General features: G+C 38.6%; 2 protein-coding genes across 2 annotated transcripts; one reads left to right on the top strand and one right to left on the bottom strand.

Moving 5' to 3' along the window:
• The first annotated feature begins 23,825 nt into the window (after positions 1–23,825).
• On the top strand, positions 23,826–36,148 carry SELENOP (selenoprotein P). Its single transcript, XM_032415315.1, is given in 5 exon segments — positions 23,826–24,053; positions 27,236–27,451; positions 28,213–28,425; positions 29,710–29,827; positions 34,679–36,148. Coding segments are annotated over 4 exon segments (1,146 nt in total). The 5' UTR covers positions 23,826–24,053; positions 27,236–27,248; the 3' UTR covers positions 35,291–36,148.
• Positions 36,149–36,214: 66 nt separating this feature from the next.
• On the bottom strand, positions 36,215–64,608 carry CCDC152 (coiled-coil domain containing 152). The gene is made up of 8 exons (XM_032415316.1): positions 64,441–64,608; positions 62,389–62,494; positions 55,987–56,055; positions 44,403–44,467; positions 41,194–41,296; positions 39,221–39,348; positions 37,205–37,288; positions 36,215–36,406 (listed from the first exon to the last, which is right to left on the bottom strand). Exons 1-8 carry the CDS (start codon positions 64,525–64,527, stop codon positions 36,257–36,259), a joined length of 792 nt encoding a protein of 263 aa, XP_032271207.1. The 5' UTR covers positions 64,528–64,608; the 3' UTR covers positions 36,215–36,256.
• Positions 64,609–72,089: the final 7,481 nt, after the last annotated feature.

Raw genomic sequence — 72,089 nt, 5'->3', positions numbered from 1 at the left:
CAAGATCTAAGAATCTCAGTAAGCTGTGAGCACAAGAAAAAAGAAAAGGGAGAGAATATATCACTACAGTGAAAGTAATTTATATCAGTAGTGGAAATCTGTAAATTATTTTTATTTAAAAGAGGTCTGGATGAAGTTTTGAAGAGACTGTTTTAAATAAATTGCTTTTCTCCTCTAAGCCAGTACTGCAATGAGACTAGTTTGATTTCTGTTTTAGCAGAACTCAAAACTAGCTTGGATATTGAATAGGTCTCGTTGTTCCGCTAATGGATTATTCATCTTGGTCACATGTTGGGGCCAGACCAGTCTTGGGATTGTTGACAAGCAGGATGAGGACACACCCAGCATGTTGGCAAAGATGTCAGGCAGCATGTCTGTGATCGTCCTGATCAGCTGGGCTTGGCTCTGGCGATCATCAATCTTTATAACCGATATAAAGCATGGCTGTGATCATGGCGACACACTGTGTATCAGTTTATGACAATTGTCCAATTAGACTATGAACATGATACATGTAGACTGACAGAGACTTGGAAAGGACTTTGAAAGGCTAGGATTACTCTTCCAGGAGAATCTAAGTGATAATTACCAACTAGAGCATGGAGGTCACTGGGACCTGGTGGGACGGGCTAGGACTGTTGCTGGGAGGTTGGTTCACCTGCTCAAAGTTTAGATGGCCTTCAAGGATGCGGCGCTTACAGAAACAGAAAGGAAAATATCCTCTACTTCTGCTTCTGCAGGAGAGAAGGCCCTGCCTAGACAAAACTGAGTTCTGCTAGGTTAGCTTCCTTATTCAGTGAAGGTTCAGTAATTATGGAGTATGTGATCAAGTAAGAACTGTCAATTAAAAGCACCAGAATCTTACTCTTCACACACACAAAAAAACAAACCAAAAACAACTTAATTGTAATTTTTAGACACATACCTATGGAGCTAACAAATATTAATATTTTGTCATATTTCCTGTAGATCCTTTTTTTTTTTTAAGATTTTATTTATTTATTTGAGAGAGAGCACGCACAAGAGAGCACAGGAGTGTGGGGTGGGGAGTGGGAGAGGGAGAAGCAGACTCCCTGCTGAGCAGAGAGTCCGATGCGGAACTCGATCTCAGGACCCTGGGATCACCACCGCAGCTGATGGCAGACCCTTAACTGACTGAGCCACCCAGGCGCCCAATCCTTCTTTTTGTCTATAGAAATTAATCACACCTATAATTAGTCACATCCAACCACGATTTTGAAGTTCTCTCACTTTGAAATTGAAGATTGTAATTTTATTTCTATAATGGTTACTCTTAGGTTAACAAAATCCTCCAAAGAGTCAAAACAATGACTTTAGAATTCTTTAGAACAAAGAATTTAGAACAAAACCTTCCCACCTTCCATTTTTTTGTTTAATATTTTAATTTTACCTCATTTAAATCCCCCTCTTCAGTCATCGTTCTTGTTTCAAAGAGCCAATGAGTATTTACCTGAGTACTTACCTGACTCTTTGATCCCTACTCTTTCTGTTTCAGTTCCTTTTCCCAAAGTACATCCTTCAAGGGGTCCCTTCAAGAACTATTTGAAAAAGTATGCCAGTCATTGTGTATGGCATACACACTCAGACTTTCTTTATTCAATTTTCTTCCTCCACTTGGATGGTAATGTAGCTGACATGTTTCCTCAGCACGCTCTCTATTTTGTGGACTTAGTTTTTTTTCTGTTGAGAAGTCTACTTTAGTCTGATTGTTACTTTGTAGATAATCTGTCTTTTTGTTCTGATTACTGTTAAGGTCTATCTCGTTATCAACCATGTTCTGCAGTTTTACTCAGATGAGTCTAGGTGTGGATTCATTTTTACTTACTTAATTTAGTTTCATTGTGCTTCTTCAATCTGAAAATGTAAGTCTTTCATTACTGGAAAATTCTCATTGAATATTGCATCCCCCCCCCCAGCCATTTGATTCCTTCCTCTGTAGCCTGTAGGCCTTGTCCTAACTCTTCTGTCTCTGCAGTTAATTTCGTATACTTCATGGCGAATACGGATTCTAACCAACATAAACTTGCACAAATTCCTACCCCAACACCTACAGATGTCTCAGTACTTGCACCTCTTCTCATTTCTTTACCTCTGTTTACATAGTTATTAGGATGTAGATTTTGGTATGAAACTCAGGTTCACATTTGTGTTCTATTCCTGCCAGATGTTATTTAACAATTTCCAAACCTCAGTTTTAGACTTGAACAGAGGGTGCTGAATGGAGATAAAAAGAATATGTGCCTCTTAAGTTCATTGTGAAGATGAAATAAGGTAACATGCCTGGTGCCTGGCAGAGTGAGCATTTAATAAAATGAAATAATTAAAATCCACTTCTTCATGTCATCTGCTCAAGGCAAATTCCTGCACCAGCGTTCAGTATCCGTCTCTGCAATGTGCAGTATTCTCTTTTTCTCTTGTATTTTCAACTTCATTGACTCTATTAGAGCCTACCTCACAGGATATACAAATATTCGGGTTTCTTTTCTTTCAAAATAAAAAGTTTTGTCTCTGTTATCCCAATGTTATCCCAAGGTCTTCTTCCAGCTACCACCGTTTTATTTTATCTTCCTTTCTCAGCCAAACTTTTCTTTTTATTTATTTAATTTATTTATTTGAGAGAGAGAGAGAGAGAGAAGGAGAGATAGTACAAGTGGAGAGGAGAGGGAGAAGCAGGCTCCTTGCTGACTCGGGGCTCGATCCCAGGACTCTGGGATCATGACCAACTGAAGGCAGATGCTTAATGACTGAGCCACCCAGGCGCCCCTAAGAAAAATCTTAACTATTGGACATAGTTAACTAGTTTAATTATGACGATGGATAAAAATAAATGGGCTAAGTGCTTTATTACCATTGCTAGTCAGTGGGGGAACTGGGAACCTTGAACCAAGTTTCTTTGAAACCAGCTAGCTGGAGTCCCTAGATGAAACCAACTACGATACCTGCTGTACTTTTAGAATTTTAGTTACATCCTCCGATGATGTTTAGTGTTTAAGCCCATCAGGTTTTCTGATATGTGTAGTCTATCATGTCCTGTAGTTGATCTGGGCTACAATGCTCCAAGTCCCTTAAGGGCTGTGTTTCTGGTTTGTTTGTTTTTAATCTGTAGCACTTAGCACAATGGCTGGAACATGGTAAGTATTTGAGTCTCTCTTGAATGAAAGAAGAAAAGTTTTTATTTATTTATTTATTTTTTACCATTTCTGCTCATTAGTCCCTCTATCAACTATTCCATTCATTTGAACATTGAGTCCAGTGATTCCTAATTGTGCAAAGAGGTGGCTGAGCCACTGTGAGGTATACTGACCGAGGCACTGAAGGAAATAGGTTATGACCCTCCTATGTATTAGGAGGACAAAAAAGTCTAGAACCCCTAAAAACTGGATATTCCTATTTAAATATTTCACACACACAAATCTTGTAGCTTCCAATAGATTGTAAGAACTTAGCAAGAATTCTTTCTTCATCTTCGAGATTTTAGACTCACAGAACATAAAAACTAGAAGGAACCTAGTATTATCTGGTCCACTTCTCATATTTCACTGATGAGGAAACCGAGGGCTTAAGAGTTTCAGCAATATGCATATGCCCATGGTTGGATCCTTTGCAATGGCTAGCAAATTGTTAGCATAAAAATGTGCTCAATCAACACTCATTATATGCATGAAAAAATTAGAGATAAAAATCAGATGGATACCAATGATGGCTTGCTTTCTTCTACACCTCAGGGGCTCTATTCTAACAACTTCCAAGTCAGAAAATATGAAAATATGAATTGAACTTGCTCTGTATCTGCTGATCTCTCTCACCCTTGAGTTCTTGTGACATTGTAAGATTTACTGTATGATCTAAGTGCTTATTATTTTAAATATTTCTTGTCACATTATTGATGTTTTTCTGCATTTAAATGTTCTGAGAGTATCTTAGTTTGTATTGCTTTGCCTCCCTCTATCATACCTAACCCTGGAACAGTGTTGGGATTTTAATAGTGGTTAACTAAGTTCTTCTTCATTGATTACTAATAGATTAACTGATGCCTAACTTCCGAGTAAAGTTGTTATGCAGGTAAACTTTACCTTCTTTGAGTTGAATATTGTCACTTGACATAGTCTTAAAAGTAAATGAGTGAGTAAAGGTTAAATTCTCTTTTAAGTGTAACTCCAGCAAATAACACATTGTGCTGACTTGTTCTTAGAGACTCAAAAAAACAAAATTTGAGAGTACCTTCCTGTTCTTTAGGAACATGTGATCTTAGTCAGTAAACATTAACACACTGGAGAATGAAGTATTATTTACTTATTGCACAATCACAGATCCACAGCGTTGTGAATGTTAATATTTTCTGGGAATGACAACAGACTTTGAAAAGATAAATGCTGCAGAAAGAGCCAGAAATTACCCACAGTTTTGGACCTAGATTTTATTGCACAGGAGAAAACCAGGATGAAGAGCCCTAGAGTGGCAATAAATTAAATCTCCTGTGAGTCAGGAGATTAGAGTTCTAATTCTTCTTTGGTTCAAGCCATCTGTGAGACCTTGGATAAGTCTATAAATCTTGCTGGGCCGACAGCTTTTCATCTTTAAAACCAGAGGACTGAATATCTTTTTTTCTTTTTTAAAGATTTTATTTATTTATTTGACACAGATAGAGAGAGGCAGAGAGAGAGAGAGAGAGGGAGAAGCAGGCTCCCCACTGAGCAAGGAGCCCGACATGGGGCTCGATCCCAGGACCCTGGGATCATGACTTGAGCTGAAGGTAGCCGCTTAACTGACTGAGGCCCCCAGGTGCCCCAGAGGATTGAATTTCAAATGATTTGTAATGTCTCTTCCAAGTCGAAGATTCTAACATTTATTTGAATCAATAACCACTGATGATAGAAGGGATATATAATGGTGACAGAAAGTGTTAGCACTGGGAAGATGGACTGAGGAATGGACAGGAATAAACTAGTATTCCTCGGATAGAGGAAGGACTTACTCCTTTGACCTAAAAGCCTGAATTTCACAGCATCTGAACTAAATATTTATGTGATTATTTCCCTGTTTAAGAAGATTTTGAGGGGTTCCTGGCTGGCTCAGTCAGTAGACTATGTGACTCTTGATCTTGGGGTCATGAGTTCCAGCCCCATGTTGGGCATACAGCTTACTTAAAAAAAATATTTTGAAGTCTATACACATGTTCAGTTAAACATTAAGTGGGTGAAACTAAGATATAAGTAGACATAGATAGAAGTTTGTAGAACTAGGAACTCTTCTACAGTTCTCAATCAGTTGTTTTAATTCTGGGCCTATGAAGACCAAGTCTTCATGGTCTTTATGCCCAAAACTTCAAAATCATTTCTGCAAAGGTATCACCAAATTCAGCCAAAAGTCCAACTGATGTAGAAGGCAGCATGTTGGCAAGAATGATTGCTGTGGCTTTGTGAAGCCTAGTCTGGGTGATGAACTCACACGGCTGTTCCCCTCTTCTTTGAAGTTGGTGGTGGTTGCTCTTTCTTTGCCTATGACTGAGGTGGTCCTGGGTCAGCATCATGCCATGATATATTTAACATAATATCTTTTAACTAAAAGAGCTAACAAGACTTACCCTGGCTGAGTGAGGTTTATAGAGAGGATGAACCACAAGTAGAGAGGATCAACTTATAAAATGACTCTAAGGGACACAAAAAAACACATGGAAAACCAGGAGAGGTTGGCGTGATAGGTTTCAGGGAGAGAAGAGGAACAACATTTGGGAAACAGAAGAACCAACAGAGTTTGAATAGCTGAGTTATCTTGTTGAACCCTCAGCACTGGACTTCGTTCTCTTCACTAGAGTGTTGCCACCACTGTGACTCAGCCATGCCCTTATCTTTGTTTTTCTTTGTGTCTGGTTATTTTTCCCCTCAAACTCAACAGTCTGAGGCTATTCTTGTTTCCCAAGTCATATTCCTGAGACAGAATTTATCAGTCCAGCTAATCATTATCACTTCTGTTTTGGGCTGTGTGCAGAAAGGAGTTAACACAGCAGGCCCGAGACTATCTCTAGAAGGGCCGGCTTACAAGATTGGCTCTTGGCTGGTGTCTGGGTGTTTCCACCATTCTCATAACTGATAAGGGCGGTTCTCCGTGCCTAGACTTTTGCATAAACAATGTGATTTATGCTGAATACCTGCTTTCCTTCTGGGAGTCAGGAATTTGGAACGTGATAGGCAGAGTGCAGATGTGACCAGCCCCCAGTAAAAATGTTGAATGCTGAGTCTCTAATGAGCTTTCCTAGTCAGAAACACCATACACATGTTACTGCATTTTTCAGTGCTGGAGAGAGTAGCATGTTCCTGTGTATCCCCTCACAGAAGGAGAGCATAGGCCTGTGGGTGGATTTCTCTAGATTCTGCCTGTGTCCTTTTCCATTGTGATCTGATGGTGTATCCTTACTGTCACTGTAATAAATCTTAGCTGTGAGTCCACCTATGTGCTGGATCCCATGAGTTCTCCTAGCAAATCTCTAACTATGGGGATAGTCTTAGAGATCCCAACCCAGAGATCAAAGGACCCAGGCCAACTTGGGTATTGGCTGTCCTTGGGCCAAGTGTTATACATTGGTCCAATCAATTGCATACGGGGGAGGAAGTGTGGGATCGTATTTAGCCTGGTCACTCCAGCTTATGGAATGGTCTAGAACAGTGGTTCTCAATCCAGTCTGCAAAACAGAATCTTCTGCGATGGCTTTAGAAACTAGACCCCATCCAAGATTAATTAGAATTTTGGAATTAGATTGTGGGAGTGGGGCTTAGTTAGTGACATGTTTTCAAAGCTCTCCAGGGATTCTAATGTGTAGCCTGAATTGGGATTAATGGCCTGGAGCACAGTTTCCTTTAGAAGGAGACTGTAGCCTTGGGAAGCATTGTGATCCATTTGGTCAGGGCAATGTACGTTTTTCACATGAAGAAATGGACTCGTCTTCAGGCATCCTTAAAAAAATGAGTAAGATTGCTTAGTTGTGCTTGTGAGGAATACTCTGGGAATTGTGTCATTTTAAGGGTTCTACTGGGGCCATCTTCATAGCATAAAGTTTATGTTGACAACTTTCTGTGCTTCCAAACTGTAGAAAAACAAGCAGAAAAAAAATGCATTAAAATGCATGTGACCAGCTGCAGCAATATTTTGCCAATGGCCCACATTCTTGAACATACTGTTCCACAAAATCTATCTCTTATGTCTCTTATGAAATAAACAGTCACATCTGTTTCTTAGGGTTATTTAAAGATCCATGTTAAATTGTTTATCCTTAGAGAGATTCTTTCTTTGTCTTTAAAAAAGCTGGTTGGCAGAAAATCCCTACCGGGCTGGCCAGTGGTATCATGGTACTCCTCCCCTTTCAGTGCAGGGGGGCACAGCAGTTGACCTTTGGGTATGGCAGCAAGGGTGAGGGTTTCTTGGCCAGTCTTCCTGTTGCTGACTTCCTCGCAGCCTCCAGTTTTTAAGTGGCTGGTAGTGCTGCGTGAGAGAGCTCTGAAATGCAGGACGCTGCCTTCATTTGGCAGATCAACCCTGGTGCAATGTCCTGTTCCCAGGGGACATCTGGCAAATATTTGTTGAGTTGACTTGATGGGATGGAATTACTGGAAGAAAGAACTGCTGCTGATGGGCAAGCAACCACGGTGCTCTCTGTCTTGTGTTTTCTGTAGAGCCGAAGCTCACTCCACAAGTGCCACTTGGATAAAAGCAGTTGTTGTCTATATGGACGCCATCTTGGTCTGCACGTCCTTGGGAGATACCCTGAAGCCCAGGACGAAAGTAGACTTTTCCTCATGATAACTATAGGGTATTTGTAAGAGACCTTGAGTACCAATCACACCACCCTATGGCCCAGCACAACTTAGACTGGTCCTTCTCCAGTTGGAGGTAAACAGGACTTAACTTTCAGCCTCCCCTCTGGAATTGGTGTCTTTCTTACCCTCACACGCCATGTGTTCTCTCCAGCTGTTGCCCTTCCCCCATTAGGACCTGCTTTAGGAAAGAACTTGAAACTCATTTATCCCAAGAACTTCAGGTTTAAATAGTCTCATGCGTTTTTGCATTTTAGGAAAGCTCAGTGGACAGAACTTCCGGTGAAGGAGGTTGCTTTTTGGTGGGACTGCCGGGATAGGGGCACTGAGGGGATAGCTTCCTGGTACCCTTGGCAGCCCTACTGGAGTCTCCTCCTATGGCATCCTCCATCCTGTGGCAGCCTAGCTCTGGTTCAGACATGTGGGCTTGGGGCATAGCTGACCCTTAAAACCACTGCTAAAAGCCCCCGAGGAGCGAACGTCCACTTGGCTACCATCATTTTGTGGGCTCCCAAGCATTTCATTTCACAATTCCATTTTGTTTCCTCTTCCCACAAGTTAACCAAGGCATCTGGCAGCAAAATGCAGAATCAGCAGGAACAGTTCTGTTTACTCTTTGCTGCCTGGCGATGTCTCAAATTTGAACATGTTCTCAAACACAACTGTGCTTTTGGAAGTTTTCCCAAACACAAGGAGCCTGCTAAAAGACCAGTAGTCTTAGAATGGCATGGAATTCTCTACCAAGAGGCCTGAAGAAAGGCTGTTCAAGTGAGACCGGAAAAAAACATTCTTATGTGTGGGGCACTTATATACCCAGAAATGAAACTTAATAAATAGCTAGTAACGAAACTATGCCAAACATGAGAAAAGCCAGATTGCAAAAATAGCATGTGCAGAATAAGCCCATTTTGGTAAAATACAAGCTGGCTATGTAAAAATATACAGAGTATTTTTTGTTTGCCTACTGTGTACCAGGTACTTAGTCTGGTGTTTTATACACAGTACTTGATTATATATATATTACACAGTATGAACAGTACTTGATTATATATAATTGACAAAAACTCAGGGAGGCCATTCTTATTATTCCCATTTTACAGGTGAGTTCATGGAGGTTCTGACTTGGGCACACTTGACTAAAGTCACATTGAGAATATGTAGGAAAAGTCCATAATCCATTGAAACACTGTGGACCATTACTGTATAGATCTGCAAAGATAAATCATTGGTGCTACATTAGAATATAAGTTGGTTGAGGATAAATGAGTGATATTTATTTTCTTCATTTTTGCTTATGCCTATTTTCTAATTTGTCTCCAATGCACATCTTTTGTTAACAGAAAGTTATTCCTTAAGTAAGAAACTTACACCAAATAGAGGCTTCCCCCACTATCTGAAAGTAGAACATGTCTATAAAACCTTCCATAGCCAAAATATCATAAGGCGAAGAAGAAATTACCATTAATTTATACGGAAACATTTTTGAGCATTCCCAGACCCCCAAAATAACCTCTTCTAGATTTTTCTCATGCCTCGTAACACATCTTACTAACAGATGCATAAAATTAAGTAAGCTAAAACACAGATGCTCACAGACACGGTTCAGAGCTCTAAATGGCGTGATGCTGAGCAAAGCCCCCTGGGGGGACCTCGGTGGCGCCATTCTCGCTGCTCGGGCTGTGTTGCCCCTACAAGGCTCGCTGTCTGCTATTGTCACTGTTGGCTTTTTTCCATAAAAGCAGAACTCCTCTTTGGATTTCTTTTGGTTTGCAAAAATAAGTACTAATGGAAGTCTCTTGTACAAGCCAGGAGGTGTAAGGCAAACTTTGGACAAGTGGGGGATACCTGTCCCAAACCTGTTATAGATGAGTTAAAATATATTTACTATGAAAAGATGATTTTTATAGTTTTAAGTAAATTCTTTTTCTTCTGTTTGTGGAACTACAAAGACTTCAGTATGAGTTTGCTAGGCCTTCCATCATAAAGTACCGCAGGCTGGGCGTCCAATCCTGCCAATACCTTGTTCTTGGATTTCTAGCTTCAGAACTGTGGGAAAAGAGATTCCCATTGTTTAAGCCACCCCGCCTGGATGCTGAGGCTGTAGAAGGAAATAAGATGGCCATGATCCCTGGTTTTAGTGCTAGAGGCAGATAATAAACAAATACAGAAATAAATAAGCACCTAGAAAAACCAATGATGGTGTGAGCTGGGACATGCATTCAAATAAGATGAAGTGAGAGACTAAGCTTGAAGGTGAATTGTAGTATGGGGTAGGGAGTAAGAGCAGGGACTTTGGTTCCACCTCTCTCATTTCCTAGCTGTGTGACCTTAGGCATGTTATGATGGTAAAAAAAAAAATCACATAAAATTTACCATCTTAACCATTTTTAAAGTGTACAGTTGAGTAGCGTTAAGTATATCCACACTGTTGTGACCTTCAGCATATTTTTTTTGCGGGAGTTTGCAGGATGGGAAGACTGCCTGGGCCTGAGGAAGACGTATCTCTTCAAAGTACTATGAGAACTGGGTCTGAGGCAAGTGTAGCCTGATGGCTCAGACTGAGGTCAGGGCCTCCACTCCTGGGGACCCAGATATCAGGCTCATGAAACATTAACCCTGGTCGCACAGCTGTGATCCCCAACATGTTGCAAAGTGTGGCTGCTTGATTGTTTCATTTGAGCAAATGGAGGAAGGAAGGAAAAAAGGAATACAGCCAGTTTTGTTGCTAAGCAACTTTTAACATCTTAGGTAGACCCAGGTTTCCTGGTGTTTAGTATTGGATGAAATGATACTTCTTGTGCAACTATAAAATGACTAGTGTGCATTCTCCAAGGGCTCAGGAATGCTGGAGAGATTGATTGCAAGCCTGCTTCCTGGAGCTTTCTTCAGGAAAAAAGAAAAAGAAAAACATATTGTTTTTCCTCCCTAGAGGCCTCTAGCTGCTAGGCATAAATTTTTTTTCTCATATTTTCCAGAATACCTTGCCCTTGGACTCATATCAAGAAAAGAAAACTCCAAGCTTTTCTCAGAGCAAATGCAAATAAGATTTTGAGTGAAGTCTTCAGCTCTGAGGAATGCTGTGTTCCCTTTCACCAAAATACATGCTTCCCTGGCTCCAGGCCTGCGGGGCTGTAGCCAGACACTGGCAGTGGAAACCCAGGAAGATAGGAGCCTCTGGAAATCTGCCAGAAAGCCAGTCATGCAGCTCTTCTCCCCCCCACCCCCCCAGGCTGTTATGCTAAACTCACACATGCCTGAAGTGAAACATTCTTTCCCAACACAAACACAGAACCTTCTGAATATTCTTGATTCTTCATCAGTCGCTTCTCTACTTTTCATAGTGACTCTAAATTGTATTACTTTAGGAGAAAAAAATGGACTCCCTTTTCTCAGGACAACAAACTACACAGAATATGCATTTGTGGTCGCCAAGATGGCAAGGCATGAGTTTTGAGTCTCACTTGAAAGCGAAGAGTGAAAGTATGAGTCCAGCAACAACCTTAGAACAACTCTTTAAATTGAGTTTGGCCCTTCCTCCAGCTCCAAACTCTTCTGGCCAAGTGTTGTCAATGGCCCCTCCAAGCTCCTTTTTGAGCTCCTGGGCACCTGCAAGAAGGGGGCAGCGATTGGCCTTTGGAGAAGCTCTTCTGGGCTATCTAGTCTACACCTGCCACTCTTGCTACCTTCCAACCCATTCCTCGCTGTACACTAAAAGGGTCCTTGAAAATCCGAATCTGCTCTGTTACTCACAAACTCCTACAAGGTCTACATGGTCTGGCCTGGTCTGGCCCCTGTGCATGACCCCAGTTTCAATGCTGCGCCCTGCCCCAGCTACACAGGCTTTATTCAGTGCCTTCCGTCTGCCATGCTCGCTCCCATCATAGGTCTTTGCTTGTGTTCTGCTAGCTTCCTCCAACTTCACATCTGATTAACTCTTACAGCTCATTCGGGCTGCAGCTCAATTGTTACCTCATCAGGAAAGCCTTCACCAACTCTATGAACCAGCTACTTTCCCTGTTTTCTAGTCTCTGTTACATAGCCCTCATTGACCTTTGTTCTCCCATTAGACCATAAGTGCCATACGAGTAGGAATGGGTGTTCTAGTTTTTCTTTTTAATATATATCCAGTGCTTAGAACAATATCAACATTTATATACTCAATAATTATTTGTTGATTTAATTAAAAAAACACATCTTAGGGACAGTGACCAAGACACTAAAAATACCATGTCTTCCCTTCCTGGGATTTCTTGGGATTTTTGCCATATTTTTTATTTTTATACCACTTTTAAATAGTAGGGTATAATTCTGATACCCAGTTCCAATGTGTGTGTCTTTTCCCTGCACTGCCGAGCAATTCCCTGACACCCACTGAGTGTCCTACAATTTCACTCAACTCTGACACTACCTACATGGAGATAGCATCAGATCCGGCAGAGGAAGGGCTCAGTCCCACAAGATGCCCCTCCCCCATCCAGATGCCAGTCACAAGTCCAGGTTGTCACCCGTGTGTCTCACCATCAGCTCGAGGTTGGACGTTCCAACGACTTCCTACTTGGGTTTGATTAATTTGCTAGAATAGTTTATGGAACTCAGAGAAACATTTTATTACTGGATTGCCCATTTATTATGAAAAGATATAACTCAGAAACACCCAGACAGAAGAGATGCATAGGGTAAGATATGCCTGCCACCTGCCATTCGGGCAAGTGAAGGAGACGACAGGGTATGAAAGAGTTCACTGGACAGTGCATTTTCTCCTCCAGTCTTAAGTCTGTTTATAATCCGATGCCTGGGGTGAGGGAAGCTTGTTGGAATATTGTATCACTTGATAAGTAAGAAAATATGTATTTATAGCTAATGCTACTGTTAAAATCTATGTCGAATCAGTAGCCTTTCAAAACTTGCCATTGATAGAGTATCGGTTCTATAGTAGCCAAAAGCTAAAGAAAGTTTATTACCTAGATGATTTCATAAAAACCTCTTGGCTGTATAATTCATCAAGAGAATTCTTTAGTTTTAAAGGATCTGGCCATGAAGTACAACAAAAATGTGAGAAAACAACCTTTCAAATGCTTCAGCAGTCCTAACATTCCTGAACAAACAACTGATTATTCACTGAGTGGCACCTGTACACACAGAACTGAGCTAAGTAAGCATTGGGGGAAGACCTGGGAGCATCACACATTCCCCATACAACATATTATCCCCCTGCAGAGGTAGGAAATACAAGTTCAATAACAACAATACCAAAATTACAGCAGTAGAAGAGACCTAAGGCTCAATGAGTGGGGCAGAATGTAAGCTTGAGGGTCCATGGAGGAGGGACGTCTCACGGCAGGCTGGCCGGCTGTGGAGCAATCGGGACTAGAGTAGGGGTTTGAAATAGCAACAACAACAAACACTTTGTGAGCACTTGCTAAATCAGGCATTGTGCCAAGTGCGTACATGTATTTTCTTCTTCAATCCTCACAACTGTATGAGGCTGTTAGGTAACAGAAACCCGACCACAGCAGCATAATGACGTGGAGGCTTATTTGTCCTCATATAAGAAGGAGTCCAGGGCCAGGCAGTCTGGGGCTGACGCAGGTGCTTGAGAAATAATCAAGCTTCCAGCTCTTTCTAGCTTCCTGTTCCACCAGCTTAGGTGTGGTTTCTATCCCCTTGGTGTAAAGTGGCTGATCCACTTCAGGCATTACACTGGCATCCCAGCAGAAAGATAAAGAAAACCACAAGTGTTCATAAGTGGAAAGAAAAACTGCCCTACGGGTCCCCAGCAGACTTCAGACGCCATCCCATTGGTTAGAGCTGTGTCGTAGAGACCTCCAAGCGGCAGGACTGGCTGAGAAATGGAGGCTTTTTGGTTTTTATTGTTTAGCCTGAGCACAGAGCTGCACCAAAACTTCAGAGCTGTGTACTGAGAGGAAGGAAATGTGGGATAGGAGCCAGAGTGCCTCCACCGAGAATACTGTTATTCTTGTTCTACACAGGGGAGAACCTAAGCACTAAGTGTTAAGTATCTTGCCCTGGGTCGTGTAGTTAGTAAGTAGAAAAGCTGGACACCCACAGAAGCAATCTGATTCCGGAGCCTGACCTTCTAACCCTGAGCTAGGATCTGAACTGGAGAGCAGAGGGAAAGGCCCTCGGGGCAGGGGATGGCGTTGACAAAGGTGCAGGTGTGTGTGGGGCTGAGTGCCAGAGGCAAGTGAGGCCCTCAGGCTGGAACAGGGGAGCCACCCTGAGGCGTGGTGGCAGATAAGGTAGGAACAGTGGTCTGGGCTCATTTCATCGGCCTGGTTAAGCCTTCAGGGTCACGAGAATTGTCAGTCCTGACACTGAAATAATAATAACATAAATAATTGACTTTCTCTGCTTGACTTATTTCACTTAGCATAATCTCCTCCAGTCCCATCCATGTTGATGTAAAAGTTGGGTATTCATCCTTTCTGATGGCTGAGTAATATTCCATTGTATATACGGACCACATCTTCTTTATCCATTCATCTGTTGAAGGGCATCTCGGCTCTTTCCACAGTTTGGCTATTGCGGACATTGCTGCTATGAACACTGGGGTGCATGTGGCCCTTCTTTGCACTACATCTGTGTCTTTGGGGTAAATACCCAGGAGTGCAGTTGCTGGGTCATAGGGTAGCTCTATTTTTAATTTTCTGAGGCACCTCCACACTGTTTTCCAAAGTGGCTGTACCAACTTGCATGGATGGGACTGGAGGAGATTATGCTAAGTGACATAAGTCAAGCAGAGAAAGTCAATTATCATATGGTTTCACTTATTTGTGGAACATAAGGAATAGCATGGAGGACATTAGGAGAAGGAAGGGAAAAGTGAAGGGGGGGAGTCGGAGGGGGAGAAGAACCATGAGAGACTATGGACTCTGAGAAACAAACTGAGGGTTCTAGAGGGGAGGGGGTGGGGGGATGGGTTAGCCCGGTGATGGGTATTAAAGAGGGCACGTACTGCATGGAGCACTGGGGGTTATACGCAAACAATGAATGATGGAACACTACATCGAAAACTAATGATGTACTGTATGGTGACTAACATAACATAATAATAATAAAAAAATAGCATAAATAGGCAAGTGCTGGCCAGAAGTGAAAACCTTGTCCGGAAGGCAAAAGCCAACTCAGCAAATATGACCAGGGTCAGTACATCAGGAGATGTCATATGTGAGCGGAGCCAGGACCCACAGTTTGTGGCAAACCCAAGGCTGAAGTTGGAAGATGGAAGAAATAGCTAAGGCTGAGTCCAGGTGTGTTCTGAAGGCTGGATGATTCCAAAGGTCTTAAGGATATTGGGGCTGGAGGCCAGGGTCTGGGCCTGATGGTTTGGGGTCAGAGAGTCAAAGGAACCCTGGAATATTACCTACCTAAGGCCTGATTGGCTTTATAGCTGTATTTGTCCATTCCAGCACCTTTGGAACATTACTGGCATATTACTTAGCACCAGCGTCGGCTTCTGTAGTTACTTAACCTTTGAGGGGATGTGATGAGCCCAGACTATCATGACACCAACGCAACATAGAGAGATGTTTTCCATTGGAACTTACTACTCTCAAATATTAGCTTTACCTTTGTTATCTCACAGGGAAAAGGTAGAATTGATGAGGAGGGAGATGTGCAAAACGACCAACCATAGCAGGTTTAGAGCATCTGCTTTTCTTGTAGCTCCCGAGGATGGAGCCTGTTTGCACCACGAGACTTCGGGTGCATGTCAGGAGACATTACTTGTGATGTGGGAGACTCGGCAGACAGCATGCCACCTCTGAGTGGTGACTTTCCACACCAGCAGTGTTTATGTAGAGCCTAGGAGAGAGGTTTCAGAATGCTTTCCTGCAGGGAGTTTGAAGACTTCAAGTCTACGTCTTTTATAATTGTACAGCATGCTCATCTGAAGGCATCTGAATTGTAGTCTCCGAGGAGTAATCTGAGAGCATGCTGTTTGTTCTGGGTTGGCTGCCAGGCAAAGAGCAGGAGAGGCTTTGCAGAACCTTCTTTCTCCTCCTGCATGTTTATTCTTTCTTCAGTTGAAAAGGCCTAGCAGTTAAGGTAGTTTGGGAAATAGTTATAGTGACTCTTCTCCAGCAACCGAGAAAATGGAATTCAGCTTTAGGTGTCATGCATTTATTTCAACATACCCCAAGTCTCAGCATACGTGCGCCTCGCCTTAAATACAGCCAAACACGCACAGATGACCCTTGAACAATGAGGGGTTTAGGGGTGCTAACCCCCGTGCAATTGAAAGTCTGTATTACTTATGACTCCCCTCGAAAATGTGACTACTAATAGCCTCCTGTTGACCAAAAGCCTTACGGATAACTCAGTTGATTAACACGTATTTCGTCTGGTATATGTATTATATACTGTATTTCTACAATAAAGTAAGCTAGAGAAAAGAAAATGTTAAGATCATAAGGAAGAGAAAATACCTTTGATAAATACAGTGCAGTACTGCGAATGTATCTGCAAATAAGTGGACCCGTGAAGTTGAAACCCATGTTGTTCAAGGGTCGACTACACACACACACACACACACACACACGCACACACACACATGCACACACATTTACAAGGAGAAGTAAATTCATGTTTATTGTAGCAGTTGAACCGTTGAGCTCTGGAACTGATGAGTTTGATCTTAGCTCTTCTACTTTCTAGATCCAAATCTGGGGGAGGCTACTCAACATCTCATTGCCTCATGCCATCTATAAAGCATGGGTCCCATGCTGCTTGAGGATGAAGTGAGCTATGGTTTGGAAAAGACTTAGGGTCGTGGCTGGCACGTGATAAATGACAGCTGTTATTATTGTAGACTTGTTAGAAAAAAACAACTGAGCACAAAGAACTAAATAACACCCTTATATTGAAGGAGAACCACTGCTAATTCTGAATATATCTTCCCACTCTTTTTCATGTGCATGTCTTCTGTTTACTCTCACTCTGGAGTCACACTCAGTGCATGTGTGTGTGTGGTCGTGCTCATGTGCATGTGCGTGCACACACACACACACTTTTATGCTTCTTTTATTTTCTTTTATTTATTTTTATTTTAAAGATTTTATTTATTTATCTGAGAGAGAAAGAATGAGAGACAGAGAGCATGAGAGGTAGGAGGGTCAGAGGGAGAAGCAGACTCCCTGCTGAGCAGGGAGCCCGACGCGGGACTCGATCCCGGGACTCCAGGATCGTGACCTGAACCGAAGGCAGTCGCTTAACCGACTGAGCCACTCAGGCACCCCTATGCTTCTTTTAAAGGCTAGAATATGTGCATTAATGATTAGATAATCCTGCCCAAATACGTATTCAGGATTAAGCTATTGACCAAAAGGTCAAAACTTGCTTTAACAGTTATCATGGAGTCATTTTTCAAAAATGCCATTTTCCCATTAATTCTCTAATTGGGGAAAGTATATATTCTGCTATTGGTTGCTTTGTTTGAATATTTATATTTTTGAATTACATAACCATGTAAGATCTTAGGACTGAAACAGATGCCTATTTACACAACCTGTGTTTCATTTAAAAAGGGAAATCCAGTATATCGCTTGTTCTAATTGTAAATTACTGATGAATTGCCAATAGTGTTTCAAATAGCTAACACCTCCTTTTACCCTTCTGATCTGCTCCTGCCTTCCTCCCCTTCCTTCCCAATGGAGAGAAGTCATTTTATTTAAATGGGGGCTCTGCTCCCTTATTTGTCACTGAGGGGGATGAACTGACCTAGGGTGATGTCCCCCTTCTCTGACAGTGTGTGATTCTAGGTTCCGGTGGTAAAAAACCATAGATACTGGGGCGCCTGGCTGGCTCAGTCGTTAAGCGTCTGCCTTCAGAATTGTGGAGCCGTGTGTATCCTGTTTACTCTCTGCCTCCAGAAGGAACATTCTCTACCCAATTTCTTCCCCTCTTCACATGAGGATTCCCACAGACCCAGGGACCATGTGTCTCTTCGGTGAACAACATCACCCAGGAAAGGCGTGATAAATAGTGTGTGATGATGACAATGTGACTCTGTATTTTCCACGGTTCTGAGCTCTAAGTTTCATTATCGGACCCTCCTGGGCCTCATTTCCTTAGGCCCGTGACCTCGTCCCAGTGCTGAGTTACTGTGCTGACAGTAACCTTCGTCTCTACTACCACCTGCTATAGCCCAGCACTTCCTGGAATCGAGGACAGGTTTACTGGGAGCATGTAAGGTACAGAGGAAGTTTTTTGTGCCTCTCAAACTAAACCATACAGATGATTATTTATCTGCCTAAAAAGACAGCTGGTTCCACAGATTGTTGTTTTCTTTCTTTCTTTTTTTTTAAGATTTTATTTATTTATTTATTTGACAGAGAGAGACACAGCAAGAGAGGGAACACAAGCAGGGGGAGTGGGAGAGGGAGAAGCAGGCTCCCCACCGAGCAGGGAGCCCGATGCGGGACTCGATTTCAGGACCCTGGGATCATGACCTGAGCCGAAGGCAGACGCTTAAGGACTGAGCCACCCAGGCCTCCTGTTTTCTTTCTTTTTAGAATGTTTTAGAATGCCCATTTTAAGGACCGCTTGCTCCAGCAATATTGAGAGGGTTAATAACGAGGCCGTAACAGAGGAGAACCTAGAGCTAAATACGAGTACTGGCTTTCCGTATAGCTAAGAGGTCTTCCTGCTACCAACATTCCATTGAAACTCTCTTATAGCAAAACCTACTTTGAAAACCCCAAGAAAAACTGGGGTGTCATGCTTCTATGTGGTATTTTAAGGGCATAAGAGAAGTAAAATCCCTTCTGCACCTAGACTTATACTGTTAATGAGCCAGAATTTAAAAGATGCATGTATGTAAGTTGATACATAAAACAGCAAAGAAAAACACAAAGAGAAAGCATAATTTCCTTAATATACAAATAATGTTTGTAATAAATTTAAAAAGGGGAACCAATTAATAGTAAAATAGCCAGCTGGCATGAGCTAGCATTTCACAGAGGAGGACATACAAATGGTCAATATAATGGGCTGAATTGTGTTCTCCCAAATTCATATGTTGAAGTCCTCACCTCTAGTACCTCAGAATGTGACTAGATTTGGAAATAGAGCCTTTAAACAGGTAGTTAAGGTAAAATGATGTCACTCAGCTGGGCTCTAATTCATCACGAGTGGTGTCCTCTTAAGAACAGATTAGGACAGGGGCGCCTGGGTGGCTCAGTCGTTAAGCGTCTGCCTTCGGCTCAGGTCATGGTCCCAGGGTCCTGGGATCGAGCCCCGCATCGGGCTCCCTGCTCTGCGGGAAGCCTGCTTCTCCCTCTCCCACTCCCCCTGCTTGTGTTCCCTCTCTGGCTGTCTTTCTCTCTGTCAAATAAATAAAATCTTTAAAAAAAAAAAAAAAAAGAAAAGATTAGGACATAGGCACATACAGAGGAAGACCACGTGAGAACAGAGAGAAAACGGCCATACAAACCAAGGAGAGAGGTTTCAGAATGAAATCAACTCTGCTGACACCTTGAACTTGGACTTCCAGCTTCCAGAACTGTGAGGAAATACATTTGTGAGCTTAAGCCAACCAATGTGTGGCACGTGGTTCTGGCAGCTGTGGCAAACTAATCAGTCAACACACTTACAAATGACGAAATAAACTCAAATTAAACAACAGTCTGATGACGTTGAAACAAGTGCTGCGATGTACTTTAGGGTGGGAGTATAATCTGATACACTCTGAAGTGCAGTTTGGTAATGGCTAGTGGAAAAAACAGAAAGGGCAAGGGTCATTTATTTATTTATTTAAACAGAAAGGGCAAGAAAATATGAGACTAGGAACCAGAGTTGCATTTCCTTTTAGATTTTGGGAACACTAGATGGGACACTTAGGAAAATTTTCCATAAAATCTACTCCAAATACCAATCTAAACAATGACTTAAGGATTGATCAATATTATTATAGTGCAAAATAATTGCCAGATTTACCAGGAACATTCTTTTTATAAAAACAGTTTTCTAAAAGTTATTAGACTCACAGGAAGAGTCCTTGATCAAAGCCACACATTTAGTTGGAATGCTGGTTAACTTCGACATCCATGTGCTTTTTCTTCCAAGAGGACTGGGGCCCCCCCGTACCTGTAGTACAGGGCGGATGGTGTGAATCAGGACACCACTTTCCCACATGACCTCTGCCTAGTATGGCTGCAGTTGACCCAAGAATCTCCTAAGCACCTCTCTGAGCTCAACAGCTGTGTGTGGGTTAGAGTCTCAGTGCAGCTATTGTCAGGTGGACACCACTCTAAAACACAGAGAATACTTCTGCAAGGCTTAAAAAAACAAATAAGGGGGCGCCTGGGTGGCTCAGGCGGTTGGTCATCTGCCTTTGGCTCAGGTCATGATCCCAGGGTCCCGGGATCCAGTCCCGCATCAGGCTCCCTGCTCGGCGGGAAGCCTGCTTCTCCCTCTGCCGCTCCCCCTGCTTGTGCTCTCTCTCTCTCTGACTAATAAATAAATAAAATCTTTAAAAAAAAGAGAAATGGGCGCCTGGGTGGCTCAGTTGGTTAAGCGACTGCCTTCGGCTCAGGTCATGATCCTGGAGTCCTGGGATCGAGTCCCACATTGGGCTCCAGTCCCACATCGGGCTCCCTGCTCAGCAGGGAGCCTGCTTCTCCCTCTGACCCTCCCCCCTCTCATGCTCTCTCTATCTCATTCTCTCTCTCAAATAAATAAACAAAATCTTAAAAAAAATAAAAATAAAAATAAAAAAAGAGAAACAATACTGATATTTTAAAAGATAAGCTAAAATAAATTAATTGAACATTGATTTTTCAGAGTATGTGATTCTTGGTATGTCATCATAGAGTTAAAAATTCCGTGTTAATTAAAACGCTGTAAAAATTAGCTAATATGTTATTCCCTATTTTTTCAAACAATGAACATTTTAGAAATCATTAATACTAACCTCATTGTTCAAAAAAAAAAGCCTAACAACTAAGCTTTTTAAAAAAAACCCTCAAAATTCTACCAATTAGCAAATGTGTTATAAAACTTAAATATGTACCTGGTTTTGCTGTAGGTCAAAACACAAGCGGCATATTCCAGGAATGTGGTGTTTCATTAATTCAGGGGATTATGTCATTTGGGGGCCCTTTGAGGCCCCTACATGCGCCTTGTATGTTGATGTCAACACTGTATCCCATGAGGGGCTGTGGGCATTAGCTCTGGTTTTGACAAGTTTTTTTGTTTTAATTAATAACATCCTATTTCAAGCAAAATTTGTCTGTTGTTTATTACTCTCTGAATGTGCTCAGTCCCACGTGAAATTTGGCACTGTACCTCCTTAATGATTTGTGTTTCATGTATCAAACAGTTCTCAGATCTGTAAACTTGTGAGCTTGAAGAAAAGCTCCCTTCAGAGCATAGTTCAGTTTCATATGGATCTCAAAGGATCAGGTTTGTCCTTATGTAACCAAAGCTGCTGTTTCTATGCTTTCTTTTGACCACTGTTCTCATTTATCTCATTTCCTTTGAAAACATCTTGCTTTTTCCCAGACATCTCTTCCACACTCAGTGGCTTATCTTTCAACATGGATGCTCAAACAATATTATATTTGGAACAATGCAGAAGATAAAGTCTAGGGCACCTTCTTATACATGCAAGGGAAAGGAAGATTCATTCAGCTCAATAGGTGCTATTTCCCCCAATATTGGGAAGGGTCTTCATTTCCCTTTGCATGTAAAACACCACCTAACAACCAAGCTAAGGGAACTAATATTTTACACAGTAATAGCAGTCTTTCACTTTCTAATATTTTGAGACGTCAGTGTTTTACAAATGTTAATGGATCAATGCCGTATGATCAACTGCTATAGCTAATAAACTGATTTATAAAATCATATTCATAGCTCATCTCTCTTTTAAGTATATCTTGGACTCAGATTCTATCCTCCATGGAAATTATCTACTACCTGTAAAAGGGTGAGCATGCTTATTACAAACATGGCTTAAATAAATGCATAAACATTCTGGGGACAAATAATAAGATTGGGGAAGAAATGAGACAGTATGAGGAAAGTTCTTGGCTTCAGGGTTGGAAGTCATAAGAGACGAGATCATAAGGATGAAGCTGAACGTGCAAGAATACAGTCAATGATCTTAATGTTCGATTGTGTGGTGTGGCCAGAGCAACTGGTCAGGAGATTTTAATCATTCATACAAATTGGAACAAAAAAGCTTTCTAGACAGTGCTGTGGTCAGATTTGCTGGGTGCTCTGAAGTAGAGGGTAAAATCTAAGAACGTGCCTGTTGAACCTGCTTGAAGTATACTAATCTAGCGTGCTGGCCCTATCTCTAGGCTGGGTTAAGATGCTCCTTTTTTCATTTCCAAGTTTCCAACAGAACCTTGTGCACGTAGCCCTTAGGACATAATCACACTTTATAGTGTTTTTTGTTTTTTTTTTGGTTTTGTTTTGTTTTTCTGCTTACTTGTGTGTCTGTCGTATTAGATTTTGAGATCCTTGAGGACAAGGGAATTGTGCCTATCACAAGCGCCTAATAAATGTTTGTTTGATTTCATTTGACTTAATGTAATTGGATTTAACATCAAATAAAGATTTGTTTGAATATTCTGCTTTCTTAAAAATGCTGACTGGTCGCAGGTTGCCCGGCACAGAAGAGGCGGTTAAGAATGGCTTCTCCTCAGATAGCAGAAGCTCCCCATCTTCTCCTTTTGCCTCCCGGGGTTTTAGACACACACTGGCCTGAACACACACAATCCTGGGTCCTTTGCTTTGCAGCTAGATGCACACTTCGTGGGGGGAAACTTTTGGGGCAGGAGACAGCTGCTAAGCCACTTGTAAGGGAAGGAGGTGGTGAGAAAATACTGGATTTCCTGCTGCAGACAGACCCAAGATGACTATTCCTATAATTTGGGAAATGAGCTACCAGGGGACTATCTGCTTTAGACAAAGATTTTTCACAAGATTCTTTCAAAAAGTGACTTTGTATATTTGCAATTTTTTTTTCCCCCCTGGGGAGAAATTAAGTATTTCTCAAAAGGATCTGGAACCCAAAATGATTAGTACCTACTGCTTCGTGTGAGTAAACAGAATTTGGCTTTCAAAAGTCAAGCTTCTAATTCTATGTTTCTTTGTGGGAAGGCTAACATCTGAGCCTCTTTGTATTTACGGTCACGTGATACAACGTACCCAGCACACAACAGTCAATAGGGGTTGGTTTGGACAAAATGCATTCATAGTCAAAGCAAGGCTTACTTGAAAGCCGTCACTATCCAGGGATGACATCATTTGACAGCGCTCCTCACTTTATACACCATGGCGTGCTCACATGCAGCGGTTATTAGAAAGAATTCACCCCTTTCTGAAAGAATAAGAATTTTCATTTAATTTGTGAAAAATCTGAAATTGCTATACCCTTTTCCATGTCCAACTACTACCACTAGAAACTTTTATTTATATGCTACTTATTTTTGTAAATATTTCACATTCAATTCTTAAAAAATTCTGTGGAATACATAGGCCTTCCAAGGAGTAGGACATCTGTGATGAGAATATGAGGCTTGGTTTCCCGCAGCTAGGAGGCCTAGTTTCTCGTTCCTTTCCTTCAATGACCACACAGAGGTCCTGTGAGATCCCACACAGATCCAAGTTTTAAACAGAGCAAAACAATCCAAGCAGGTTTGTAACCACAGGAGACCAGAAAGTTCTGAAACAGCAGGTGACTTTTCTGAGAAAGCTCACACAGTCTGGGTTAGGCTAACCTGGCCACAACAGAGCAGAAGGAAAAAAAAAATAACCACCCATTTTTTTTTTCTTTTTTAAAAAGCTGCAGTTTCACTTGCTGGCTCAGCAAATGTTTTTCCCTATGATAGTTTGAAAAAGAACATGACTTGGAGGCCCTTTTACCCTTAGCCCTGCCTCCCGCCCCCGACTGTACCATTAAATCCTAGATACTGGGGTGACTAAAAAGGATAGGGAATAAATCAGTAATTGCAAAAAAACCCCTTTCTCCCCATTTTATGCTTGGCAGCCCTTGCTGCTTTTTTTTGTTTATAATGATCAGTTCAAGGGTTTGCTCAGCTTGCAAGGTCACAGTCAGAGCGGGCGATGAACTTTGGACTGTGGCTGGAGAGAGGTAAACAACAGGACTATAAATATCAGGGCTTCTGGCTGTGACTTGAAGGAGCTGCAGAGCTGAGCAAGGAGAGAGGACGCAGGCGGCTCGGAAGGGGTTGGGTAAGTAGGAACTTTGTGTTTTCCAATATTTGATTCAAACTTGATTCTTTTAGAGCTTGGTAAATAATTTGATTTCAAGTCTGATAAAACGTTTCTGTCCTTAGCATAGAGTTTTAAAAAGGGAGATGGTTAAATAAAATAAAAAAAAACAAAACAAAAGAGAACAGAAGAGTGTGGAATTGGGTGGGGCAGGTGAGGTTCTGCCCCGCCTGAGGCAGCCCTTGCTGATTTCTCCCCTGTCCGCAGGACAAAGATGGGAGCAGGGGAGGCTGGAGAAATCCAACGCCATGACTCTGCAAAGAGTTGTGTTGTTATATGGGCGATACTGCGTGTTCAAGCTTAACTATCTCCCACTGAAATGCAGAGTGAGAACTCTCAGGAAAAATCAGCCCCTGGGTTTGAAGGGCCGAGACTGAGAAATGGCCAATCTGCAGGGCTGTAGAAATGTCCAGGGATACTGTGAACAGTTTCAGAAAACACAACACAACAAAACACAACGCAAGAGCTGGGGTGGGGGGTGGGGGTAGCAGGGTCTGTCAACTGTGCAGAAGTGGTCGCCCTTCAAAGAGTTAAAACCCAGGTGGCCTGTGGTGAGATGCAAGGTTTTGCAGTGTACAAGGTGAGCGGGTACTTTCAGGTGAATGAGGAAGGACCCTCAGATGCCAGCCTGAAGTTCAGGGAAAAAGTTTCTGCATATTTTGCCTCTTAATGGGGAATTTAAAACAGAGGTAAGTCTGCATGTGGCCAAAAATCTAATTTCCCTAATTGAAAAGTGGTGGGATTAGTGAAATTTACAACTACTTTCAACAGCTTCCAATAATTCCAGTTGAGTTATTTATCTTCATTGTTTTTACACAGCTATCTGATAGCTATAATTATAATCAAATGTTTATTATGCAAAAAATGATCTTAAGAAAACAAGTTGAACAGCCTATTGATTATATAGTAGAAGAAAATGTGTGAGAACTCCATAATCCACTACCCTCTGCCAATGGCTTTATGTCTTTTTTCACCAAAAAACTAAATGAGGAAAATAAGGGAAAAAGTCTTTTCCTTTATATTTACTATTTAGCCCCTTGAAAGGGTATGTATATGGTGAAGTGAGGATACCAAGTGCTGAATTTATGCTGAAGTTCTGTAATTACTGAAATTATATTCTAGAAAGTAGGGGGTCTCCCTCCAGTCTGGTAAGAAACAAAACAGCTTGAATTATTTTGATGTTCTCTTTGCCATCCTCGGGCATCAACAAATAAAACCCTGGCTACTGTAATTGTTAGAGGTAATCTATCTAATAGCTAAGAGGTCATGTTTTGGATTTAGCAGAACTGGTTTGAATCCAGTCTCTTTTGTGATTTGCCACCTGTGTGGACTTGGGCAAGATGCCGAACTCTCTTAGCCAAGGTTTCCTGAGCTGCAGAAGGGGGTGCCGGTCACATAGTTGTAAGGATTAGCTGACAGCGAAGTGCTTAGCACCACCCGTGTAGAGTTCTGTAAATGCTCAGTGAGTGGTAGCTATAATAAGGGTAATTGTGCCGTCAATATAAATGCCATCCTAAAGAAATGCCCTAGATTTAGTCCAGATATGGCCTCTGTTTTTAAATATTAGAATCTTAAAAATATTAGAATAGTTGGGATGGCCTTAATAAATCATTTAATTTCCCTCTCTTTTAGTTAGGCTCTTATCAATATACCCTATATAGGTAGGAATTTTGTGGCATTAAATGATGTGAAAGATAGTCCGGTTTTTAAAATTTCTATCTCCATCTACCAGTGCACCAGAGCCCCGGTCAATCTGATTCTAGCTTTTCTACACTCATCTTAATTCTGGGCTCACTCTAGGTAACTTATCATTTGCTGCCCACCCTCTTTCCCTCCCCTACCTCCCCCAAATGTACTTTTACTTTCTTATCCCAGATTAGTGCCTGAAAGTGTGCCAACTTCCCAGTTCTAGAATGTTGTCCTGATCTCTCTCCACAGACTTTATATCAGAATAAGCCTGTTCCGGGGATTTTTCTTTTACTGCTCGTCTCTGCTGAATGTGTTCCTTATTTTTACCACCTCTTTACAGATCCCTTGTTTTATGTGTACCTCTCTGCTAGGAGAGTTAGCCTTAGTTTGGGGATATTTCTGGTCAGATACTGAGCTTTTCTACTCAGAGGGGGGCATCTTTTCCCCCAAGAGCATGCCATCTAGTCACAGAAACTTCTTGAAAGTCATGATAGCCAGTACATAGACGGAGTGTAAACTGCAGTGAGTTTGGTAGAGGGACAGCGAATTGTGACATTTCTCCTTGGTCAGAGTTTTTTCTTTGGTCATATGTACCTCAGATGTGATAGTAACATTTTGGCAGGCAGTTTTATACCTGAAAAGATTCAAATCCTTTATTTTTAACATAGAGCTAGACTTTAAAGGGTAAGAGGAACAAAAGAGAGCCAAAGCCAGGAGACTCCGAAATACAGGATGCTTGAACCTGCAGAGCTGAGGGCCCCACCTGTGCTCTCACTGCTACCTCCTTTCTTCCTGGGTTCTCTTTTCATGCTGGCTCTTTTCCTTTCTGTGCAGAATCCCCTACTTACCCTTTCCTTTCTTAGGTTGGTGGAGGGTGGAAAGCAGCAGTCAGAACTTATTTGAGAGAGAGAGAGAGAGGGAGAGCACGCATGGGATGAGGGAGGGGCAGAGGGAGAAGCAGGCTTCCCGCTGAGCTGGGAGCCCGATCTGATTGGGGCTCCATCCCAGGACTCCGGGATCAGGACCTGAGCTGAAGGCAGACCCTTAACCCCCAGGTGCCCCGCATCTCAAATAAAAACAAAAATATGTTTGCAGAATGTTACTTGGTTATAGAGGCCACAGTCTCAACGTTTTTCTCAACCTTTATAGGTTCTAGACAAGTAGTTGGCTGCCTGTTCAGGCAGATCTCCACAGCATGTTTCCTGAAGTTTCTTGCCAAGCCAGGTAGTTAAGAGATGCTTTGACCACTCCCCTGCCTCTGGCTGATTTTTGAACCTGTTCTGGGAAGATTTGGTGCGGGGAGGCCGAACATAATGAGCCCAGCAACACTGGGATAGAAGCCCCGGGCTAGTTCCTGACAGGAAGGGGAACGGTACTGGCTGGATTTATAGAAATTCCTGGTTATGACTGTGAAGTCACCTGTGAAGATGACAGCAAGGTTTCCTCTGTTACAGGACAAGCCCAGCAATGTGGAGAAGCCTGGGGCTTGCCCTGGCTCTCTGTCTTCTCCCATGGGGAGGAGCAGAGAGCCAGGAACAAAGCTCCTTCTGTAAGCAGCCTCCAGCCTGGAGCATAGGAGACCAAAATCCAATGCTGAACTCAAGTGGTTCGGTGACAGTGGTGGCCCTTCTTCAAGCCAGCTGATACCTGTGCATTCTGCAGGCATCCAGGTGAGAGCCGTTCTGTGCTCTAGGATTTCCCAAGGGGAAAGCTATCGAACACATACATACGTACATACAAGAAACATAGAAATGGAAAAGATGTGTTTATTAAATCACATCTTTAGAAAAACTATACGTTTGCATAAAACATGTTAGAAGAAAGCATACTAGGAGGATATACACCAAAATATATAGAGTGGTTTTCCTGGGATTATAGAAAAATTTTCTTCATTTTGTAGACCTATATTTTATAATGTCCTACTAAATATGTATTACTTGTGTAATGAAATGTTCTAAAATGTAATCCTGCAAATGGGTTAGTTATTTTGATAGAAAAAGCAAATGCGAGTGCTTTGCTGGAGTAGAATCAACGCTAGACTTGCCATCAAATGTCTTGTGTCATTTCACAAACATATATATGTATATGTATATATAAATTATATGTATAACAAACATGTATGTTAGGTTCTTCAGTAAGTATTTATTGGGTGGAATTCTCTGTCAGATGGATTAAAAACCATACACTTTGTAGGATTAATTTGAGGACCAAATGAGCTATTGCTTGTGCAGTCAGCATAAGGTTTTAACTGAGCACAAGTGCTCGGTAAATATTGACAAAATGTAACTTTTAGTTTTTTACAACGATATAAAGAAGAGATATAAGTAAAAAATAGTAAAAGAGTTTCATGTAAAAAAATAATGAGGAGAGAGAATTCACTAATAAATTAAATGAGATTATTCCTTTTTTGTATTTTTCCTAAATATTTTAGATTGGAAGACCTGTGAGTAAAACTGGAGAAAGAAGGATATTTGAACATCTCTTATGTTGTTGTTAATCATCAAGGACTTTCTTCTCAATTAAAATATATGCATCTTAAAAATAAGGTTTCAGAGTATATTCCTGTTTATCAACAAGAAGAAAACCAAACAGATGTCTGGACGCTGTTAAATGGGAAAAAGGATGACTTCCTCATATACGACAGGTGTGTATACACACACACACACACACACACACACACACACACACACCCCAAATTAAAATATAACCTGCTTTGCATTTAATAGTAAGTGATTTAAAATAAGGCCTCTTCTTTTGTTTTGTTACCAGATACTCAGTGAGCACATTAAAATATTTGGTTTTAATGTTTTTGAAATGACTTTCTTTTGTGCAAAAGAATTCACCATTCTAGTAGGGAAATACAGAAAATTGACTGTACTTATCCCCCCGTAGATTGGCATTCCAAGAAAGGAGCAATTCGTATATCATGCACAATTCTAACCTAAGAATTTTTCAGATGAATATCTATACTTTGCAGACCACTTGCTTATCTCTAATCTGATTAATAGTTTAAAAGCGACATACCTGAATTTCTGAACTATAAAGTGTGTTAATCTTTTAGGTTTAATCTGCATAAATCTGCTTTTGATCCCTTGGGTGAATAAAACATTTGTATTTTGAGGGAACCTTGATGCTTATGTTATTTCATATGACCAACATGACTAGTTGATTCTGTTTTCTTTGGACTCTCCAGAAATGGTGAGCCAGACTCTGTTTAGGCCTAAGCTCTATTTCATCTTACTCTAAATATTTTTAATATTACATGTTCTTTTTGGACTGCGAACTTCTAATTTAAATAGTTGCAAAGTGTAGCTTTTTGATATTCACATAATATTATATATCCTGGGTAAAATGTGGCAAGAAGGACATTTCAACCCCACCATTTCTGGGAACACCAAGTATTGTAATTCCATTTCTTTCATTATGCTGACATTTTTGTTGCATCAGATATATTTTTTAAATAAATGGGTTACTGGCCAAGACATGCGGATCTTTTTTGTTATGCTGTGATTTTTGTGCTGTGTGGAATTTGTGCTGCCATAGTGGTTATGAAAACCTCATGTGATTTGCAGAGCCCAATTTATAAGTCAGTGGTTTGGGCATTGGTAGAATTTATGTCTCTTACCAAATTGTATTTGACCAAGTCACAGTGACTAAACTATGTAGTTTTGATATTATTAATAGTGGCATATCTGTAACATTTTGAAATGCTAGTGTTAGATTCACTGTAGTCTTGCTGTGACCTAAGCTGGTATTCAGTGCCAGGGAGCTCATCTGAGACCCCACTCAAGGAAATTTACTGAAGTTGTGAATGGATGGGTCTTTGTTACAAGACCTTTAAACCAACAGTACCTATCCCAAACTGCTTATGTACGATCACCATACAGAAAACATTGTAATGATACTGTGTTTGTCCTTTTCTTTTTAGATGTGGCCGTCTTGTATACCATCTTGGTTTGCCTTACTCCTTTCTAACTTTTCCATATGTAGAAGAAGCCATTAAAGTTACTTACTGTAAAGAGAAATGTGGAAACTGCTCTCTCATGGTATTTTATTTTTCTTAATTATTTTTACTGGGAGAAAAGAGAAAATCTTTTAAGAGCTATCTAAATAAGTTAGTGTCGTTTCAAGACCAATTAGTTAATCAATGTTTCTGTGGTTATACTAAAAATAAACTACAATGGTAATTTTTATAATTACACATTCTTTCTATTATGTAACATATACTGTAAGACATCTTTTCAAGATCCGTATTGCTGCTTTCATCTAGAAGGAGTTTTGAAAACAAAAATCAGCAGAGATCACATATTTCAAATACCACCAAATGATATTGCATGTGTTCCAAGTGCTCAAAGAATTCAGCTAACATAAAATATCATTATTGTACTATCCTGAATATGTTCACACAAGAGCATACTGATAGCAAAGCTTATTCATGGGCATTACCTGAAATGGAATTGGGGCCCAGATAGCTACTTAATTTATCAAAGATGTAAGACTGTCAGCTTTTCCATGAAGCCCTTACACTGTCTGCCCGTTCTGTAGCCAGAATCACCATGTTTATTTCACAATGGAATAGATTTTCTACTCGTTACTGATACTTCTAACAACTGTGAGAATATTTCTTCCTTATCATGAGAATTGATTTTAATTTATATTAACTAGAACCTCCCCCATGTTGAAAAGGAAAATAATTCCAAACAATTTTCCTTAATAGGGCAAATTGGCAAAATTTGAACTCAGGTTTAAAAATAATTCTTTTTTTAAAAGATTTTATTTATTTATTTAACAGAAAGAGAGATCACAAGTAGGCAGAGCGGCAGGCAGAAGGAGAGGGAGAAGCAAGCTCCCCGCTGAGCAGAGAGCCCGACGCGGGGCTCGATCCCAGGACCTTGGGATCATGACCTGAGCCAAAGGCAGACGCCTAACTGACTGAGCCACCCAGGCACCCCTAAAAATAATTCTGAATTTTATTTGTGAGCTATACATCCTTCAGATTTTTCCAGGTGTAAAGAAAGCCATCTCAATTTTTAATAAATTATTTAATTAACTAATTTAGTTGTTCTAAAGCACAACAGGTTAATTACTCTACTTATATAATTTTTCACATTTTAATCTTCATTATAATCCTATGAAGCTTATTCTACTGCTTTTAAAGAGGGGGAGACTGAGATAATGCAAATAAAGTATTAACTCAATGTCTAACTTCTAAGTGCTTAATAAATGCTAGCTATATTGATTCCTCATATTCTGGGATTATTTTAGTATTTTGCATTTTTGCAAGTGCCTAATAGTTATAAATATACCCAGTTATATTGAAACAAAGGCAGAAACAGTTCCCATAACATGCTTAAAATTTATGAGCCACCTGTAAATAGGAATAATATATATATCTGATATGCCAAAGCAAATTGGAGTTTTCCTATTTCATTGTATCCTAGATGCCATCAATTAAATGACACATTATTTTATGTACTACTTAAAAAAATGCTGTCAGTTAAGGTAGGACACAATGTTACAACACCAACAGTAGGATGCATTCTGATTTTAAAGACATTAAAATGTGAAAAAAATACATTGTAGGATCAATAAAATATAGTAATTGGCTTTTTGAAATTAGACTACTACTACCAATCTTTGAACATTTAGAACATTATGTAGTATATTTTAAACATTATCAAACTGTTACTAAGTTTATCAAATTGTTTATAGTATTAAATTCTCAAAAGTGAAGGAAATAATCAACAAAACTAAAAGGCAACCTATGGAATGGGAGAAGATATTTGCAAATGACATATCTGATAAAGGGTTAGTATCCAAAATATATAAAGAACTTCTAAAACTCAACACCAAATAATCCAAATAAAAAATGGGCAGAACACATGAATAGACATTTTTCCAAAGAAGACATATAGATGGCAAACAGACACATGAAGAGATGCTCAACATCACTGATCATCAGGGAAATACACATCACAACTACCACGAGATACCACTTCATACCTGTCAGAATGGCTAAGATCAATAACACAAGAAACAACAGGTTTGGGGGAGGATATGGAGAAAGGGGAACCCTCTTACACTGTTGGTGAGAACACAAACTGGTGCAGCCACTCTGGAAAACAGTATGGACGTTCCTCAAAAAGTTAAAAATAGAACTACCCTATGATCCAGGAATTGCAGTAGTGGGTGTTTACCCAAAGAATATGAAAATACTGATTCAAGAGGGTACATGCACCCCTGTTTATAGCAGCATTATCTACAATAATGAAATTATGGAAACGGCCCAAGTGTCTGTTGATTGATGAATGGATAGGAAGATGTGGTGTGTGTGTGTGTGTGTGTGTGTGTGTGTGTGTATAATGGACTATTACTCAGACATAAAAAAGAATGAAATCTTGCCATTTGCAACGATGTGGTTGGAGCTAGGGAGTATTATGCTAAGTGAAATAAGTCAGTCAGAGAAAGACAAATACCATATGATTTTACTCATATGTGAAATTTAAGAAACAAAGCAAATGAACATGGGGGGAAAAAAAGATAGGCAAACCAAGAAACAGATCCTTAATTATAGAAACAGACTGGGGGTTGCTGGAGTGGAGGTGGGGGGGGATGGGATGGTTTAAACAAGTGATGGGCTTTAAGGACGGCACTTGTGATGAGCACTGGGTGTTATATGTAAGTGATGAATCACTAACTTCTATACCTGAAACTAATATTTTACTGAATGTTAACTAGCTGGAATTTAAGTAAAAACTTAGGAAAAAAAAGAAATAAGATAAAATGAAAAACAAAGCAAAAAAAAAAAAGAAAGAAATGGGGGGGGCAAACCAAGAATCACAAACAGACTCTTTTTTTTTTTTTTAATTTTATTATGTTATGTTAGTCACCATACAATACATCATTAGTTTTTGATGTAGTGATCCACGATCCATTGTTTTCGTATAACACCCAGTGCTCCATGCAGTACATGCCCTCCTTAATACCCATCACTGGGCTAACCAATCCCCCCTCCCCCCTCCCCTCTAAAACCCTGTTTGTTTCTCAGAGTCCATAGTCTGTCATGGTTCATCTCTCCCTCCGATTCCCCCCGCCATTTTTCCCTTCCTTCTCCTAATGTCCTCCATGCTATTCCTTATGTTCCACAAATAAGTGAAACTATATGATAATTGACTTTCTCTGCTTGACTTATTTCACTTAGCATAATCTCCAGTCCCATCCATGTTGATGTAAAAGTTGGGTATTCATCCTTTCTGATGGCTGAGTAATATTCCATTGTATATATGGACCACATCTTCTTTATCCATTCATCTGTTGAAGGGCATCCTGGCTCTTTCCACAGTTTGGCTATTGAGGACATTGCTGCTATGAACATTGGGGTGCATATGGCCCTTCTTTTCACTACATCTGTGTCTTTGGGGTAAATACCCAGGAGTGCAATTGCTGGGTCATAGGGTAGCTCTATTTTTAAATTTTTGAGGAACCTTCACACTGTTTTCCAAAGTGGCTGTACCAACTTGCATTCCCACCAACAGTGTGAGAGGGTTCCCCTTTCTCCACAACCTCTCCAACATTTGTTGCAGAAACAGACTCTTAACTACAGAGAACAAACTGATGGTTACCAGAGGGGAGGTGGGTGTGGGGGATGGGTTAAATAGGTGATGGGGATGAAGGAATTCATTTGTCGTGATGAGTGCCAGGTGTTGTATGGAAGTGTTGAATCACTATATTGTACACCTGAACCTAATACTACACTGTATGTTAACTAAGTGGAATTTGAATACAAACTTTAAAAATTGCATTGAATTCTCAAAAGTAATTTAGAAATCACCAAAATATGTACCATTTAATAGTTGTATGCAAAAATCCAGTGGAATTTTTAACTTTTCAAAACAATGAACAATAACACTTAGAAGATCAGTTTGAGAGACCAAAGACTCACTAACTTTACTTACAAATCACTTTAGGTAGAAGTTTCGTATGACACTGCTATATCTGTAAGCTTTGAGCCTATGATTTATGGGCACACTAAACAATAAAAAAGACTTGCAGCAAATTAACTAGATTGATGCAGAATGGAACCTCTTGCTCAGCGGAAGATGGGCAGGAATGTGCTCCTTGCCCCCCACAGCTCGACAGGAGGGACACAGTAACAAAACTAGTGAAGTTCAAAACATTTCCTGACATAAGCTGAGGCATGAAAAATGACTCATCTCGAGCAGTTTATTGGCATTTTTGAGTTATCAGAGAGAAATTAGTTTGCTTCAGAATATAACATTAAATTAGAATAGAATGGTAGATTGACACAGGTGTGAAAGGTTCCATGTAGTTCAGCTGCTTCTAAGGTTTGATATTTGTTTGACTTTACTGCGATCAATGTAAGTTCTTTTAACCAGTTTATTTAGCTTTGCTTCTGCAGATGTAAGTGGTTTGCTTTCTTTTTAAGCCTTATGTATCTCTTAAATTCTTCTTCAGAATTCTTAAAAATTTAGGAAATGCTCTTGATTAGGAAAATTTGAATTCTGCTGTTGATTTAACCAGTATAGAAGCTTAGGTGAACTGTTGAATTTTAATCATCTTATGCTCTATTTTATCTATTTGGAAAACATTAATGTTAATTTCCTTGTAAGATGCTTGAGGATTCTTTGATTAAATGCAAACTTTGCACAAGAAGCAGTTTATAATTAGGTATGATGGGAACCAAATTTTAATAGAAAGTCTAGGTGTTGAAACCGATATCAAATTTTTATCTCATTAATATGACCCTAGAAAAACAAAGCCAGTTCAATTCTAATTAACTGGTTTGCATTTTACATATTTTAGCTCTACAAATCATTTTTTGTGCACTCCTGCTAAACCTATACATTTGTTGATAAATGATTATAAATTTGTTCTAGACCCTGGAAGCTGAAGACCACTGTAAAATGGTATCTTTGGCTACTGTGGGAAACACAACTGAGGCTCCCCAGCCACATCACCACCACCACCACCATGGTCATCATCACAAGCATGGGCATCAGCATCATGGGATTGATGGGGTTTCAGAGAATCAGCAACCAGAAGCCCCAGATGCTGCTGAGCATCCCACTCCTTGAGGCCTCCATCGCCACCATAAGCACAAGAACCACCAAAGACAGGGCCACCCAGAGACCTGAGATCTGCCAGCAGGAAGTGAAAGTTTACAACTTTCTGTTCCACAAAGGAGGCTCTGATGAAAGGGATGTATAAATCAATTACTCTGCAAATTGCCTGAAGATTCAGGGTTGGCCCCTAACAGCTGTTGCTGACACTGACGACATCTGATATTTGAAAAAACAGGGTCTGCAATCACCTGACAATGTAAAGAAACCCTCCCCTCTTTATGCAGCTGACAGGGACTTTGGGCAGAGGAGAACGTCATTGAATCTTGACAGTGACGTTTGCCTCCGGCTGCCTGACAAGCAAGTCAGCAGCTTCAGCCCACAGAAGCCAGCGCCAGTTGAAGCTGAAAACATAAGGCCAAAATGTGAAAATGACCTCCATACTAAATACTTAAATAAGACACACTCCCCAAGTCAGTCTAGACAATTTCATTTCCAGCATTTTATAAGCCACCTAATTAATAATGACCCAAAAATAAGAATTGGATTGTACAAACATGGAGAAATCTATCATACTGGCTTCCAAGTTTTAAAATTTAAGTCAAAGAAATTTTGATCCAAACCATATTTTCATTATTTTATTATAAAGGTGATTGCAGAATTTGGTTATGTTTTTCTTTTTCTTTTTCCAGCATTCTGCTTGCTTTAATGAGAACAGAGACGTAAACTATGACCTAGGGGTTTCTGTTGGATAGTTAGCAATTTAGAATGGAGAAAGAACAACAAAGACATGTTTTCCATTTTTTTCTTTACTCATTTCTCAAAAAAATATTATCTTTGTCTTTTTAATCTTATGTTTTTAACTGACTAAACCTTTAAAGAACTCAGTGAATTCTGTCTTTAAAGTTCCAGAAATACTGACACATGAATATTTTGCTAGGACTACCTTTTAAATATCCATTTATACTTTGTATATCTAAGAGTCATATCTTGATTTTTACTATCACATATGAATGAAGCCCTTATATCTTATTTTCTTTACCTAGCATTGTATCACACTCTTAAATTTGAGATAATCTGTCTGGAAAGTCGTAATGGAAAAGATAAAAGAATGTTGTCTATCTCTTGATTGCTTAGAAAGTATTTCCATAGTCAATGATGGTTCAGTAGGTAAACTAAGTCCTATAAACCTGAACTCCTTTATGGTTAATACTATTAAGCAAGAATGTAGTACACGATTGGACAAATGTGGATTTGTTTAAATAAACTCAATTTAAAAAGTTTAAAGCTTTCTCTTTTTCATTGTTATTGTTTAGGCAGTATATTAATGACAGAAGCAAATTTTCAACTTCTTTTAAAGAAATTAAGTAGCAACTAATGAATTTACTGTCCTACTCAAAACCGTCTACGCTTAAGGTAAGAGCCTTTGCCAGTAGGGTTAAGTGGAGGATCTTTGCCAAGGGAGAGGCGTTGCTCTAAATCGTGAATGGTATTACGAAGAAATGCAATCTCCTTGTTTTTTTCTTCTTGCAGATGTTGAAGCTTCTAAATAAAGCAGAAAGAAATTTGTTACTGCAATTCAGAAATAGTAAGATTAAATACAAGAAACAACAAAACAACAAAAACTGCATTTCTGGTTTAAGTAGATATTTTAAAAGACAGCTTATTTTGAAAGGTTTATAATTTTATTTTTAGAAGCTTATGGGGTAAAACTGGAATAAGGATACCAAAATACGTGTTAGTACCATTTGTTCTAGTTCATTCCCTTCTCCCTATATAGCTTGAAGTTATAAACCATGAAAGAGGAGTTGAACAAAAAGAAATCTATTATCTGAGTGCCTAAATAACTTCAGAATAGTAGGTCAGCCCTAGTTCAGAATATATTACAGAATTCCTTAGGTGGCCCAAAGAGTCAAAGACTTCTCTGATGTTTTAATTTACTGCTAAGATTTATTACTTTAAATTGAAGGTGACTTTTAAAGTTTTATTTATTTTACAGAGAGAGAGAGAATGAGAGTGCACGCAGTGGGGAGGGGTAGAGAGAGGGAGAGAGAGAATCTCTCAAGCAGACTCCATGCTGAGCACATGGCCCAATGCAGGGCTCGATCTCCCTGAGATCATGACCTGAGCTGAAACCAATAGTCTGGTGCTTAACTGAGCCACTCAGTCACCCCAAATTGAAAATGACTTTTAAAGATTATTCAAAAGATCTTTCTGATTGTGTGGTATATTTTAAGAAAAACTGTTAAGTATATTGTTAGTAAACACTAGACAGCTTTTATAGAAACACACGAAGAAACTTTATTTTCTTAAGCAATAGCTATGGAAGAAAATCTCACATACCCTTCTGTAGATACTCTGTGGCAAAACAGTAGAATCTGGATATGATTTTGGTTTAGTTTGAACTCTTGCTAGTTTGGCATCAAACTGAATCAAGTTTAAAAAGAAAGTTATTGAGAACATTCTAGCTGAACAACTAAAAACAATTATTTCTATAAATATAAGCATAATCTATTATATTTTTAAACATATAATCTGTAATTTAAGTATATTCTCTGTCTAACACAAGATAGAGAAGTCTTTCTATAAGAAACAATGTTTTAAGAAAGAGCAAAGAACACCCAAACAGGATTAACCTTGCTGCATGTTAAAATTACCTGGAGAGATTTTTAAAAGTACCAAATGCCTGGGCAGTACCTTAGAGATTCTGGGATAGAGTTAGCACAAAATTTTTGTTATGATATTAGGTAGAGAATCTAGATAACCAGGGTTGGGAATCTAGTTAGCTCAAAGATGGATAAAAATATTTTCATGTTACCATGGATGTCCTTTTGTAAAGAAAACATAGTGTAGTCAACAGTCATGGGGTAAAAACTCATATACCCTGCTGTAAACTCTTTGAGGCCGAGTAGTAGAATTTGGATATAATTTTGTTGATTTAGTTTGAACTCTTACTGGTTTGACATTAAACTGAATCAGGTTTAAAAATTCTCATAGAGAGAGACAGAGAGAACACAAACAAGGGCACTGGCAGGCAGAGGGAGAAGCAGGTTCCCCACTGAGCAGCGAGCCCAATGCGGAACTCGATCCCAGGACCCTGGGATCATGACCTAAGCCGAAGGCAGACGCTTAACTGACTCAACCGCCCAGGTGTTCCACAAAGTCTTTCATTGTAATTTTTCCCTTCAGGTTGAGGTCGGTGTAGCCTCTTTGTGGTCTAAAAACAAACTCAGTGAGATTGTGTTCTGGTTTAAGGAGGTAAATGGATAGTTACAATGAAGATGAATAACAAAAAGTTCTGTATATCAATGTAAACAACAGACTTGGGCTAGACCAGTGACAGGGCCAGATGGCAAACAAAATGCACATTTTCAATAAAGGGATTAGAAGTTGATGGTAAGTCTTGAAACATGGCCGACGGGATCTCAGTTGGCTCCCCAGCCCTTCCCGTCTGTGTGTCGTGGGCACATTGATCTGAGAAAGTAGCAGCAGCCAAATGCCTCTCAAGTCAGCATCAGCCCCCTTTGCTCAAAGGTTATATGGATTTCAGCATTGGACCTCACCAAGCACCCCAGAGATACCAAACTTTCATGAACATGAATAGTAAGCTAACTAAGCTGGTGAATTCTGGCAACACAAGGTAAAGTGAGAGTCAGGCTGGGGAAAAGCAGTGGAAGAAAGATGGAAGTGGAGATGGGTAGAATCTAGATAAAAATTTTAAAAGAACAAATATACTGTCAAACATCCATGTCTTTGAGATTCTGACATCTAGTTAAACAACCTCCTGAAAGGGCTTTAGAGCTTAGAACTGGAACTGTAGCCTTTGAGATGCCCTATTTGAAGTCCCTTTAACATTAAAAAAAAAATCTGGTTGTCTGCCCATACGGTAAGTATTTTCCACACATTTATTAGGGAGCAACTTGTCTCTTTTTAATAAAGCCAAAGGAATTTCTAATTGGTTTACCAGGGTTGCACAGTTTCTGCTGAGGAGAGAAAAATGTTAAGGATTAGAAACATTCTCTCCACTGCTGGAATGGTAGACCTAATGAAGCTTGCATAGACTCAGCTACAGGTCTCCAGTCTCAGAGGAAACAGTACCCTCTGTGGAAACCAGGACCTTTTGAATGACTGAAGAGTCCCACCTTCAGGCCAAGTGCTGAAAGGCAGGGTAGCTAGTTGTATCAGATGTTTGAGAACTACATGTGATGGAGAGTGAGCCTGTGTGTGTGTGTGTGTGTGTGTGTGTGTCAGGGTTTTAACTACTGAAATTTATCTCACTGTGATGAAAAAAAACAACAATAAAGTCGAGTCTAGACTAAGGGATGCATCTTCAAATTTAGCAGACTCTTACACACTTACCTCTAACTGTAATTTGATTATTTCACTTTGTTTTTCCTTTTCTTGAGTTCTTAACTTTGCATTTAACTCTGAAATTTCCACCTCCTTTTTCTCTATTAGTTCTTTATGCTTTTCTTCATTTGACTCAACTGAACAAAAGTAAATAAAATTAATTCATCTTAATGTTTCAAAAATCTTATAAACTTGTATATCTTTAGCATTTTAAACAATCCACAAGAAAGTAAATTTCATTAATAAAAATATTTTAGAAACCATTTATATGCAGGGTAGCTTTTATATATTTTTGACAAGCCCTTATAAAATTCTTGAAACACAAAAATTACCCGTGAAGTGCTTTTGAACAAATAAACTGATTTGTATTCTTAAACATCAATTTTATATTATATATACATATATATATAATAGAGAGAGAATAAATAGGAGACTTAGTAGTTAAAGAGGGACACAAAGCTTGGGTTCCTAGGTACAGAGGACTCCAAATTACTGGATGATTTTAGAGCTACATCAAACCCCTGCTACTCTCTATTCCACATGATTGGGCATCTGTCATATTCACACCACATCTCTAGGCTTCGTCAAATTTCCTCTTTTCTCAACTTTCTTATTCCTATTAATGACACCATGTCATTCAGGATGGGAGCCTCAAGGGAATTTCCAACTTTAGGGAGAAAAGAGTCAATTCATCCACAAGCCCCACCAATAAGGGCTCTCCATCCAAGACCAATTCACTACTTACTTACTTTCAAGCCTTGTTTCTCCTCACTTGGACTCTGTGTCCAGGCTCTCAATCACAAGTCCCTACGTCCTATACACTGTTGCCAGGTCAGTCTTCCTAGAGCATACCTCTAAGTATGGCCATCACCTTCTCAAAAACCTTTAATCACTTCCCATTTTTTATCCTACAATTCAAGGGGTCAAAGAATCCAGCTCTAGCCAGTTTTTGGCTTTTCTCTTGCTAACCTTCCCATATGGCACAAAGAAAAGGTGGGAGATGGACTATTATTCCCTAAAATGTCCTATGTCTCCCCCTCTATTTGTCTTGGCTTTTATTTTCTCTCTGCTGAGAGACTCTTTTTCCCATCTTCCCCAATGAATCTGAGCGATATTCATTCTTTGGGATCAGGGCCTCGTACTTAACAGTGTTGAAGGACAGAATTAGTAATTTTGATAAAGTTCAATTTAGAATTTTTTTCCTTTATTGTTTGTGCTTTTTAATTCTTTCCAAGAAGTTGTGGCTAACTCAAGTTCACAAAGATTATCTTCTATGCTTTCTTTTTTTTTTTTTTAAAGATTTATTTATTTGAGAGCGAGAGCGAGAGAGAGAGAATGAGAGAGAGAACACGAGAGGGGGTAGGGTCAGAGGGAGAAGCAGACTCCCTGCTGAGCAGGGAGCCCGATGTGGGACTCGATCCCAGGACCCCAGGATCATGACCTGAGCCGAAGGCAGTCGCTTAACCAACTGAGTCACCCAGGCGCCCTCTTCTATGCTTTCTTATAGCAGTTTGTAGATGTAGGTTTATATTCTGACTTACCATTTCCAGTAAATTTTTGCATATATTGTACATAAGTATGAGCCCATACTAAGAAAAGTTTCTATTACTTTCATGAAACCAGTTAACTCTCAACATAAGTTCATGAGACCTGCTTTAGTGAGGGAAGAAAATCTCATTACTGAAATAATATTCCATATGCAGACCATATAAATATCAAAGCTATTAATTATACATTTCACTGTAATCTTATAAGAACATTAACTGTTCCATATTAAGTAATGGTAATTACAAAAACCATAAATCCAGTTTAGAAATGTTGTAATTTATATCACATAAATATATAGAAAGGTACAAAACTTTAAAATGCATCAAGGCAATGTTCATTCAAGAAAACTGGCAATTACTGAAAAAAGTTTATACATGCATTTAAATTATTTTATGATGTCTTAGAATTTATTAAGTTAAAAATAAAAAACTTACTTTTTTCCTGCATATCCTGATGAAGTTTCCTTATTTCTATCTTATGTCCCTCCTCTTTGATTTTCATTTCACTCATAAGTTTGGCAATATTATTCTTATATTCCTAAAGATTAAAATATATATTCATTCCTCAATTACATATGTGTACACACACAACCTTCCATTAATTAGAAAAGTGAAATTCTCAAAGTTTATGTTAATTTTTAATAGTAATCATATCTAGAGGGGAAAGATATTGCTTATCACTTGAATAATCAGCTTTGAGAAGGATCAGTTTCTGGTCCAAGGAGAGAGAGACCATCTAGAGACAATGTCTTCTTATCTTTGCTTCCTGAATACTCATCACCAGTGTTTAACGTGTCATAGATGCTCAAAATATTTTGTTAATTGTTAACGAATAAATGCCATGATAGCATTAAAATATGTCTATTAAAGCCAAAGCTATACTTTAGAGCCAATAGTAAGTTCTGTTCGATAACTGGCAAGCTTAATGTAACATAGGATGAATCGTTTGAATGTGGCCTGAAGTTCTATTTCTGAAAATTATATATACATCCCTAATTCCCAGGAGGTTAAATACTACCCATGGTAAGGGTTAGCTTTATGAGAAGGAGGCTAGAGAAGGATGAATTTGGGAGTTGAGAAGTTCTCACCAGGTGCCTGTGATTGGTTTCTTAGGTTGCTGAAGCATAGAAGTGATTATTGTGCTAATGTGTTGGAAGAGAAAGCCCCTAAAGATAAAATTTACAATTTTTCCAGAGAGATGTTTCTACATAAAGAAACCACTCACAGGCCTAAGATGTAGGCAGGAAAAAGGAAAGCAGCAAGAATAAAAGTAAAAAAGGATACTAAGAAAGGTACATAAATGAAGGCAAGAGGTTCAAGAAAAGCTTCTAAACTAAACATCATAAAAGCAGGGACTTGGTTTTTACTTACCATTGTATCCTCAACTCCCAGTGTATATCTCTGGATAATATTTGTTGAATGAATATTCATAAGAATGAGAGTGCCAACACGAATTATTTAAGTCAAAATTTCCTAGCCTAGGCCCAGTAAATGGGCTTTTGAAGATCCATTAACTTTCTGAAATTGTATGAAAATTAGACATATATATATATATATATATATATATATATATATATATATATGCATGTGTACTACTGAGCATTTTGCTCAGAAAGTGTTCACAGCTTTCAACAGATATTCAGTGGTATTGAAGAGGTTAGGTGTCCATAATTAAACATGGAGGTACATGTGCCGAGATTACATAAGTTCAAGGGGAGATAGTGTGGATACCTACTTGTGCTACTCAACCCGCCTGGCAACTTGTAGGAATGGCCAAACTATCTAACCATTGGCTGTGATTAAAGCTTGGCAGGTGAATATAAAGGTGGATCTCATAATTGTCACTTTTCACATGCATGTATCTAGATTTCTAGATGGGCAACTACAGAGTGGCTTTCCTAAACTACTCCTGACTCAACTAAGCATTTGCTGCTCTGAGAAACCACAAGAGACAAGTCTATGTATGTTTTCATTCCCCATTGATTTTGCCGCGTGAAGATGCCATCACTGAAATGGAAAGCGTCCATTAATTTGGAAAGACAGGATTTTCACTCCAGCCTCTAGGCATAAAGGTTATTTTAATATGTGGGCTTGGGCCTGGCTGTACCACACTAGGTTCTTCTCCCCAACTTTAGCCTGTGTCAGCTCTGAGGAATCCAATTCTTTTCTCTTTCTAAGGGGACCAAGTCCCAACAAATTATTCTTGGTTGCCTTCTTTTCATTTGCCTTCTGGGAACTTTAAATTGTGAGGGAAAACCCCCATGTTGTGTTTTGTTTTTATAAAATTTAAGGATCCTCTGTATACAAGTTACAAAACCTCTTCCAGTCTTACAAATAAGGCCATTGAGTACCTCCTGAGTGTTTTCCTAGAGAGTGGTTCTCCATATGTTTTGGATGTGCCTGGACATTTTGTACTAGAGACTTCTCATTGGATTGAGATCATCTTTAGTTTGCTTTGAACAGCTGCTAATTAAGAACTTCTGAATCTTGGATTATGGTATTTTCTCTTTAATTTCCACCCCTTTGAAAACTCCTAAAGTATCCTAGGCAAAGCAATATTCTATGGTTTGACATTTTAGAAGAGAAAGAAGGCAAACATTTCTCCCCCTTCTCTCTCTGCCCCAATTATACCCTAACTTTTATATATATATGTATAGTTGAGCTTTAGAGGCAAATACGGAAAGAATGGGAAAGAAGAAAAGAAAGGGATAAAAGAAAGGAAAAATAAAGGGTGGGATATATTCCAGAGATATTTAAATTATCTCAAGTGTGGGACCAGATTGAATTTGGAAATGATCCTTCAAGTTGAAGTTCTAAGTTTGATAAAGATCCAATTTGAGTTTTGGAAACCTTAGGTCTGGCAGAGTTTGACATATTGGCTCCTGGGAGATGAGAAAAAAATTATCATAATACCTCCCAAAGGGCAGTGGGAACTGACATTTACTGAGCACTTTTTATGTTTAGGTACTGTGTTATCTGTTCTATAATTGCTGCCGTATGTTGTTCCCATGGAAGAAAAGAAAAAGTAGCAGAGGGTATGGTAGCCTTTGGGAGATAAATAATTGGTGATCCACATAAAATCCTCCTTTCATTTGGATGATGCAATAAAAGTACACAGATTACTCAAGTCAGAAAGATTAATGATTCATTTATTTTATAATAAAAAATTTTTTAAGTGCTAATTAACAGAGTATACTCTAGGTTTGCCTGTCTGGCTCAGTCAGTGGAGTGTGTGATTCTTCATCTCAGGGTTGTGGGTTCGAGCCCCATGTTGGGTGTAGAGATTACTTAAAAATAAAGTCTTTGAAAAAAATAGAGTATACTCTAGAGTAAAAATTCTATTAACATAATTTAAAAATATGTAAATATGTAGCAAAATAGTTGCATTTCTTTTTGGTGGAAAGAAAAAGTAAGGCAAGTGATATACTAGTGCATTATAGTCTGCAAAGAGACTAGAGTCATTCAAATTGTTATTTCTTTAAAGATTTTTATTCGTTAAAAATTCTGGCACACATATACACATACTTATTTCCTCTCCAAATTTTGGCTGTATTCATTAATGAGAACAACCCCCCTTTTCTTCTAATTTGAGAAGACAAATGGTCTACAGACATTTGATTGAATATAAAAATATATAAACTCACCTGTTCATGAGATTTCAACTTTTCTTTCATAAGATCAGCATTTCTTTTTAGTTGTTCATTTTCACCTGTGTAAAAATCACCAGAGGGCATCCTAGTACATAGAACTTTTTAATTAATATGGGAAAATATTTAACATTTCAAGTTTCCATTCATGTATGCTTTCAATACATACATACAGCCTCTATTGCACGTGAGGCTCTGTGCATAGCACTGGGAATGTTAAAGAAAATTGTAGCTCTTCAAAGAAGAGCCTGATGGTAAAACAGATGTGGAAGTAGTTACGATGTGCTATGATAATTGCTCGATAATGGCAGCATGTCTGAAAGACCAAGGGAACCTGTGGAAGAAAAGCCTCAGTCGGCTTGAAGTCAGGAAAGGATTTACCGAGGAGGAGCCATTGGCAATGAGACTTAGATGATAAGGGTTACTCCATGCTGAAGGGAGGCATTTCACATACAGAAAACTGTACAGAAGCCTTTGGGTTCGAGTGAGGATAGCATGTTTGGGAAAATTACAATTCAAGTACAGTATTGTTGGAGTGTAAACCGTGAGGAGGAGGTACTAAATAGGTGGAAGCCATATCCTAATAGGAGGTGGACATATTCTATATGAATGACTTTATATTTTATTTTCTAGGTTATGGAGTCAAAGAATTTTGAACAGTGAAGTGAAATGATTAGTTACAGGTTAAAAAAATTATCTGGCAGTGTAAAGGATGAATGGGAGGGTTTTGACCCTAGAGAAATTGGTATCAGTAAAAATAGATCAAGTAAGAAATAACAGGAGCCTAAATTAGATCAGTGGCAGTAGGACATAAAACGAAAATAAAGATAATTATTTAGATAGTAAGATGGTAAGATTACGAGGAGACTTAGTGACTGAATGGATAGCAGAGGCAAAAAAGAAAGGGGAACCTTTGCTTTGTAGGTTGGGTAATTTGTTTGGGTAATTGAAAAATGTTCATCGGTTTGGGAAAAATTAAAGGAGGAAGATTTTAGGAGTGAAATGACGAGTGTAGGTCTTTACTATGCTAAATTTGATTGCTTGAGATATCCAAGGAATATTTCTTTTTTTTTTTAAAGATTTTATTTATTTATTCATAAGAGAGAGAGAGAGAGAGGCAGAGGGAGAAGTAGGCTCCCCGCTGAGCAGGGAGCCCGATGCGGGACTCGATCCCAGGACCCTGGGATCATGACCTGAGCCGAAGGCAGATGCTTAACCATCTGAGCCACCCAGGCGCCCTCCAGGGAATATTTCTGGTAGGCTGAGAAACATTTAGAAGTGGCCAAAGAAGAGTATCCTGTAAGGAGACCGAGAAGTGTCCAGAGATGCAGGAGAGAGTGGTGATAAGAAGAGAGAGGTTAAAGGGGTCATAATCAGTGGCAGTAAACACAATAAAAAGATCAAGCGAAAGCACTTCAAATCTGAAAACTTTGGGAAATGCCCAATTATTGTAAGTTGAAGACTACGTGAAGATGAGGACTATGTGAAGATGAGGAAATGGATAGTGAGTACAGGCCATTCCTTTGAGGTTTGATTGTAAAAGGAAAGAGTGAGGGCAATTGGAGGGAATAAATCCAAAGTGAAGGAAACATTGTTTTCTTGTTTGTTTAAGAGATGGGAGAGATCTGAGTTGTTTAAATGCTGAAGGAATGGACAGCAGAAAGAGAGAAATGAAAAACAGAGAAGAAGGGACAATTGAAGACGCAATACTCCAGAAGAGAGATAAGAGTTAAACCCAAGTGGAGGAATTAACTTTGGATAGGAAGAAGGATTTTCTTTTTTTTAAGTGAAGGAGGAAGGTAGTAAGGGTATGTCCAGGTATGTATATATTTAGAAAGGGTGCGGTGGGAAGAAGAGGTAGTAGGTTATAAGAATGAGTTAGTTTATGAGATTGTGTTGTAGATGATTTCTATATCTGTAGGCTCATGATGTTGGATGAAATAACTTTTATTGTCTATTCCATCTATGCTTCCATATTGAGAAAGGGGAAATTTAGTTTTAAACTTGAATCAATAGGACTATTTTGATTGCTCATTCAAAGCACCAAAAGAGATTGATAGCTTTGAAGTTTTTGGATAAAAGATTATGGAGAATGTAATTATTAATGATATTTAGGCCATTTTATGTGTGGAATTTTTTAAGTTTGCCTTTTTAGGAGACCCTAGTATTTTCCCAGCATTAAGTGTCTGCCTTCGGCTCAGGTTGTGATCCTGGAATCCCTGGATGGATCGGGATCATTGGGTCATCGGGCTCCCTGCTCAGTGGGGAGTCTGCTTCTCCCTCTGCTCCTACCCCCACCTTGTGTTCTCTCTCTCCCTCAAATAAATAAAAATCTATAAAAAAGAACGAGGTAGTTTATGTCTGACAGCTTTCATTTTTTCCCCAGTGAAACAGAAAGTAAAATAAGTTGAAAAAAAAAGAAACAGATTTAAAGTTGGGGGTTTGAAGAGTGAAAAGTTTGAAAAGCGAGGATAAATGAAGGGTATAATTGAAACTGAGATTTATAAATTAATGTGGGTCTGTAATGTATGATTTTTTACCAGTAACCTTCAGTAACTGTAGCATTATAAGTAAGCAGATGTATGGTTGGATTGATCCATTTTGAGGATTAGTCTAACTGGTATTAGAAAAGGTAAGGAAAATAAAACCATTCCCAAAAGAGAAGATAAATGATATTCTAAGCTAGATATCTAAGCTAAAAAGGGAGGAAGGTTTTATCTTACAGCAACATTATTGAGAGCATAGTTATATTTACTTAATATCTTTTCATGTAAAACTTAAACAATGAAATGAAATGTATTAAAATATGGTTTTGCATCTTTAATTTGCCCTACTGTTTCAGACCTACTATAGTCAACATCTTTTTATATACAACCAAAAGCCATCTCCTGACACCAGATGATGAAGAAGGAGCAGTGCTTGACAGTTTTCTCTACTCATTCTTGTTAAGTTCTAGGTGTTTTAAGGAAAAGCAGATATACCTAGACCAGGAAAGAGCCCATTCTGATATAGTGTGTGATGAGGGTTCAAAACAGAGCCAGGATCTGCACCTAAGCCAGACATAAAAGGTGCTCAAAGCTAAAATTAGGCCAGGAGTAGGCATGGCACCAAGACTGTAATTCAAAACCATTGTGAAATAGAGGCCAGGGCTTGAGTTCAGTGATTAACTGGGACCAGTGACAAGGCTGAATCAGACACTAGACCTGGGTAACAGTAATCCAGTTCTGTATTATTTAGAATCAGTTTGTCAATATCCACAAATAACTTGCCAGAATTTTGATTGGGATCACACTGAATTTATAGATCAAGTTGGGAAAAACTGACATCTTGACAATATTGAGTCTTCCCTATCTGTGAAAATGGACCATTTCTCCATTTATTTAGTTCTTTTTTGATTTATTTCATCAGAGTTTTGTAGTTTTCCTTATATAGATCATGTACATATTTTGTTATATGTATACCTAAATATTTCATTTTGGGGCTGTCAATGTAAATAGTATTGTGTTTTTAATTTCAAATTTCACTTGTTCATTGCTGGTATATAAGAAAGCAATTGACTTTTGTATATGAACCTTGTATATTGCAACCTTGCTATAATTGGTTACTCTAGGTTTTTCTTTTCTTTTTTTTTTTTTAAATATTTTGGATTTTCGACATAGATGATCATGTCATCTATGAAGAAAGACAGTTTTATTTCTTCCTTCCCAATCTGTATACCTTTTATTTCCTTTTCTTGTCTTATTGATTTAACTAGAACTTTTAGTTCAATGTTGAAAAGGAGTGGTGAGAGAGGTTATCTTTGCCTTATTCTTGATCTTAGTGGGAAGCCCCTAATTTCTTACCACTAAGTATGGTGTTAGCTGTAGACTTTTATAGATTTTTTTTTAAATCAAGTTGAGTACATTTTCTCTATTCCTAGTTTACAGCGATTTTTTTTTTTTAAATCATGAATGGTGTTGGATTTTGTCAAATAATTTTTCTGCATCTACTAATATGATCATCTTTTCAGTTGTTGGTGTCCTGGATTAAATTAATGGATTTTTAAATGCTGAACCAGTCTTGCATACTTGAGATAAATCCCACTTTGTTGTAGTAATAAGCCTACCAAAGCATTCTTCATTTCTGTTACAGTGTTTTTGATCTCTAGCATTCCTTTTTGTTTCTTTCTTAGGATTTCCATCTTTCTTACTTACATTGCCAATATGTTCTTGCATGCTGTCTGCTTGATCCATTACAGTACTTAGCATATTAATTATAGTTTTTATATTCCCAGTTGTTTTTAAATTCCCAACATCTCTGCCATGTCTGCATGACATGGGTCTGCATGACAGACTCTTGCTCTGTCTCTACAAATTGTGTGTAGTTTTTTTGCCTTTTATTTGGGCTAATATAATAGAGAGTCTGGGTTCACCCTAACTTTTTTTTTTAATTTAAATTCAATCAGCCAACACATAGTACATCATTTGTTTCAGATGTAGTGTTGAACAATTCATCAATTGCGTGTAACACCCAGTTCTCATCACAGCACGTGCCCACTCCCATTCCAATTGGATTTTCAAAGCATGGGGACACAATTAATTGTCATGTAACCTGATAGTGGTGAAATGTGTCTTGTTAGTAGAATGTATGTATTTTAGAATTAGGAAACTGGAGAGTTTAGAGAATTTTGATCTCTATAATAATAAAGGAGTTTTACTTTCTGTTATTCAGTTTTATATGATTTTCAAGTTTAAGGGTTTTTGTTTGTTTTTGTTTTGTTTTTGTCACAGTAATTAAGGGCTGGGAGCTGCCTAAAAAACTTTGTGCTAACTAGGCAACTAATACCTCATGTATCTATTAGAAATGCTGTAGCATCCATTACTGAAAGATGAAAGAAAAGGTATTTGATGTTTTCTAATTTATAAAAGTATACTTGCTTGTCTTAGTAAGTGAAGCACCTGTAAAGGGAAGCTAACCATCTCTACACACCTTCCATGACCACTTACTTCACCGAAGTTATCAATGTTAGCAGCCTGATCTGTATTTCTTCCCTACTTTTCTCCCAGCTTATATAATTATTTATAAACATATCACACATTTGTACTGGTTTTATTTATTTTTACCAATATAAAATTATACTATATATATTACTTTGCAAAAAACATTTCCTAAAAATGGACATTCCTTCAAGTCTGCAATTTTTTATGCATATATCGACATACATTTTTATAATTTTATATAAATAGGATCATATCAAACACTCTGAGCTACTTTTAGGACACTCTTCCCTTCTCTTTCTTTCTGCCTTCTTCCTCTCCCTCTTTTTTTCTCCTTCTTTCTCCTACTCCCACACCCCTGGTGTAATTGTGTTTCCTTATCAGCTTTTCCCCTTGCACTTAACCTCTGGATCATACATATGCATACACATTTCCATAATTTTATTCATATCTTTTACTCATTTAAAAATTCTTTTTTATCCCTGCTGGTCAATTTGTAGAGCTCGTTGTATACTGTAGATATAAATTACATAGGGGAAGGAAAAGAAAAATAAAATAAGATGAAAACAGAAAGGGAGGCAAACCATGAGACTCTCAACTGAAGGGTTGCTGGAGGGGAGGTGGGGGGGGGTGAGGTAATTGGGTGATGGGCAATAGGGGGGCACTTGATGTAATGAGCACTAGGTGTTATATGCAACTGATGAATCACTAAATTTTACCCCTGAAACTAATAATACACTATATGTTATCTAAGTTGAATTTAAATAAAAAATTAAGAAAACTACATTGGTATTTGAAAACACTTTTTCAAATAAATTACTTGTTTTTTTTACTTTTGTGTGACAAAATAACATGTAAGTTGTTTTATTTTTGTTTGTACTTTTTTTTTAAAGATTTACTTATTTTAGAGAGAGAGAGAGATAGCAGAGGGGAGGGGCAGAGGGAGAGGTCAAGAGAAGCTCAAGCAGACTGCATGCTGAGTGCAGAGCATGATGGCGGGCTTGATCTCAAGACCATGAGATCACGCCCTGAGCTGAAACCAAGAGTTGGAGGCTTAACTGACTGTGCCACCCAGGCACCTCTGTTGTGTACTTTTATTGTGTTGTTGTTAAGAAAGTTCGGCCTTTTTTTTTTTTCTCTTTATATAGTATCTGAGGTTTTCAGATTGGTTAAGAGGACACCCCACAGCTCCAGGTTGTATCCTGCATACAGCTAATGTTATATCCTGAATTTTCTTTTAAGTTTTTATTGTTCTTTTTTACACTGCAGCTTTATCCATCTGGAATTTATTTTTAATGTGGTGGGAAAGAGTCCAACTTTCTTTTCTTCCAGATGGAAAGCTAGTTGTGCTAGTACCATATGTTAAAATGCCATTCTTTTTCCAATAAATTGAAATATTTCTTGTGACATATATTACACTGACAAATATTGGGGCCTGTTTCTAGAATCTAGTTCTCTATTCTTTCTGGGGATGTCTTTTTCAGTTTTTAGGCCAATACCATATTGATTTCATTACAGCAGTTTCGGGGCATGTTGTTACCTGGTAACAAAACTCTCCCTCCTCCACATTCTTCTTATTTTTCAGTTTTCTTATTTGTTTCTTCTGTCAAATGAGCTTTAAGATTATTTGATACAATCTCTCCCATCCCCAATTGAGAATTTTAATTAAAATGGCACTAAATGTGTATATTAACTTGAGGACAACTGACATTTTAATGATAAGAAATCTTCCCTCTGCCAGAAAAACTGATCAACCCATCTAAATGTTAAACTACTTGCATCTTATCTGACTTAGGCACATCTATAATTATGCTAAATAGAACCACAGAACTTATCTGTGAACTAAAGCCACCTACTGAAGAAATAGCTAACTTCCTTAATACTTTATATTACATTTCAGTTGGCTCTATGTTGGCTTTCATTTGTAGTACAAACAACATATGATTATTGTTGGCACTGTTGTTTTTTCATCATCCTACCAGAGCGAGATAGCACAAGCTGGGTGAAGGACAGAGGGAGAAGCAGGCTCTCTGCTGAGCAGGGAGACTGATATGGACTCGATCCCAGGACACTGGGATCATGACCTGAGCCAAAGGCAGACACTTAACCAACTGAGCCACCCAGGTGCCCCTACGTTAGATTTCCAAACACAGATTCCCACTCTGGCTACTTCTTTAAGGTGTAAGGCTGCTCTGGCTGGAGTATCTGTAAATTCCAATAGCATTTTGCATCATTGTAGAGTCCGCCTGGTCCTGATATTTGACAAATAATCTTTCTCTGGCCTAGACAAAATTCATTTTATTCTCTTGGACTCTAATAATTTTGTGATATATTTTTCTAAAATTAGTTATTCTCCTTTGGTATTGAACTGGGAGGTCCTTAAGTGTACATTGTCTTTGTATTCATTATACAATTACAGTGAGTTGGCTTTTTTTTTAAATATCATTTATGATTGGATTGCTTAGCTTTGTAATAATTTCATTCCATAATGAGCTAGATATTTTTACATTAAATTTCCTTACATGGTTGCCTGAATAAAGGCTGTGTTGATTTAAACTGGAACTGTCCTCCAGCAGCATTTACTCAGATCCTGGAAAAGTTTTTGTCTTTTAATTAACTGAGTGTTTTTATTTTATTATTTTTTAATTGGAAATTAATAGTTATATAACTGTCTGAATTATTCTTTGTCTTATTTTGTTTTGCCTTGGTTTCTAGAAGATTTAGAATTAACTTTTGTGCTATATTGAAGCAACTACCTCTAGATTAGGCTTCTGATCAAAGTATTTTCCTAACTCTCTTCTTATTCATTATTGGCAGGGCTAGCGTCATGGGTGTGCAGTCTGCGCAGCTGCATGGGGCCCTGAACTCAGAAGGCTGCTATCCTTGCTTCTGCCTTCAATGTCTTGACATTCTTAATAATTTTGTCTTTGAACTTCTTACTAATTTTGTCTTTGCACTTACATTTTTAAGTAAATTCCAGTGGGACAATTGAGCATGCATGCGAGCAGAGAAGGTAAGAGCAATATCCATGTCTACTCCTCCTTGCCACTACATTCATACACTTCATTTGCAATGCCCCACGAGCACAGAATTCTAGTGCACTTAGGATGCTTGGGAGCCCAGCAAAACTCAAAGGTACAAGTACAAGATAAACATGTTCCATTTACAACTAAGTAAGCAAGGGTCCTTATTTTCTTTTGAACTAGAACTTGCTTCAAATTCAGAAAGAAAGCAATAGCATTCTAAGAAATATGAATGACCATGCAACTCTATCATATCCTTTCTCAATTCTGTTATTTCCCTCTATTAAACATCTAATTATGTTAAAAAGGATGACATAAAAGGAAAGAGAAGGATAGGAAAATTCACAGTTTCTTTTCCTTTTAGTCCTTCTTTGTTCATCAGGAAGTGAAGGTATAGAGTATTGGTAAAATGTGCAGGTATCAAGAAGCAAAATGAATAATAAATGGTTTAGGTAGTTTTGTGCATTTTCACTATTGTGGTAAGAATGAAACAGATATGCATGTACAAGCTATGAAGTATTAATTGGGTACTTTTGTGTATTGTGTATCTTTGAATTCAAAACTGGCTTGTACAATATAAAGATGAATGGTAATATTTATGTTCCTAATTAAAATTTTTTATTCTTTTTTACTTAAAGAAACATTAACAAAAGTACAAAACACTGGTAAATTGAGAGAGACCACAGAAGAAAGAAAAAAGCTCTGTATTTTAGAAACTTTAATGTTACTTTTCCCCACCTTTTGCACATTGGGCCCCACATTTTCATTTTTGTGTGGGGCCCTGCAAATTATGTAGTTAGCCTGTTTATGGGTTTTGTTTTTAGCTTTCTTTTAATGTGCCTTCAGCAAATTTCTTTTGGAAGGAGGCAATTTTTAAATAATGAAGATTCTGAAGTATACACTCATAGCAGATCATTTCTCCATATGGAATGTGCTTATATGAATGTAGCATTTTTCCAAGGATATACTAGAAGCTAACATGTTAAATTATTGTATGTTGAAAGAAGTATTTATACATTTTTCAAACTACTTTTATTTTTTATTTATTTATTTATTTATTTTAAAGATCTTATTTATTTGACAGAGAGAGACACAGTGATAGAGGGAACACAAGCAGGGGGAGTGGGAGAGGGAGAAGCAGGCTTCCCGCTGAGCAGGGTGCCCAATGTGGGGCTTGATCCCAGGACCCTGGGATCATGACCCGAGCCGAAGGAAGACGCTTAATGACTGAGCCACCCAGGTGCCCCTCAAACTACTTTTAAATTGAGCAGTGCTTTTTTCTTTAGGAGTAAACTAATCATTGATTAGCTTACTTTCTTAGATAATTCTTTTATAGAATACACTCAACCATGGCTATTGTCCTTTTAAAAACATTCTAATCAGTGATCAATTTTGATTATCATTTTGCTTACTATGATTGATTGATTTTGTATAGTAAAGTTATAGTATACATAACAGTATCCTTCTGGAAACCTACCCTGATAGAGTATAATTCAAGTTACTCAGGTTTAGTTCAGACAGGGAAAAAAAGCAATATTAAATTGCAAGAAATTATCTAGAGATAATTGGCAAAAATAAGCTTGAATTCTACTGGTTTTAGAAGTGCTCTGTGTTTGCAGCTGATTTCATGTGTCTCTCTTCTCCATGACACCTTGCCCATGTGTTTGAATTCTTAAATTCCTGAGTCCTCTTCTAATCAACAAAAATCTCTGAATCTTGTTTTCTTTGCCCTGGTAGTAACTAACCATAAGTTAGATGGCGGAATGACACTATCTTTCATACAATGAATTATGGGGGTTCTCCTAAACTAGCATGTAAGATAATATACAGCAATATAGGAAAAATCCCTATCATTTGATATATTGTGATGAATCATACTCTATTTCTAAAGACCCATGTCCATGCTCTAAACTCCAAACATACATTACTTCAAAGACAGACTATTCTATCTGTGAAAAGATTGTATCCTTGACTATTGGTCAATATTTGGTATCTTTTTTACAAAAAATAATTATAATTCAGTAATGAATATATTAAACATTAACTTTCTGGGGCTTCAAAATAACTTTAATTTCTGGTAGATGTTTTATTTGAACAAAATCCTGGGAACAGTTAAATACCATTCAAATCCTAGAATAAGAGAACTCTAAGGATTATGAACATTCACAATTTAGGTGTATTTCGTCACAGAGAAGGGAAAAGTTGTTTTGAACCATCAGCATTGAGATGGGAAAATGAAAGCCCAAACCAGGTGTGGGATGGGATTCAAATGTGAAAAAAGTGAGCAGACTGCTAGAGCCAAGAAAAGTGAAAACCTATGGGACATAAGGGGATCAGAAGTCTGCAGGACTCAGCCAAAAGAAAAGGCATTGGAGATGGTGTTGCTTCCCATTTATTACCCTCCTTGATCTTCGGAACAGCTTTTAGTGGTGTATCGCCAGGAAAATGAATCCTTTCTGTACTGCAGATGCTGTTTGACAGTGTAAACGTGAAGTCTGCTAATATAATTTTTATATTTATTTAATCAACACTTGAAGAAATATTTTAAGGTAAAACAATGGGACAGGGAGTAAGAACTAATGGTAATTCTTAAGGATAAATCTCAATTAGAACATTATAAAGACAGGGGCGCCTGGGTGGCTCAGTTGGTTAAGCGTCTGCCTTTGGCTCAGGTCGTGATCCCAGGTTCCTGGGATTGAGTCCCACATCGGGCTCCCTGCTCAGTGGGGAGTCTGCTTCTTCCTCTCCCTCTGCCTCTCCCCCTGCTTGTGCACTCTCTCCCTCTCTCTCTCAAATGAATAAGTAAAATCTTAAAAAAAAGAACATTATAAAGACAATAAGGAATAATATGCCAAAGCAAATAAATGGTGTGTAAGATCATTATTATTCTTTCCTTCCATATATAAAGTACTTTATCATAAAAATAGAGGACTAAAATGAAAAATTCTTATTTGATGTGAGTCTTATATTGGGAGGCAATTTCATCTAATATCCAATATAGTAGAGGAAAATCCCATAAACACTGCACTGTAGCTACATCAGAACAGGACAAAACACTCAGTTGCTTTGTCCATTTTGTCAATGAACAGGCACATTGGGTTAGCATGACTAGCAAAAATAAGGTAAGCTGAAGATGTTGGCTTCATTTACACAAACATAGCCTCATTTATGATAAAAAATTAAATAGTAAACTATCACTGCAGTTTGAATAGTATCTTCATCATGTAACTACCAGTAAATGACTACCCTTCAAAACTGAACCCAAGGTCTTTAAAGACCAAAAGTACTCCCAAGAATAAATATATTTATAAACTTTTGAAAGTAATAAAGAGAATTATTATGATTGATTATAAAACATCCCCTGATGTCCCTGTCAGAATAAGACTGAATTGTCCTGTTCAGCATGGTATTTCTTATTTCATAATAATTTAGGTAAGTATGATTTGGTAATAAGGAGTTTTGCCATTAGCTGATGAATTTAACAAGACCAGATGAAAAGAAATTTACTGTCAATGATGTAAAAACTCTATTTTTAAAGGTACTCAAATATAACATATTTTTAAAGATTTTTTTCTAACTTACCTTTCAAATCATGTTGAGATTCAATGGTCTGTTGTAGCCCTTTTATTATATTATGAAGAGTAGCACATTCTAAAATATGAAAGACATATTTATCTGAAAATTATTTGCTTTCATTTTGGAACTATTGTCTCAAAGTTGAAAGACTTAAAATAAAATACTTAATTGACAATTATGAGATCTTAATAAAGCAACCAGCTATCTCAAAGTAATAATATAATAAGTACCTTTTAATTACCCTTTAAGTCAAATGCATTCTGGGATTTGGTCATGAGTTTTCTATGCACAATAAATTCAGCATTGGAGGGATCCCCAGCTCCATGTGCTTTAGCAATATTTGCTGTAGAAGGAAGGTATACTTGGACATGTTTGGGGGCCTTCACCGTAAGCATTTATGCCCTGTCATGTGAATATAAGCTTTCAATATACTCTTGGTCATAACTAGCAATAGCTAAACCTTTGGTGGGTAGCAATAGGGATGGAAACTTCTGTAATTCAAACAGTCCACTTGGCTGTAAGCTCCAGGTATCAGTTTTGTTCACCATTTCTCCCTAGTATTTAGAGTAGTTGTGGTCCAGGCACTCCATAAATATTTGTTGAGTGATTGATCGATAGACAGGCAATATTATAGTAAACTGAAGCAAGAAAGGGGTAAGTGGAAAAGCTCTGGCCTGAAAATAACATATGTTATATTGTTATTCTAAGTGCTTTGCAAATATTGAATAAGTTAGCCCTCCTAACCCTATGAGGTAAGTCCTAGTAGTTGCCTCATTTTACATATGAGGAAATGGACACACAGAAGTTTAGTAAATTGCCCAAGGTCACACTTATAACTAGTAAGTGGTAGAGCTACAACCTGAACCCCACCAGTCCTATGACTTAACTACCTTACTACCACAAAGAAGACTAGCTCAGGAGTGTCTTCGAGTAAAGAGTAGGTTGGAGGCCCTGAAAAGAGGGCAGAGTCAGAGAAAGACTCTTTTTGATAGTTACTGCTATTGCATTTTTACTAGAAGGTTAGGGGGCACAGGTTGCACTAGTTTAAGTTTACAATTACACTAGCTAAATATATAGTGATGAAAAGTCCACAAAAGAATAACTTAATATCTTTAAAATATTAAAACTTTAAAGTTTAAGGACAATTTCAACTTTTTTTTTTGTAGTAGGACAATTTCACCTTTATGTGCTTGGCTTAACAACTAATAAATATTGAGTCTTACTCTCTTTCATTCAGTTTTAGAGGCCCAAGATGGATATTCAGATGGATATGCACTAATATGGCATACTGACTGGCTTCCATTATAGTTGGGCATCTGTTTTGATGGTTAAATATTAAATACCATATTTGTATCTAATAATAAAAAGATATCTAGGTATAATAATAATACCATTTATTGTGTGTTCATTCTGCCAGGCATTATGTTAAGTGCATTATAAACATCACCCCGATTAGTATTCACAATGACACTTAGAGGTTGGTATTATTGGCCTGATTTTACAAAGGGAGGCAGTCGTCCATAGAGGTTTGGTTACTTGCCCAGGATTCCAGAGTTAGTAAATGGAAGGTATGGACTCGAACATAGGTTTTCCCCATTTCAAATCCTACTGTTAATCTTCTATTCAATACTTCCTCAGGAATTATAGGATATGCTGATGAAACCATGAAACTTGGAGTCTGAGGGACTAGAATAGAGTTTCCTTTTTCACTCTCTAGCTATGACACCTTATTTGAATTTTATATTCTCCATCTGCAAAATAAAAGTATGGGTAATACCCATCCTCCCTCACATATAAGACTATTCTCATATATATGACTGTTCTGACAACCAAATGAGAAAACAATACTTTCTAAATTTACTTACACATATTCAACATTGTTATTGTTCTTTATTTCTCTCCTCTACCTCTCAGCAATTTGTATATATCTCTTCTGTCTATTTCTCACATTTCATTTTAGTTATTTGTGGCTTCTCCCACTAGATGGTGAACTCTTTCAGGTAAAGATCATATCTTATTAATTTTGATATTTCTTGCACCTAACATGGTGACTATTTCATAGGCGTTCGATAGTATTTTTATTTATTGCCTAAAGGAAAGAACTAATATTGTGAGGGGACAATGCAAAACTCTGTCTTTCAATTAGAGGTCCTGCACTGAGTCTCCATGTACTTTCTTCAACTAAGGAAAGTACTTTGTAGAAGTTAAAAGCTTTATGCAGATATCAGGTTCTACTATTGTGGTTTTTCACTCCTCCACGTATCCCCTCTACCATCCGTCCCATCTGCTCAAAGTGTCCAGCATCCTCCATTTTTTCCTCTTTTGGTATTCCCCAGTAATGGCATGATGGCTAAATCACAGTTGACATTGACTACTTCATATGTTGCTATGTTAGTTGCTACAATTAGAAAATTAAGGGAGTGCCTTTCTGGCTCAGTTGGTGGAGCACGCGACTCTTGATCTCAGGGTTGTAAGTGTGAGCCCCACCATGAGTATAGAGATTACTTAATATCTTAAAAAAAGTTAAGGAGGCATAGACTCTGCCATCACTTCTCTTTGTGTCTTCTGGAGGAATAAATCCAGCAATTCATGAACTATGGTAGCTAAAGTTATCTCAGTACAGTTGACCCTTGAGTAACTTGGGGGTCAGGGGTGCTGACTCCTGTGCAGTTGAAAATCTGAGTGTAACTTTTGACTCTTCAAAAACTTAACTACCAGAGCACCTGGCTGGCTCAGTTTGTAGAGCATATGACTCTTGATCTCGGGATTGTGAGTCTGAGCCCCAGATTGGATGCAGAGTTTACTTTAAAAAAAAAATAAAGTTCAAAAACTTTACTAATAGCCGACAGTTGGCCGGAACCTTACTGATCACATAAAGTCCATTAACACGTATTTTGTGTTATGTATTATAGCCTTATTCTTACAATAAAATAAGGCTAGGGAAAAGAAAATGTTACTAGGAAAATCACAAGGAAGAGAAAGTACCTTTCCAGTATTGCACTGTATTTATGAAAAAGCATGCACATATAAGTGGATTCATGCAGTTCAAACCTGTGTTCTTCAAGGGCCAACTATAATCAGCAAATTGAAAACAGAGCCCTGAAACTGAAAGTATACTGATTTTTAAAAAATGTGTATTTTCAAAATATGAACACGAGGTGGCTCTCTCAACACTTCTTTTTTTCCCAAAGGAAACTGGCTCAATAAAAAAATTGTTCATAAGGTGGAATATCATTCATTATTTTAGAATAATGACTTTTAATTCTCTTTGCAAACCTTTACCCACATCATTTCTGTTGGATTTTACAATGAATACTATCCTATCCAATTCTTCTAAAAGTTAGAGTTCAGAATATTAAGCTACTTCTTATACTGTATAATTGAGTAAATAAATGGTTATTTTGAGCTCAAATTTAGGTTCTACCATTAACTAGCAATTTGAACATTAACATCTGTTTCACAAAGCACTTCGAAATGTTGAATACAATTATGTATGAAAAGGATTTTTTTTTTTTTAGTACTTGACCCTCAATACTAATATTGCTATCATCTTGAACTGGCACAGAAATTCTTTATCTGGTATCAAATGTAAAAAATACAACATCATGGTCTCGTTCTTTATTGTTGAAGAAATCCAATCATATACGTAGTTTGTTCTTCCTCTCTAAGTGAACCAGTACACACTTGGATCTATAAGCTGTTATTCCCACTAGTTCTTTTACTTCGGCTGTGTATTATCCAGTGAAAAGGCCATTAGATTGAGAATAAGTAGAACTGGATTTTTAAAAAGTGTTTATTTTTTCAAATAATAAATACTCATGAAACACAATAATATAGTGAAAAATGATTATCTCTCTAATCTCTGTCCCCAGACTAATCAGTTTCCCTTCCCCCAAAGCAAGCACTGTTACCAGGACGCTGATGCTGTTTATCTTTCCAGAGATACACAAATGCATAAGGGAGAGGGTGTTCTGTGTGTACAAAGATATTTTTATAAAAATGATAGCATGCTGTTGTGAACATTGTTGCTTTCATTTACTGTATCTTGGAGATTATTCTATATCATATAGAGAGCTACTTTATTCTTTTTATCAGCTGCTTAGTATTTCATTAAATAAATATGCCATAATTTATTTAATCAGATGAATGTCACATTTGGAAAGGTCTTCTCTGTACTAAAAAACAAACACACAAAAATCCCACAAAAACCCATATTCTCTTCTATTTTTTTCTGTGGTTTCATTTTTTCTCACCTTTAACTTTATATTTTAGTATGGTTTTATACTAAATACATATCCTGAAAAATCAGGAAGGTATTATAGAGAATTGCCCAATATCCTATGCCCAGTTTCCCCTATTAACATCTAACATTAGTATGGTATGTTTGTAATAATTAATGAACCAATGTTGATACATTATTAACTAAAATCTATGCTTTATTCAGGTTTTCTTAGTTTTTACCTTATGTTCTTTTTCTATTCCAGGATTCCATTCACAATACCACATTACATTTACTCATCATGTCCACTTAGGGTCCTCTTGGGTGTGATAGTTTCTCAGAGTTTTCTTGTTTTTGATGACCTCGACAGTTTTGCAAAGTGCTGGTCAGGTATTTTGTAGAATGTCCCTTTATGGGGATTTGTGTGATGCTTACCTCATGATTAGATGGGGTTATGGGTTTTTTGGGAGAAGATCACAGAGGTGAAGTGCCATTTTCATCACACCATGTCAAGGGTACATACTATCAACGTGACATCAAGTTGACCTTGATCGTTTGCCTTAAGTGACACATGTCAGGCTTCTCCACTGTATAGTTACTCTCCACCACCCTGTTTTCCATACTGTATATTTCACACAGTGAAGAAAGTCACTCTACACAACCCACGCTTCATGAGTAGGGCATTCTGATTTACCTCTTTGAGGGAAAACCACTTACATAAGTTATCAGGAATTCTGCAGAAAAGATGTCTCTTCTCCCTTATTTATTTATCTGTTCTTATCAGTATGGGCTCATAGATATTGATTACATACTTTGGCTTACAACCCAATATTACTTTATTTAGTTTGTTGGCCAAATTGTCTCAGCTTTGCCATTGAGAACTCTTTCAGTTGGCTCTTGTATCCCTTTGACATACCCCCATCATTGTGGAGTGTTTTATCTTTTTGAGCATTTTCCTGCTTTCCGGTACTGCAAAATGCTTCAGGCTCATCTTAATGTATTTCCTGCCTCAGTCCTAGAATCAGCCATTTCTCTAAGGAGCCCTGGTTTCTTTTATTGTAAAATAGTATTGGAAACCAAGATCTGGGTTCTTGTTGCTACTGCCCCTGTTGTTGTTTTTAGGCCCTCTTAGTTGACATAGCAAGGGAGTATCTGCATATGTGTTTTGTAGTTGTTGTTGTTTTCCCCTCCTGAAATAGGGCACTTTATTAGTGAGAAGTGTTGGTCTGGCAACAGTGTGGCTGGGATGAACAGGATCAGCGCCCATCCTGGGGAACATAGCTAAACATCAAGCATTCCTCCATGCAAATTTAGAGAAAACTCCATCATGGATGACCCCCTCCACCCCAACAGCAGTGACCCCCAAACAACAGGGGCACCTAAGGCACAGCTGGGCCCAAGGACAGCAGGGTTTCAGTGTCAGGCACAAGAACACTGTCAGGACACCCCGGGAACTTCTCAAAGTTCCAGGTGAACTTGAGGGAATTCAGGCTCTCTTGACTTCTCCAGATGCCCTGAACTGGTTGCACAGGGAAGCCAAGCACTACCAGGCTTTGGGGCTGGAGGTTCAGCTGAAGCTCATTTATTGGTGTGTAGTCCCAGACCATTGTGCCTCAAAGCAAGGAGACATTCTCGAAGAGCAGCACCTTGCCCTGCAAAGAACCCAGGCTCTCAGGCTCCCCGCAGGCCAGCAGGTGGGCAGAGAAGGATAGACCAAAAGCGGGGCCACAGCTGGGAGGGTAGCTGGCTGCTGGGAGCTGAGAGGTATATGTGGACTGGCTGTCCCAGAAGTGAGGGGAGAGCTTTGGACTAGAACAGCCCATTTTTGGCGCTAAAATTTTTGACCCATCTGAAATTTCTTTTGGTGTAATTGTGAGGTAGGAATTCAACTGTTATTTTCCCCATGGTTTTGAAGGCCTGGATTGAGCCTTGGATTTGCCATTTCTTAGTTTAGCAGCCTCAGACAGATTAACTTCCTTCATCCTTTTTTTCTTCATTACTGAGGTGACTTAGTAATACCAACCTTATCTGTCTATCAGGACTCTAGTAAGGATAAAATGAAATGATAGCCCAGAAAGTTCTATGTGAATTTAAAATATTTTACAAATATATGGTATAATATTAATTACTGTTGTACCAAAAAATAGTCTCATTAGAATTAGTATTTCTTCAGGCAGCAAAGAACTAACCTTCTTTAATTGAGACCTCCTTTGTTTGCATTACTTTTAACAAGTAGTTAGTTTTTTCCAACTGCATATCCAGTATATTATTCTTTCCACTGGTTTCTATCATTTTCTGTAGAAGAAATAATATATATTATTACCAAAGCAATGCTACTATTTTGATTTTTTTTTTTTACCTAATGACATGAAGACTAATGAAAATACAGACCACTTAATACTGAAAATTCTAATAATTAAGTCTGGCATATATTTTATGTAAGTCAACTTCCTAATTTATTTTTAATTTTAAAAGTAACATGGGAAAAAATTAAAACAGACTAACAGTTATAAAGAGTTATGAAATTCAAAAATATGACCTAACTTGAATCCCCTTCTTTCCAACTATTCAACCCTCAGTCCTATGGTTAAAAATTCCTTATATATATTTCCAAGATATTTTATGACTATACAACTATAGGAAAGGATTATATTATACTCTGTTTTGCACCTTGGATGTTCCACTTAGAACTGTTATTTTGGAGATTATGTCATATAAGCACATAAAGATCTACTTCATTCTTTTAAAGAGCTCCATTGAGTTTCATTTGAGTACACTGTAACTTATTTACTTATGTATTTATTTATTTTAAGATTTTATTTATTTATTTGAAAGAGAGAGACGGAGCGCATGCCTTAGAGAGAGAGAGAGAGAGAGAGAGAGAGAGAGCATGAGCAGGGGAAGAGGAGAAGCAGGGAGCAGGAAGCCTGAGACACAGGGCTCGATCCCAGGACCCCGGGATCATGACCCGAGCCAAAGACAGTGACTTAGCCAACTGAGCCACCCACGTGCCCCTGTAATTTATTTAACTAGTCTCCCTATTGAGAATTTGTGTTGTTTCCACTTTTTTGCTATTACAAACAATGAATAAACATATCTTTTTAGTATCTTTGTGCCTAGTATAATAGCTGCCATAGACCCTTGGAAGAGCTTCAGAAATCATCAATTCATTGTATCATCTATATCTCTACCCACTTCCCTATTCTCTCTGCTTCTGAATTTATCTCAAAGCAACTCCATAAATCTCACCATCCATATGTATCTCTAAGAGATAAAATTCTTAATATAATCACAATACCATTATCACATCAAAAAATTAATATTTCTTATTTTAAATATTTAAGGATAGGATAGATATTTCTGAATGATCTCCAAAAACTTTGCACCAATTCCTCTCCCACCAACAGTGCTTCTTATTTCTTTCTCTATTCTCTCTTATTTTGGTAAGAGTCACTTGGTTAAGAAAACTCAAGTTAATTGTTTTAAAAAAGTTGATAATGTTACCTCAAAATACCCATCGTCATGATATTTTTTTATTATGGCCATCCTATACTGTGCAGAGGAAAAGAAGGAATAAAGAATGATAAGGAGAGAAAATAGAGGTAGGTATTATTCCCCTTCCCACCTTTGCTTCACAAGCCCACTCCCCAAATCTTTCACTTATCTACCTACATCTTCTCAACAGCTATTCCTATTCCTCTCCAGGGCAGACAAGGGGGAAAACACCTAATATATGCTTGTGGGTTTGGTCTATCATGTAATTTGCCTAGAGTTAGACGGATGGCGGCGTGGGGGGGGGGGGGGGGGGGAGACTTCAAAGGGATCTGTTTTTAGGCAAAAGAGAAGGAAAGGGACAGAATAGGAAAAAGTAAAAAAAATATATGAGTTAGTCATAATGGTAAGACATTGTGCGTTGAGTCTATTTCAATTCTTACTAAAACATTCCTGGGTTTATGGACATTTTGAACACTTAAGTACGTATTTTCCCTTTAACTTTAGCCAAAGTATATCAACTGTTTCCTTGTACCAGAAACATTTTGATATATTAATACAAATGATCCAAAATGAAATATATTTTAAATATGGATTTTAAAAATGAGACAGGGCTTAGCAAAATATATTTCCATTATCTATACCTTGCTTATTTTTTGTTACATTTTTCTTTTTTCCCAGCTCCTTCCACTGACAAAATCTGTTTCACTTTTCCTTTTATACTACAACTGTTTTATATCTTTACATACCTTTTCTATCTGTGAGAAGTCATTTATAAGTTTGTCAAGATTCACACTGCTAATCTTTTTCATACATTCTTCGCTGCTTTGATTCATGTCTAAACTAGTGAAGAGTAAATAGGGTGAGAAATAGATGAAAGAAATAAGCAAATGCTAAAACACTACAATAGTGGCAATAATTCAAATACTAAAGTTTCTGTATTCCACCCATAGAGCACCTACTTGAGCTCCATTACACTCAGAAAATTTTTGTTATACTCATTAATAATAGTTAAATGCATTAAGGCTTCCTCACTCCACGCCACCCCAGTCAAATTTTCTCTAAACAAATCTAAAATTAGTGCAATGTTATGTGCATATGTAGAAATTATTTGTTCCTATTATACAAAAAACTATGCCATTGTTGAACTGATCTCCTGGCCATCAGTATGACAGGACTAAAATCTGGTGTATTGTTAAATCTGATGTGTGACTTTTAAATATAGGTAGTCTCAATTTAAGATGTTTAAAATGTTTATTAACTATTATGCCACTAATATTTTTTGCTCTATTTCCTGGTAGTGTGCTTATTGCCATGGACTGAATTGTATCCCCCTGTCCCCAAAATTCCTTTGGGTATAACCGGCTAACTGCTGAAGTGAAGAATGAGTTTGTTTTAGTCCTATGGAACCAATCATAAGAAATTCTACAGAATTCCAGAGGTAAACTCATCCAGTCAGGATGAAGAAATTGACTTTTGCAAAACTGCAAGCATTTACATTTCGGGGTGGGAGAGTGTCTAGAAGAATTAGGATTAATACAATCTGAAAGTATGAGACACTTGTCTTTAGGCTTTTCACAAGCAAATTGGAAGGAGAAAATACAAATTTGAAATTTAGACGTTCTAGATTGAGGAAAGAGCACGTGCTAGTGCCTGGTGTGTGGAAAGTGGTAGTGGCAGCTAGTCCAAAGTAAAAGGTAAGTAAATTCCTAAAGTAATTACCGAAAGTAATTTTAGGGGTCATATTCTTCTTTAAAATGAGGTACATCAAAACAAACGTTGCTTAACAATTTGTTACTTCACAAAGAAATCCCATTTCCTTTCTCTTTTTGATATTATATGACATTAACAACTATTAGTGGTTTTTAAATGAAAGAATTTTAGCTGTATATTTTCAGTTTATTGAATTATTATCCTCCATCACATGTTCAAGTAAAACTCTACAAAATCCCTTAGAAAGTTACAACTTGATCTTTAAGGCAGGTGAATAATTGTAATAGCATCCCATGATAAATCCAGCAAAATTCCTTTTGGGGTACAATTTAAAAATCACCTCTATTTGATAAACTGTTATTCTTTAAAAGAATACAGGATAATCTCAAGTAGTTAATGCAAAATATTCCCTCCCAACTTTCTTTTTTCTTTTTAGTTCCTAACATTTTAAATAAAAAAAGGTTTTACTTCGGTTCTGTCTCAGATCCCAGCTCTTGAATTAAATTCGTTTTAATTTCAGCTTGATTTTCTCCCAACTCCTTTCCTCTAATGAGACTCTTGGAGTGTTTTTCTTTATAAAACCATCGCCCACATTCCACTGGCTGTTACTACATGCTTTCCCTTTAGTCTGTCACACGGGCTGAAAAGCCATCAGGTCCACTTCCAGGTGTCTTCATAGTCTCCCCCCTCTTCCCCTCCCCCCCCAATTTCCTCGATCAAGGTGTCTTCGTGGATATACGGCCTTCTTGCCCGTGAAACTAGGTGACAGGCTGGTGATTCAGTGCCTGTCAAATTCTTTGGTGAGAAGCAGCGACTGACTTGTGACCTCCGCGGCCCGGCACCAACCACCCCCTCAGGTGGGCGACAGCCCCATTTCCCTCCCCGTCCTTCTCCCCGCCGCCTAGCATCCGGGCCTCACCCTCTCGCTCCGCGCACCCGGCTCGGCGTGCGCCCCGCCCTCCGGGGGAGGGGCTCGCAACCTCCTCCCTCTTCTCGTGTCCCCGCTGCCCTCCGCGGATTCACTCTCAGTGGCGAAGCCCGCGGCGCTGCTCCCTCCACTCGCGTGCCGGGGGCCAGAGGAGCCCAGCTCCACTGCGGGCTGTGCACCCGCGGGCCCGAGGGGAGTGGCTGGGTCAAAACCCTGCGAGGGGCTGGGAGACTGTGAGGGGGTTTGAAGAAAAGAATTTCCAAGGGCAAAGTGGGAATTTCGAACCCACCGACAAAAAGTCTGGAGCTTACTTGCCTCGGCTCAAGAGTCCCCCCGGTTTCCCACACCTCGTCCTCCTCCGGGTGCCGGTCCGCCCCACACGGCGGTCCCCTCCCGGAAGCCAGTTCCCCCAACAACAGGCCCGCCCTTCTCCTGGCCCCACCTGTGCCCCGACCCGCGTTCCCCCTCCTCTCGTCCCTTCCCTCCGTGGCCCTTGCTCCCCTCAGCATCTGGTGCTTCTTAGATTTATTCCTCTAGGACAGGACTAAACACCCAGTGGCTGCCAGATCCATAATTATTATTAACTATTTCCCCAACCAAAGAATAAATCACATTGGCTTTAAGTTTTGATCAGTGAGTCAGCACCGTTGAATAAATAATAAACTATATTTATTCGAGAAAACTTATGAAGTAGGCTTATAAGTTACCAGAGACTGTGCTAGGTGATGGAGATGAAAGCATGAATATAATGCTGTCTCTGCGGTCCAGAGTCGGCTGATGGATCTGGTCTCTCATCTACAAAGCTTTATCTTGGTAACTTAATGGTTAGGGGCATAGACTCTGTGTGGATTCAAGCCCCCAACTCTTTGTTTATCAACCGAGTGATCCTGGGCAAGTTTTTAAGTATAGCAGCCTCCACTTCTTTATCTGTAAAATAGACATTAAATAATAATGCCTACCTCATGGGGCTGTTGTGATAACTAAAGGAAATGATGCATTTTAAAAGTGCCTAATGCAGTTCCTGGCATAAAGTAAGTGTTCAAAAATATTAATTAGTATAATTTAAAAATTTTGGTCATTAACAGTTTGAAAGTGTATCCACTGCCAACTTTGCCCTATCTACTTTTTTTTGAGTGGGAGATGAGAGATATATTTTTATTAATTCCATTTCCTATGAAAGCCAAAATTTGGCAAGCAGATACATGTAGACTGTAATAGGATAATCCATACTTTATTATTTGAAAACTAATATAGCATGGTGGCAAGAGAACTAGGTCAAAGTAGGAAATGTGGGATGGAGTCCTCTCTCTGCAGTTAGTAATCTGGGAAGGTTGATTCATCTTCCCAAGCACCAACCTCCCTTTTTTTTCAATTTTAAAATAAGAGCAGTGGACTAAATAACAAAGCTAAAATTTTAGGATTTTAAACTAGTCTAATGATAAAACATTGCTCATCAAAATGTTTTTTAAAATGTAATTTTCTCATGTTTTTTAGCTCATTAATTTCACACAAAAGATATATGTATTATTTATATGTATATTACCTAGTCATATATATAAATATGTCATTAAATTTTTTAACTTCTGACTAATCAGTAAGCTTTCCTTGACATTAGTAACAACACATGGGTATATTAAAAATGGCCTTTTGAATTGCTGGTTCTATCCGATTAGCACATTTAAATGTTCCATGTAACCCATATCATAATGCTTTTTGAAACAAGCCCATTTTAAGGCCCATCTAAACTTTATTTTATATATATGTAATATATATATCTTTCTCCATAATGTCTAGCATAGTCAGAATAAATAGAAATGAACCAACACACCAGAAATAAGTCAGAAAAACTTAGCTTGATTTTTCTAGTTTGAAATGAGTCATAAGCTTCTCTTCCAGTTTATAGATACTAGCTTTTTTCCAGAGTCTAGTGAGTTCAAAATATATCTGTCAATGAGAAACTATATGAGCTTCCTCTGATTTCATTTTTAAAAAGGGAATGCCTTTCACAGTTGTATTCACAGTTTTATTCATCAAGTATCATCCAACTGAGAAACAGAAAGGATTCATTGAATATTTGCTCAGAAACTGCCTGGAAAACCTAAGAGAGGAATAAATTACATTATTGTGCCATACTAACAAAGGGAGTATAAAGAAAGCAATGTTTGAATCCATTAAAAAAATAACTTGATTTGGAAAATAAACATATGAACCTACCCAATTGTAAAGAAACCCGAGGTTACTGATTTATTCATATAAGGTTCTTAAGATGAGTGATAAACATTGATTTTTTTTTTTTTTTTAGGTTACAAACAGCTTCATTTCTTTTTTCATTCAAAAATATTTGTTAAGTACTTGCAAGGTACCAGCTACTGAGGGTTTAGGCACTATGGAGAGAAAGACAAGTAAGCTAATTCTCCTAATTTGGAACTTAAGTCTCTTAGGATTGCCTTCTTAAGACCTGGGCACTTTCCCATCTATTTAGTCAATAAATATTTGTTGGGCACTAAACCTGTACTGGGATCTGTGAGAATAGGAATAAACAAATCAGGCGTGGTCCCTGACCCCAGAGAGCTTACAGTTTTAGGGCACCATTGGTTTGTGAGAGAAAAATAGATAATAACCCAATAAATAAAAACTGTAATAAGAGCAAAGAAAGAAACACAAATCCAGGATATTGACTAAAAAGTGAATGGGAGGTGCTTTACATATGGTGGTCAAGGGAAGTCTTGAGCAGATCAGATGAAAATGAGATGTGTAGGGTACATCAAAAAGTTAGTTGCCAACAACAGATAAACGCCAGGGCTGCCTTTCTTACCTCCTGCTAGCTCTTTTGACACACTGCTCCCTGCTCTTATTTCTTTATCAGATTCCCGTTTTTCAATATCTACTTCTGAACTATATTGTCTCGGCTTCAACTGCAACTTCCAGTCCCGGCCCGTGGCTGCCTGGCGGCAGCACCGCTCACACTCATTAACTAAAAGCCATCCTATGCACCAGCTCTATGACCCTGTGGAACTATGTTACTTGGGCTCACCCTCATCCTTCCCTGTATGGGGGGAGGAATTTGGATATGATTCCAGGATAGAGCCTAAACCATCTAGATTTTTTTTTTTTTCCCTCACTGGAGGTAATCTGCCCTTGATAGAAGGAAGTCATTCTTTCCAATTCTTTCCCCGGGTCTTCAGCCATTTCCCTCCCTGAGTTGTGCTTCGGGTTTATACAGCTGATGTTTTCAGACAGTTTGGGAGGGTTTTTTCTCTCTTTTTTTCTTTGTAAGTGGTAGATTCCCTCTTTCACTAATTTTCTGCAAAATTTTGTTTCATGTTCTTGATACAGTTCAAGCAGAATTTCACGTTTTAGCTGGAGCCTTTGAATTTCACTTTCAAGCTGAGAAAGTGAAAAGCCACATCTTTGTAAGTTTTCTGTCCCTCCTCCATGTCCTAAACACTCCTAGCCTGACCCCAAATTTTCAGTCACTCTCCTAACCTGATCCTATCTCCTTAGGGATCAACTCTTAGGAGCTCTCAGATTCCAACCCAAGTAAATTATTAAAAGATTCCCTCTAATCCCACATAGTTGTCTGGAAGAGGAGTTCTGGGTGGTTTTCTTCATTTTGTTACATTTCCTGATAGATTGGCACTCAAACACTGCCCCAGATGGCTTCCTCTTAATTTGGTCTTGCTGTGGTGGTCCAGGCAAACACAGCCTCCACCTTCAGCAACGTACCTTGGAAATTTCATTCCCTTCATCCCTTCTCTGCCCACTTTCTTCTTCTTCTTCTTCTTTTTAAAGATTTTATTTATTTATTTATTTGAGAGAAAGAGAGAGAGAACATGAGAGGGAGGGTCAGAGGGAGACTCAGACTCCCTGCTGAGCAGGGAGCCCAACATGACGTGGAACTCGATCCGGGGACTCCAGGATCATGACCTGAGCCGAAGGCAGATGCTTTACCACCTGAGCCACCCAGGTGCCCCTGCCCACTTTCTTAATTCTCACTTTCCCTGATCTTATTCTTACTTTTCACTAATCTCTCTTAGTGGCTTCTAGATCTCCCATGGGCACTATTTACAAGGCACTATTTACAAGGGAATTGGTTCTTGTCTTCTTGAGTTTTAGGGCACCATTGGTTTGTAACCATCCAGGGAGCTTCCCTGGTATAATCCGAAACAAGCCACCCCCTACTCCGAGGGAGGGAGAGACCAAAGAAAGAAGCAAACCACTCCATGTTGGTAGGTGGCAGTTTTAATAAACAAAGGGAACTTATGAGGTTTGTCTTGGGTGGCAGTGAGATGAATGGATCACCAAACCCACCTGCCGAACCTTCAGAGTTTACATAGAGACCATAACTAGGTTCAGTCATGTATATGGTGCAGGGGTTCTCAACACCACATCACTATCTCAAGGCTGTGTCTTCAAGGCTATGCAGCCTCTAGGAGTGGGAAAGGCAAGTGGAACCCACCTTTCAAGGACAGTGAGGGGATGAAGAGCCTCTGAGTACCCAGGTCCAGCTCATGGGTAAGTCTGCAGTCACATCTTTTCCATGACCATCCCCAACAGGCACTTTTCACTCTTTGAATCTCATGACCAGGTTAAGAGAGGCTTTCAGCTTGATGGAGATTGAAGGGATGTAATTTCTAGTAATATCTATTATACATTCAAATATAAATCTATTTTGCCTTTAATTAGTTCACAAATCTATCTGGCCTCTGAATTATAGTTGAAGACTGGGAATTAAGTTCTAACCATTTTCCTGTATCTAGAATGTGGGAACAACTTTGATGAAGATGTTTTCAGCCTTTATTGGAAAAACGGGCTTAGCCATCTCCTCTGAGATTGTGTTCAATCTTCACTAATGGAATTTTCCTTTTAATAAAGAACTTATTCTACTCCATTGAAGAATATCTTCATGACATAGGTTCTTTCTCAGGTTGTTCATGGAGGCCCAGAGCTTGTGTTTCAGCAGAGACTCAGCCCAAGTGTTTCGCTTTGTTCATTTCACCCATCATGAGGAAGTATTTCTTTTTTTTTTTTGAAAGATTTTATTTATTTATTTGACACAGAGAGACACAGTGAGAGAGGGAACACAAGCAGGGGGAGTAAGAGAAGAGAAGCAGGCTTCCCACTGAGCAGCGAGCCCGATGCGGGGCTCCATCCCAGGACCCTGGGATCATGACCTGAGCCGAAGGCAGACGCTTAACAACTGAGCCACCCAGGTGCCCCGAGGAGGTATTTCTTTAGTCTACTTCTCTCCATAGTTAGAAGGTATGAAGTCAGGACTTTTCTGACTCAACAGTAATGTCTGTGGGTGGTGAGGGTGAGTAGAGGAGCCCTCCCTAACCTGCCTGTGTTATTCTCTTGGCTGTCATCTTTTAAAATTTATGATCTAGGGTTATGGCTTTTCTCTTATTTGGTTCTTGTTGTTGTTGAACTTTGTCACTGGTTTTATCTATGTTTTGTTCATCTTGCTAGGTTATGGGGTGATGGGATTCTGTGATTTGTTTCTTATCTCCCATCTTTACCAAGAAGCATCAATAGCAATTTAATCATACACCGATTGTATATATAGTTTAAAGAGATTTAAGGAGACAAATATACTTGAATATCATTTACAGCTCCTATGAAACAATTTGTCCACTGGCTTCATATGCATTGCATGATTCTCAAACTGCTTAGTGTCACTGTTTCCTCTGCTACATGGCATGTATTATGAAGACTTTGTGTCCAATTCTTAACTGATGTTGCTGCAAAAAGGCAATT

The sequence above is a fragment of the Phoca vitulina genome, unplaced genomic scaffold (genome assembly GCF_004348235.1).
Source record: "Phoca vitulina isolate PV1807 unplaced genomic scaffold, GSC_HSeal_1.0 scaffold17, whole genome shotgun sequence".
In the NCBI taxonomy this organism is placed as follows: Eukaryota; Metazoa; Chordata; class Mammalia; order Carnivora; family Phocidae; genus Phoca; species Phoca vitulina.
Note: the sequence above shows the minus strand (reverse complement) of the source record. Positions and strands in the feature narration are given on the sequence as shown.

Coding starts and splice junctions, on each gene's coding strand:
- CCDC152 (XM_032415316.1), bottom strand. CDS start 64,527: ATGAATCAAAGCAGCGAAGAATGTATGAAAAAGATTAGCAGTGTGAAT. Junction 62,495..64,440: donor ACTTCTCACAGATAGAAAAG/GTATGTAAAGAT, acceptor TTTCTTCTACAG/AAAATGATAGAAACCAGTGG. Junction 44,468..55,986: donor ATCTCAACATGATTTGAAAG/GTAAGTTAGAAA, acceptor ATTTTTACACAG/GTGAAAATGAACAACTAAAA.